This window comes from Drosophila willistoni, unplaced genomic scaffold (genome assembly GCF_018902025.1).
Source record: "Drosophila willistoni isolate 14030-0811.24 unplaced genomic scaffold, UCI_dwil_1.1 Seg169, whole genome shotgun sequence".
Taxonomy (NCBI): domain Eukaryota; kingdom Metazoa; phylum Arthropoda; class Insecta; order Diptera; family Drosophilidae; genus Drosophila; species Drosophila willistoni.
Window position 1 is genome coordinate 2,120,325 of NW_025814128.1, and position 72,089 is coordinate 2,192,413.

Sequence of the window (72,089 nt, forward strand, 5' to 3'; positions counted from 1 at the left end):
TTAATAAAGATTTTTTAAGCAAAAAAAAGAAGAAAGTGAACCACCCTCTCAACTATAAAGGCCACACTTAGACATTTCTTGGGTCCCGCGACACCCTATAAAGTTGGGGCATATCAGTTAGACACATCAAAAAAAAAAACAAAAAAAAATTAAATTATTAAATTGTATAAAGAAATCCGATCCATTCACACCTCTGCATATTGCCATTGCCATTGCCATATTTAAAAAATTTTAAATACATATATATATACTCCAACATTTTACATATTGATACACATACATATATATACATATTTTTCCATACATGTAATTTCCATATTGATACACATACATATACATACACTGGCGGTCATGAAAACCGCACCACTTGAAAATTTCATGTTTTTTTGGAATCGTTCAGATAATAATAAAAAAATAAGGTTTCTTTATTAACAATAAGATAATTTACAAGGAAAAAGACGTCGTAGAGCAAAATATTTATTTCTATACTATTGATATCCTTGATTTTTGCCCCAAACAAACAAACAGCTAAATTGATTAAAATTCAATGGTTAGCGGAAAAAATTTCTTGTGGGCTCATCTCCGATGTAAGTTTTATAACTCATTTCATTTTTTTAAAAGTAATGTTCAATGAAAATAAAAAAAATACTAATAGGTTGTCACGCCCCCTTTAGCCTGTATAACTGCCATTATTCGCGACGGCATTGAATCAACAAGGACTCGCAGAGTATCCTCGGTAATAACGTTGTCCCAAACATTTTCCAAGGACAAAATCAGCTGCAACTTATTTTGTGGTTTCTGGTCTGTCACTTTTCGTTTCATTTCGTGCCATAAGTGCCCAATAGGGTTTAAGTCGGACGAATTTCCCGATCAAGTCAAGCAAGAAATTCCTATGTCCTTAACACTTTTGTTAACTAACAAAAGACAAAAATTTTTTAAATATTTTTTTTAGTAATTTCGTGTTTGGAAAAGGTGACAGCATCAAATAAAAACAATACTTGCACATTTGGCTCGATGGCATTTTGCAGAGTCGACTTTGAAAATTGCATACTAATTCTACGAGTTTTTGGTACCGGCAATAGAAGGGCATTTGTAGTAGAATTAGTATGCAATTTTCAAAGTCGACTCTGCAAAATGCCATCGAGCCAAATGTGCAAGTATTGTTTTTATTTGATGCTGTCACCTTTTCCAAGCACGAAATTACTAAAAAAAATATTTTACAAATTTTTGCTGTTGCTGTTGCTGTTTTTTTGCTTGGGGCAAAAATCAAGGATATCAATAGTATAGAAATAAATATTTTACTCTACGACGTCTTTTTCCTTGTAAATTATCTTATTGTTAATAAAGAAACCTTATTTTCTTATTTTTATCTGAACGATTCCAAAAAAACATGAAATTTTCAAGTGGTGCGGTTTTCATGACCGCCAGTGTATATATACATATTTTTCCATACATAAAATTTTACATATTGATATCCATACATACACACATATATTACACAAAAATTCTTAATTTTTTCGCACACAAATATATTTTTCCATTCCCGCGAACAAAATCCCGCTACCCCTTGCAGCCTATATACACACATACTTGCATACATAAGTCCCGCTTAACTGCAGTATTCCAGCACAGCTGCAAGCTCATGTGCCAAAGACCGGCACAAAGCAAACGACCAAAAGTAGCTGTGCTGTATACCCTAGGTTGGCAGGCACTTTGTGGGGTATATATGTTGAAGGGTCACGTTGAGGGAAAGATCGAATAATATTTAATTATTAAAAATTTGTGTTCCGCGCTTTTGTTTGTTCTGATTCCAAATCGTTTCCAAGTCGTATCTTCGGTTTTTTTAATACTGAATTCCCAAATTGTTCCAATCATTTTCAAGTCGTATCTTTGGAGTTAGATTTCAATTCCAAAGTGTTTCCACGCATTTCAAGTCGTATCTTTGGGTATATTTCAATTCCAAAGTGTTTCCACGCGTTCCAAGTCGTATCTTTGGAGTTAGATTTCAATTCCAAAGTGTTTCCACGCAATCCAAATCGTATCTTTGGAGTTATATTTCAATTCCAAAGTGTTTCCACGCATTTCAAGTCGTATCTTTGGGTATATTTCAATTCCAAAGTGTTTCCACTCGTTTCCAAGTCGTATCTTTGGTTATATATTTGATTTCCAAGGTGTTCCAAGTGTCCCAAGTCGTATCATTGGGTTTGATATTTCGATTCCAAGGCGTTCCAAGCCGTTCTTAGGGTTTTTGGCAGTGTTCCAAGTCATCCCAAACGTACCAGCTCGTTTTCTGTTTTTTTTAATCTCTTTCAAGGCGTTTCAAATCCGTTTTTTGAGTGGTTGGGTAGTCTTTCAGTTTCTCCCAAGCGTTCCATTCTGTTTTTTCGCTAATTTTCAAGCCGTGCCAAACCAGCTCACTACCTTATAACAGCCATTCTCTGGGGTTATGAGCACGAGCCCGTCAAAAGACGAGAAAGAAGCTGAGAACACTGCGGCCACGAGCAAATCCTCAATTGCTGCTCCAAGTCAGCGTCAGAGGAGTACCAGCCCTACTAGTCCTCCTTCCCGAGCATTTCAGACCCTCTCTAGTTCATTAGCTCTCACGTCCGCACCATTAAGCACGACCTTTCAGCAAGCCACGTCAGAGCCACGACGTGCAAGCCAAAAAAAGGTAAAATCATTGGTACCACTTCCACAGATTTTGGTAACCGCCCCAAGAGTAACTCGGTCCGAAACCAAAAGGGTTTTAGTTGCTTCCACCATGGCTTTGAAGAAGTTTGTCTCCATTAGCGATAAACTAATTCAGTTTGAAGTCGACACCCACGTCACTTCACTGTCCGAGAGCAGCGTATTTACGCTTCAAGTCCGTCGTGATCGAGTTCAAGCGTTGTGGGAGAAGGTCGAGCAGGAGTATGAGAAATGCGAGGCACTCCCAGATAGTAAAGACGATAACAGTGAAGATTTAGCCATCCAAGCTAAATATGACAAATGCTATCAAGTTTACGAGCGATGCACGGCTCGATTAAACGAGCTTATCCACGAAGCGTCTGCTCCTACTCCTCCGAACCGTCAAGGGCCTACCTCTGCACCAGCATAACGAGGTTGTCGATTGCCACCCATTGACACAGAAGTCTTTACGGGAGATTACTTAAAATGGCCTAAGATCCGTGACTTGTTCACAGCCATCTACATAAGCGATTCCCGAATTTCCCCCGTTGAAAAGCTGTACCATCTCCTAGCGAAAACGAGGGGTGAAGCCAACCTCATTGTAGCGAAATTCCCGCTTACAAATGATGGTTTTGAAACGGCATGGAATGCACTCAAACAGCGTTTCGAAAATAAGAGACTTATCGTGAACAGCCAATTCCGAGCACTTCTTGACCTGCCTCAAATTTTCCATGAATCCGGAAAAGCATTACAGGATCATCAGAATGCTCTGCAGGCATCCATTCGTGCTTTTGAGCACTGTGGCCTGCCAGTACCCACTTGGGGAGGCATGTTCGTTTTTTTATGTTGCATCAAATTGCCGAAGAACACCTTTTCACTGTGGGAACAATCTCTGGGAGATAAGACTGCCATTCCAGAGTGGCAAATAATGGACGATTTCCTCACTGAGCGGTTTCGTACGCTCGAAGCAGTTGAAAATACAACTGCAATGGCTATTTCGGTTCCCACGTCGAAACCTCCGCGAAATCCGTTTCAAGCCACCCGAAAGGCTAATACATTTGAAGCCAAGGTGACCACCAAACCAAAATCCTGCGATCTCTGTATGAAGGAGAATCACCCGGTGTGTCGATGTCCCCGCTTCCTTCAGATGCCGGTGCCAGAGAGGGTGGCATACATAAAGAAAAAGTCCCTTTGTCTGAACTGTTTCGCAAGAGCACATCAAGTAAAAGATTGTCCGAGTCAGCACAATTGCTTCACGTGCAAGGGACGTCACAATACGCTCTTGCACAAGGATGCCCGACCGGAGAATAGTCCAACGCCGGTCCCAGCTCAGCCCAGTTCTCACAATATTGTCCGGACTTACTTTACCTCTGAGGCAAGGTCCTCGCGAGATAAGTTGCTAGGTACAGCCATCGTGGACTTTTGGCACAAGGGCACTGCTTATGCTTCACGGGCGCTATTAGACCCGGCTTCGGAAGCCAATTTCATATCCGAAAGAATGTTCCGGCTCATGAAGTTACCATTCCAAACTGTCAGGGCCGAAGTGACAGGCATTAACGGAAAGGTGAATCGGTCATCGCATGGACCTCAAGTCCAGATAGAGATAGAAGCTTTTGTCTTGTCCCAAGTGGCTGATGATTTGCCGTCATGTACGATAGCCCAAGCCACACTGGAAGGAATGCCCAATATTCCTTTAGCAGACCCCTCCTTCAGATTAAAGGCAAAGATCGATCTACTTCTTGGCATTGATGTCATACCAGCGGTGACCCTTTCCGGCATCCAGACCGAAGTGTGCGGATCTTTAATGGCTCAAGAGACGAGATTCGGTTGGGTCATTTCAGGCCCGTTGCAAGGGGTCCCCGTTAGTTCGTGTGTCGCATTCACCACGAGGGTCGCTGTTAGCAGAGAGGAGGCACTTGAAACTCTTCTCACAAAGTTTTGGGAGGTGGAGGATCTACCGGGCAAACCGGTAGAAGATTCTGATTCTGTTTGTGAGGTTAATTTCCAGAAGACCACAAGAAGAGATGTTTCGAGGAGATATACGGTCTCACTTCCGTTTCGAGATCCAACCAACATCAACCTTGGTCATTCCAGACCAGGGGCATTGGCTCAGTTCCTAAAAAACGAAGGCCGGCTCCTAAAAAATATTCCGGCAAAAACTGATTATGACGCCGTCATCCAAGAATATTTGGACTTGGGCCATATGCGTCAGGTGCCATTTGACGGCAGTAATAACAATTTTTATTTGCCACACCATGCAGTTTTCAAGCCCGACAGAACCACAACAAAAGTACGGGTAGTCTTTACCGCCTCTAGCAAGTCCACAAACGCAGTAAGTCTCAACGACATACTTTACCCTGGTCCGGTACTTCAGTCCGACCTCACTACTCAGATTCTCAAGTGGCGTTTTTTCCGGATAGTTTTCAATGCCAACATCACAAAAATATACCGCCAAATTATGGTCGATCCAATCCATACACCATTTCAGAGGATCCTGTTCCGAAATAAAGAGGGGCAACTTGGTGATTACGAGCTGAATACCGTCACGTTTGGCATTAACTGTGCTCCGTTCTTAGCCATCCGAGTACTTCAGCAACTCGCAAGTGATGTACAATCCAAATTTCCTTTGGCTAGCGATATTATCAAGTCCTATATGTATGTCGATGATGTCCTGGCAGGGGCTCACAATGAAGCAACGGCAATCGCAATGGTCAATGAACTTCAAGACGCTCTTGGTTCAGCTGGATTTCCTTTGCGCAAGTAGACATCGAATGTGAAGAGCATGCTCAGTTGCATTCCAAAATGTCATCTGCTAAATGCTGATTTCCTTGATATCGAAGAGGCTAGCACAGCAAAAACACTGGGAATCCGATGGAAAGCGACTACGGATGAGTTTTATTTTGTCATCTCACCCCAAGATATCAAGTCAGCTTATACTAAGCGAGAAGTCCACGGGCAGATTGCCAAGTTATTCTATCCCGCTGGCTGGCTGGCTCCCTTTGTAATTCAAGCCAAGGTGTTTATGCAAGAGCTTTGGCTACAAGAGCTAGGGTGGGATGATCAATTGCCCAGTGAACTCCATCACAGGTGGCAGGATTTTACAAAGAGCTACTCCTTCCTTGCCCTGATCCGAATTCCACGGTGGGTTCTCCATGATCCAAATTCCGACATTCAATTCCATTGTTTTTGCGATGCGTCACAGCGGGCTTATGGTGCCGCAATTTACGTGCGCGTTAGCAATGACCAAGGCATATCGTGCTTCCTTCTTGCAGCGAAATCTAGAGTAGCCCTGCTTAAAACGGTTTCATTGCCCCGCCTTGAATTATGCGGAGCCACGCTTTTAGCTGAAGTGGCAGCGGCAGTTCTTCCACAACTTCCAGTTGATAATGCGGAGGCATGGACACATGGACAACGTGGACAACGTTTGTCCAAATCGGGTAGCAAAAATTGTGACGGCAACAAATAGCTCCCCATGGAATCACGTCCGTTCAGAAGACAATCCAGCAGATCTCCCTAGCCGCGGCCTGAGTGCGCAAGAACTTGTACACAAGGATTTGTGGTGGCACGGCCCACCATGGCTACGGGAACCACAAGAGTCCTGGCGGCGAGCGACACCACTCCCACTAGACACTACCTTGGAGAAGCGGGTAGTGAAGCTCCACGTCGCTAAGCCAGCCAACGAGATACTGTCTCGTTTTTCCAATCTGGCACGTGCCTTACGAGTGGTAGCATATGTGGTCCGTTTCGGCAGAAGGTGTCGTAAACTTCCAAACGACTACTCCGGGGAGGTGACCTCTAGCGAGATCAATCAAGTACTCCAGGCGTTGATCCGAGTCACTCAGCGTGATTACTTCCCGACGGAACATCGGTGTCTACAGCAGAAGAAATCTCTGCCCACGTCTAGCACCATTCTCAACTTCAATCCTTTCATTGACGCATCAGGTGTGATCCGAGCTTGTGGGCGCGTGCAACAAGCAGCGGCTCTTAGTTACGATGAGCGTAACCCCATTCTGTTGCCAGTAGTAAGTCCATTGTCACGACTGTTGGTGCTTTTCACGCATCAGATCTCTCTCCATGGGGGCAGTCAACTGGTAGTCCGTCTCATCTGACAGAGATACTAGATTCCAAGACTGCGGAATCTAGTCAAATCGGTGGTCAATTCGTGCAAGGTCTGTGTGATTTACAAAAGACGGCTGCAATCACAGCTAATGGGCACCCTTCCGTCCCAGCGAACTACTTTCGCACGTCCTTTCACGACCACCGGGATAGATTTCGCAGGTCCTTTCGACCTCAAGAGTTTTACCGGCCGCGCTTGTCGCATATCAAAGGGATATGTGTGTGTCTTTGTTTGCTTTTCCACCAAAGCCATTCACCTTGAGGCAACTTCGGATTTCTGGCAGCATTCGCTCGCTTTGTATCGAGGCGAGGGTGTCCCCCGCAAGTGCAATCCGACAACGGGAAAAACTTCGTAGGTGCATCCAGAGTGCTTGAAAAAGATTTCCTAAAGTCTACCCAACAGTAAATCTTATCCCACTACAGCCACCAGAATCTGTCCTGGCATTTCATCCCACCACACATGGGAGGGTTGTGGGAGGCTGGAGTTAAGAGTTTTAAGACTCTGTTCTACAAGGCCACCTCCAACCAAAGGTATACCTTTGAAGAGTTCTCTACGCTGCTGGCTAAGGTAGAGGCTTGTTTGAACTCGAGGCCGATTTCTCCTATGTCGGAAGACCCCACCGATTCTCTTGCTTTGACCCCAGGCCATTTCCTAGTGGGCGGTCCATTGCTATCCGTGACGGAACCTGAAATTAAGGATCAGGTTCCGTCTATCATCAACCGGTGGCAGCGTCTGAAGGCTGTGAGTCAGCATTTCTGCACCCGATGGAAAGACGAGTATCTGAAGGAGCTACATAAGCGCAATAAGTGGCGATTCCCTTCTAAAAATCTTGAAGTGGGCGATCTGGTGGTACTCAAAGACGACAATCTTCCATTTAATGAATGGCGTCTCGGGCGAATCCACCAAGCATACCCTGGCAGTGACGGCAATGTCCGCGTCGTCGAACTGCGTACCGCTCGCGGTATTGTGAAGCGTCCAGTCGCAAAGCTGATCTTTCTTCCTCCAGAAGAAAGAATTCAAACTCATTATGTAAAGCTACAGTAGCGTCTAGCACTTGGTCCTTCCTCCCAATTAAGAAGGGCCGAGATGCCAGTAGTAATATGTGTATTGTATAGTCCTACATTAATCCGCTTTCTTCATTATTTGTCCCGGCAGCTTCCTGAACCAATCGATATCCCGTTTCTATGGCTCCGAGACCACGTTCAGTACAGGCATCGAAGGAGGAGCGCAGATGTTCGCGAGGAACTGAGTCCTTCCGTTGCCGAGTCTGTCGCGGAATCCATCCTCTGAAGCGATGCCGTCGCTTCCTGCGGCTGAACGTGGAGAAGAGGATGAGGGCAGTGCTTGCAAACAAGTACTGCGCCAACTGCTTGGCCTACCACCACTCCGGAGGAAGCTGCTTGAGCGGTGATAGGTGCCGAATATGCAAGGAGGACCACCACACGCTACTCCATTTCCACGAGGAGCCACGTCGACGCACTCCATGCTCCGTCGTACGCCGAGCCACCCCCGAGTCCTCCAGACGAAGGGTCAAACCAACGCCAGCCTCCGATCCTAAGCTGACATTGGCCACACTGCTGCAGCACCGCAATCCACATCTCATGCCCACGGCGATGGTACGTCTCGAGACGGGAGGGAAAACCTTCGACGTGAAGGCCCTCGTGGACCCTTGTTCGGCGGTATCGTCGATGGCGACGTCCCTGGCCACCGCCTTTAAATTGACAGCCGTCAATATTGGGGCGGAGAAAGCGGTGGCAGCAGTGATCCGGTCCCCGATCAGTGAAGGATGGCGATTGGAGGCGATCCTGAAGGTGGTCGATGGCTTGTGCTGCCGCACTCCAAGCTCTCCGGTGGACCCGCAAATCGCCAAAAAGTTCGAGGGCATCGTCTTGGCGGATGATACTTTCTACCGACCGTCGTCGGTGTCGTTGGTCCTGGGCGTGGACGTGATGACGGAGGTCATATTGGAAGGGAGTCTACCCGGGGTTGGCGGGCGGCCGATTGCGATGCGCACAGTCTTTGGCTGGACCCTGTCCGGAGCGTGCCATTAGACTGCCTGGGTCTTGCACTCCTGCAAGGGGGGGAGCATGTTTATGCCCAAACGGGCAACACAAGGGTTAAGGGAGGCGGGAGCTTTCACCTCGCGCCGCTCTCCCGATGATGCCCATCGCTCTCCACACAAAAGAACTCCCCACACTTCTCTCCAGGCGGGGCTTGGTGCCCTGCTCTTAATTAAGCTAGGTTTAGTGTAAGAACATACATGTGAATAAAAAGAACATACAGTGAGATTGCTGCATTACACAAATTGATTGAAGGAAGAAATTCGAAGAACAAATTTACTTAGCTGCCTATTTAGGAAGTTCAACCCCCCTACGGAAATAACAATTATATTTGTAATTTTTGGTGTTGAAATTGCCTTAATTTTACCTATAATTATTATTCTAAAATTTTTTAATTTATTGATTTGAAAAATTACTTCAATTATTATACCCTTGCAAAAAGGGTTAATTTTGGTCAGAAGTGTGCAACGCATAGAAGGAAGCATTCCCGATCATATAAAGTATATATATTCTTGATCAGCACGACGAGAACTAATTTTTGATACAAATGTTGAACCCCAAAATATTCTGATCAACCCTGATCAAAACTTTTAACTACAATTTGACCATAATTTAAAGGATAAAAAATGGTTCCACATGTTCAATATAAGATATAAATCATATTGAACTTAAAAAATTTTAAATTTTATAATATAAAAAAGATTTATTTAATCTATATAACTTTCTTATGGAAATTAAATAGCCAAATAAACCTCCAAAAATACAAACAAATAATGTTAATAATTTTATATAAATTGGTAAACAAATATAAGGGTAAGAAAAAATTAATCAATTTAATATTCTTCCCCCTACAATTCTTATAATAAATAAACCTCGTAATAAATTTCAACCTTCATCATTTAATATATTTAGTCTTCCACAATTTAAATCACCTATTATAGAATAATAAACTAGTCGAAAAGAATAACTTACTGTTAATCCTGTAGAAAAAAATATAAAAAAAATTAAAATATATTGTATATATATTATATATAAATATATAAAAATTAAAATATATTCGCAGATATATTGAGAGACACCAATTGTTCTTTCTGGTTTGAGCTCAGTTTATTGAATAATTCTTAATTCTATAACAATTGTCGACTATAGCTAAGACCGCGTAGCTAGTCATGCAGGCAGAGGAGCGGTATGCTTATGTATAAACATACTTATGTATAAATGTATAAGTGTTTACATAAAAGTATGTATGTTTATGTATCGTCGCAGCGGTAGAGTGAGGATGTATCATATTGCATATTGGGCCAACGCGGCCGCGCGTGTTATATTTGCCGACACAGCAATTGTCCAGCACCATGCACTCATGGGTGGTCATGTTACTTAAGAGGCAAATGCACTTAAATGTTGCACACATAAATATTGTATCCCCCCTCTTTAGAAAAATAACGTAATTATATGGAGTTATTTTCAAAAAAATTTTTTTTTTTTTTATTATATAGAAATTTATTTACTTATTATTGTTTCTTTTTTTTTTTAATTTTTTCTTTTGAATGTTCGTGTGTTTGTTTAATGATACATGTGGTAAAATTATATTTGTATATGTATAGTGTCATTAAATGTTGGTAATTTATTTGTTTAAATTTATTTCTCTTGTTTTATTGTTATTATTATTTTTTTTTATATATATATTAATTGGTTAAGATTTTTAACCTATCTTTATGCACTAATTGTTTCTTATTCTTTGTATCTTTAATTAAAATGTTATTCCTATCTTTTATTTCTTCTATGATGTATGGGCCTAAATACTTAGATTCTAGCTTATGACCCGTATCATTACGTAATAAAACCTTATCTCCTATTTCTAATTCAATATTTTTTACCTTTCTATCATATATTTCCTTATTCTTCGCTTTGTGCTGTTCTAACATAATTCTTGCTCTTTTATAAGCCTGTTCTAATCTAAATTTTGATTCCTTAGCATAATCTTCTATGTTATATAGTGGATTTATCTTATCAACACTATTAAATTGTTGTGGTAAATTTGAAGTTTTACCGAATACTAACTCATATGGACAATAATCATGTGCCATAGAGGGTGTTGTATTAAAACAATATTCGAAGTATCTTATCCATACATCCCAGTCAGTTTTGTCAACTGAAATGTATGATCGTAAAAATTCATTAAGTGTTCGGTGGCTTCGCTCCACAGTGCCTACAGTCTGGTGATGATGTGCAGTTGAAGTTATCTTTTTTACTTGCAAGTTTTTGCATAAATCTTCAATTATTGAGTTTCTATATTCTGTTCCCATGTCCGTAATGAACGTCTTCATTGGACCGTACCGCAGAATGAAATCTTCAAATATAGCTTTCGCTACTGTTTTTGCACTTTTGTCTTTAATTGGTATTATTACAAGGTATTTTGTTAGGTCGCAGATTAAAGTTACTGCGTATTCATTTCCGTGTTCTGATGTTGGGAGTGGACCGATCGTATCCACAATAACCCTATCGAAAGCCTGTTGTGGCGTTTCAGTTATGATTAACGGGGTTTTTGTATGCTTTGTTATCTTTGCTTTTTGACACTTATTACATTTTTTTATATATTGAGATATATCTCGTGTCATATTTTTCCAATAATAATGCCTTTTTATTTTGGCCATAGTTCTCAATATTCCAGTATGACCTCCTTGTATTGGGTCATCGTGGAACGTAAACAGTATTGCTTCTTTTTCTTTATCATTATTTGATAATAGGGTCACCGGCTTGAGTAGCGCTACTCTTAATGATTGTAAAATTTTATTGCCCATATTTTTAAAAGATTCTATTGAGATAGTTTCAAAGATCTTTTCGCTCGGTGCCACTTTGACTTGACTTATGTTGAGTAAACCGGCTTCTTTTTCGAGCCTTTGAAAAAATTGACCTAAGTCGAGAATTCCATTGGTATACATATCGCAAATGTCAATTCTTGCTATAACTTTCTTGCCATGTTTGAATGTGGTTAAAGAATCAGTTATTCGCAAGGTCACTACTTTTCGTACTTCGTCATTTACAATGACGTCATATACGTTGGGCTTAGAAGCATTAAGAGATTGTTTTTGCAAATCTTCTTTTTCTTTTTCGTTCCCTGCGCAGGAATTTAACTGTTTATTTTGGTTTCTGGTAGTGACTTTCAGAATTTTATTATCGATTTGTATGTTTTGTAAGTCTGTGATTGTTATTCTTGATAGGGCATCTGCTACATAATTATCTTTACCCTTTAGATACTCTACTGTGAAATCATATTCCTCTAATTCAAGTCTCATTCGCGTTAGTTTCGAACTTGGATTTATCATTGAAAATAGATAAGTAAGTGCTCTGTGATCAGTTTTGACAGTGAAATGTCTACCATAAATGTATGGTCTGAAATGTGTTATTGCCCAATGAATAGCTGCTAATTCTTGTTCTGTTGTACTCTTGTTGCTCTCACCTTTTGTAAAGGCTCTTGATGCGTATGCAACTGGTAGCTGGAGTCCTTCTTTGTTCTGTGTTAGGGCTGCTCCACATGCGTGCTTACTCGCATCAGTGATTATGCAAAATTCTTTGCTGAAATCTGGGTATTGCAATAGAGTTGGGTTCATTAATGCCGATTTTAGATGTTCAAAAGCATTTTGACAGTCAGCTGTCCATTCAAATTTTACATCCTTTTTACATAATCTTGTTATGTGACGAGAATAGTCGGCAAAATTCTTTATGAATCTTCTGTAATAATTGCAAAATGCAATAAATCTTCTAGCGCTGTCCGCATCGTGGGGGACTGGATAATTTTGGATGACGTCGTATTTTGTGTCATCAGGCAAGATTCCTTTGTCTGTGCATTTATGCCCCAAAAAGGTGACTTCATGCATAAAAAATGAACATTTTTCGGGATGTAATTTTAGGTTGTGTTGCCTACATTTCTCAAACACATCTGTTAAGTTATTGAGCATATGTTTTTCAGAACAACCAATGACTATTAAATCGTCCATATAAAGGAATGCTTGAGAAGGTTCAAGTCCAGTGAATGCTATAATCATCATTCTCTGGAACGAATTTGGCGCTATCTTTAGACCAAATGGTAATCGCGTGAAGCGATATGAACCATTGTTTGTTGAAAAGGATGTAACATTTCGTGACTCTTTTTCGAGTTCTATCTGATGAAAACCTGACATTAAATCCAGGCACGAAAAGTACATAGCCCTTCCCAGTTGATCTAGAATATCATCGATCCTTGGGAGTGGGAATTTATCGGACAACAATTTTATTAATCTGACGATAGTCAATTACTAATCGCCATTTTTTCTTTTCGGAATTAGGCAGTGATTTCTTTGGTACAAGTAACAGTGGGCTGTTATAAGCTGATACCGATGGTTCAACTATTTTGTCATCTATTAACTTTTGGACTTGTTTTTGTATCTCGTCTTTTTGACTATGAGGATTTCTGTAGTTCTTTATATATATTGGTTCATCATCTTTCAGTCTCAGTTTTTGTTTATAAAAATTATTGGTAGTTATAGATTCGGTTTCCAAACCGAACACATCACTATACTGTGTGCATAATTTGGTTAGTTGGCTATTGAACTGTGGTGGGAAATTCTTCGAGAGTGTCGCTAATACCGTTTTCTCTCTATCTTCTGAACTTGTTTTAACTACTTCGTAGTTCGAAAGTGATTCGTAATGCAAGTTATTAATATTGACTATTTGATTTGTGTTTGTTGTATTTAGCAATTTTATGAATGCGTTTTGAGAAGATGCTATGGTATTTGCTATGTAAATACCCTGCTGAATTTCTTGGTTAGGAATTAATATACTGTCTTCCGCTGAGGTTATTTCAATTTTTCGGACAACTTGTGATCTTGCTGGCAGAACCATGGAGTTGTTGCCAGAACTGTATGCTATTGGTACATATATGGGATATTGTAAATTATTGGGTCTAATTATAAGCCAATCCTCAGTCGGTTTAAAATCTAATTGACAGTTATATTTTCTTATGAAATCGATACCTAGTATTCCATCACAAGGAATAGCGAATTGTAAATTTACGATATGAAAATTGTGTGCAATTATGTATTTAGAGGAAGTAAGTCCTTCTATTCTATTCCTTGTATTTCTATGGAAGTAAGTCCTTTTGATTTTGTTATTTCTTGACTTATTCCCTGTATATTTATTATTTGATTGGTTTGAATATATTGGAAGTTGTCGGAATTTTCTTTTAACATGGATATGTCAGCACCTGTGTCTATTAAAAATACTAACTCTTTTCCTGTGGCTACGTTAGTGAAACTTGCAAATGTGCTTTGACTGAGACTGATGGTGTAAACCTTGTAATTTTTTATTGTTGAGTATCTAAAGGTTGTTGGGAGTTTCCCGAATTATTCTGGGCTACCCTAACATTGCTATTATTAGAGTTATAACCTCTGTTTTGTTGGTTATTTCCTCTATTCCCTCTGTTATTATTTCTGCCGTAACCTCTGTTGTTTCCTCTGTAACTATTGTTTCTGTTTTGTTGGAAATTTTGGCCGTTATTGTTTTTGTTATAGTTGTTGTAATAACCACGACCATTGCCTCTACCACGATAATTATATTTGTTATTGTAATTACCACGGTTTCTTTGAGCAAATAGAACCGTATTTGGATTACCTGATATCTCAGAACTTTTTTGTAGGTACTTTGCTATAGCTTCGTCCATGGTTTTGAAGTTACCAGAGTCAAGTATATTTTTAATTCTGTTGTGTTCGCAATTTCCAATCATTGCTTCTATAGCATCGTCTGTGCTATTCTTAAGAGCAAGTGCTGCAGGCATACCTTCTTCGATATATGCAGATTGAAGTGTTTTGCGTAAGTTATCTATCTGCGAAGTAAATTCGTCAGCGGTTTTACCTTTCTGAGTTGTATTCTTCAATCTGGCTTTTATAACTTTAGATGTTTCACCAATTACAAAGCCTTGCAATTTTTGTATTATTGCTTCTATTGAAGTTTCTTCTTCGACTTCATATAGTGTTGGGCCAATAATTTTTGATTTTATTACCTCAACTGCTATATTTTCGTAGTCGCCTTTCATCATATCTACCAACCTCAGAGCTGTTACGAATCTTTTGAGTTGCATTTTCGTGCCGTTAAATTCAGGTATGGCTATGTTTATATCTTTCATATATGCCCTTCGGGCATTTAATTCTGCCATCCTGTCAGTTGTGTTTATTACACTTGTATTGATGTCCAAATCTGATTCGTTGTCTTGTTCAGACAACGCTTCTATATCAGGTAATGTTAATAGCGCAGGAATTGTTAGATCGTTTAGATCTTTCTCTTCTATTTCTTCCTCGCTTGTTTCAGATTCTTCACCTTCTTGCTCTGTTTCCTTTTTACAGGTGTCTATGCTCAGGGGTGAATTAAGGATGGTAGGTACAAATATATCAAGATTGTATTTTGTCTTTATAGAGATTAGGTTTGTACGTAACTTGATCAGTAGATTGGAAATCTTTGACCAATTTGCTTTACCTGTGCTCTCTCTATTAACATGCACTAAATTTCTTGCTTCGTTGAATGAATCAACTAGAATTTTTGCGTGCTTGTTTATTGTTTCCTTTCGAATGTTTCTATTTTGTGTAACACATTTATGTAGGATTTTACTTTATCCCGGTTTATTTATTACAATATTATTAAAGGATGTGATTTCCTTATTAAGTCTTATATTATTAACAATGTTTCTTTGTGTTAAGAATACATATGTATATTTTATATTATTTAAATGGCCTTAGTGATAATTCGGGTGCGCGATGTGATCGAGGCGAGAGTACGATTGCGAGTGCTTTATGAATCAACGCTTCTCTTTATTTGCCAATGAGTGAGTCGACCAGATAGGTACGGCCGCTGCGTGTCGTTCTGTCTCGCTCACTAGCTACTGCTCGATTGCCATGATTATGCCCGCCTGACACTTCATTTCCTACAATCGGCTGTCCTGACAAGTCATTCGACCCGAATGATCCTAGCCTAGAGGTCTTACAAGGTCCTTCACCATCGCCAACTTTCTCAACGTCGTATCGACCGTGCCTATTCACCTTCGTGACTTTATACGGTCCTAAGTATTTACCTCTCAACTTTAGACCTGTCCCATACTGCGTACGTTTAATCGCCACTAACTCGTTTAAATTGTACTTTCTTTCCCATTTCCTGTTTTTGTCAAACGTCCTTTTCATTTCCTGCTGTATATCATTAATATTCTTTCGAGCCTCCTCTCTAATCTCATCACGACCACAGTCTAATTCTTCTATTAACGAATCGGTTATCAGCTTTCTTATTTCGGGATCATCAGGGCTACGCATCTCTATTCCTGTCAAAATCTTAAAAGGTGTAACTCTTGTACTTCTTGGAGCAGTATTATTAACAAGTTGTTGCACACGACCAACATACTTGTACCAGTTTTCTTCATTCTCTTGGCTTAACTTTGAAATCATTGGAACTATTATCTTATGCATCCTTTCTACTTGGCCGTTGCCGCGGGGTACACCTGTTGCTATCAGTAAATGCTGTATATCCTGTCTGATACAATACTCCTTAAGCGCATTGGATGTGAAAGCTGCTCCCCTGTCAGAAATTATTCTCACCGGGTTACCAAAAATTATCGCCTGCTTTTTAAGACAACTAAGTACTTCATCGACTCCTGTTCCACGAGTCGGATACAACCATACAAACTTAGAGAACCCATCAACAATAACAAGTATATGATTGTAACGCTTTGTTGTGACCTCCATCGGGCCAACGTGATCAATGTGATATGTCGTCAATGGCTGATCTCCTTTGCTTATTGGCATCAAATATCCTTCCTTTTTACCGGTTTTGGCATTAACAATAAGACATTCCACGCAACACTCAACAACACGGGCTACCTTTTCTTTTAATTTTGGAATATAATACGATTTTTCAACGATATCCTGAGTCTATCTAGCTCCAAAATGTCCTTGTTTGTGTGCAATCTGTATTATTTCTTTTTCCATCTGCGAGGGAACGACAATAAGTTCTTGATTGGGGTCTTTTAACAATATTTCATTTTCAATGTAAAAATCTTCATATCCCTTCTCCTGAACTAAACTCGTGATCAATTTAGTCCAATCATCTGACAACTGTGCTTCCCTCAATTTATGGGTTATGGTGTCGGTTAGCAGAAAACAAGATAAACGGCTCAAAGCATCCACATGCCGCATCTTTGAACCTGAACGATGTTCGATCTGATAGTCGAAATCTTGTAGGTACATTGCCCAACGTGCTACACGTAACGGAACTTCTTTCTTTTTCATTGTCATCGTGAACGCATTACAATCTGTAACAATCTTAAATCTCAATCCTAGCACATATACACGCCACTTTATTAATGCTCCAATCACTGCTAAAACCTCAAGTTCATACGAATCATACTTCTCTTCACAAGGTTCAGTTTTCCGACTCATATATTGTACCGGATGAAATAAACCATCTTCTGAATCTTTCTGTAAAAGCGCAGCTCCGAAACCGTGTTTCAAGGCATCAGTGTGAATCTCAGTCTCTAGCTTAGGATTGTATAACTTTAAAACGGGACCTTTGATCAATGCTACCTTCAATTGCTGAAACGCTACCATTTGCAATTCTTTAAACTCAAACTTGTTGTCTTTTCGCAAAATGTCCGTCAAGGGCTTAGCTGTTACTGCGTATCCTTCGATAAATCTACGGAAATACGATGTTAACCCCAAAAATCTTTGAATTGACTTCTTGTCATGTGGGATCGGGAATCTTGAAACAGCATCAGTCTTCTCCTTACTTGGCTTAATACTTCCATTTTCAACTATATAGCCCAAAAAATTTACTTTACTCTGCAGTATCTGACATTTTTCCCAGTTTATTCTCAACCCATTTTCCGCAGCTATCTTTAACACTCTTTTAAGTTTAATTATACCATCATTCACGTTAACACTTGGTATAATTATATCGTCCATATACACCACTGCATCTCCATTCTTCACTGATTCTCTCATTACTGCCATTATAAATCTTGTAAAAACTGCTGGAGAGTTCGAACAAGTAAACGTTTTCTTGTTACAGTCTCTCATCATGTGTGAAGGATCACCACACTTAAAACATTTGCGATCACCTTTTGTTATCGAACTCTTCTCTCTATTATCTCTACCTTGCTTGTGAAAAGATGACTCCAATGTTGTTTTCTTTGAGGACTTCCTAGGATCATAGGATTTTAAGTACGTCTCTATTTGAACTTTCAACCCATCTACTGTTCTGGCTTGATACAGTAATGCCTTATTTGCTCTCAGGTCTGGTATACCTTCTACGAAATACTCGATTAAACTTTCGTCATCCAAATCGATCGGCTTTGCGATTTCCATTAACGAATACAAAAACTCATACAAATTCTCACCTCTCTTCAACTGTCGATTGCTTAGTCTTCTATGAACTTCGGCTGATGAAACCTTTACTCTGAATTCGTTTTTCAAAGCTACTTTCAGGGACTCCCCACTACAAATATCTCTCTTACTCCGTATAAACGACAATGCAGCTCCCTTTAACAATTGTTTTGCATACACAAAAAGCTGTAACTGACTCCACTGTACGGTTAAAGCGCATTCTTCTAGGTCCCTAGTCCATTGTACAACATCAATCGAACCTAAACCGCAAAACTCGGAAACGCTTCCCTCCACATCTTTTAGTGTGAACCATGACCTTTGCCCATCTGTATTCGGGACTTCTCGAATTGTTCTAGCCGAGGCGAAATCTGCCTCCTGCCCGTCATTCTCAGTTTCTATTAGATCGTAATGAGCGAGTAGACGCGATTGCAGCTCAGCTTTAAGGCCTGTAGTCTCTTGCCCTAACTCTCTCAATTTAATGCGCAACTCTTCAATACGCAAAGTTAGAATATCACCTCGATCCATTTCACACAATTACAGGTATAATGCTTAACAAGTTTGCTATATTAATGTATAGTTAGTATCAATCAATGAAATTTGTTACGACTTAGCAAAATTTGTGGTAAGTTATGGTTAAACTCAGACGATTCTTAGAAATGTGCTCTCTGCAGCTCGCATCAATTTCGTCAATATTTCGCTGTAGCAACTCACTCAGAAGTTCAGTTCGCTCTCTGTTGCCACTCGCTCTGCTGTCGCTACTCACTCTGCTGTTTTCCACTCGTTCTCTTGGTCTCTTTTGGTTTTCCACACCAATTATCTCAACATCGTGTCTGCTGCCTCCTCGTTTGGACTTGTCGTCGTCGTCTGCTTCTTGTAACGGTTTGTGTTGTCCGCTCTCTTTTGTTTTTCCGCTTCCACAGTGAACACCAGTTATCATCAACTTTGTGCTCTCTGTCTGCTCTCTCATTCTGTCTGCTTCCACAGTGAACACTAATTTTCATCAACTTCGTGCCCTCTGTCTGCTCTCTCTGTCTGTCTGCTTCCACAGTGAACACTAATTATCATCAACTTCGTGTCCGCTGTCTGCTTCCTCTGTCTGTCTGCTTCCACAGTGAACACTAATTATCATCAAATTCGTGTCCGCTGTCTGCTTCCACAGTAAACACTGGTTATCATCAACTTCGTGTCTGCTGTCTGCTTCCACAGTAAACACTGGTTATCATTAACTTCGTGTCTGCTGTCTGCTTCCACAGTGAACACAAGTTATCATCAACTTTGTGCTCTCTGTCTGCTCTCTCCGTCTGTCTGCTTCCACAGTGAACACTAATTTTCATCAACTTCGTGCCCTCTGTCTGCTCTCTCTGTCTGTCTGCTTCCACAGTGAACACTAATTATCATCAACTTCGTGTCCGCTGTCTGCTTCCTCTGTCTGTCTGCTTCCACAGTGAACACTAATTTTCATCAACTTCGTGCCCTCTGTCTGCTCTCTCCGTCTGTCTGCTTCCACAGTGAACACTAATTTTGATCAACTTCGTGCCCTCTGTCTGCTCTCTCTGTCTGTCTGCTTCCACAGTGAACACTAATTATCATCAACTTCGTGTCCGCTGTCTGCTTCCACAGTAAACACTGGTTATCATCAACTTCTTGTCCGCTGTCTGCTTCCACAGTAAACACTAGTTATCATCAACTTCGTGTCTGCTCTTTTCTCTCTTTTCCTCTCGAGTCACCACCGTTCTCGAGCCGCTCTCAACTTCAGTCGCCGACTTTTTGCCTAAACGGCAAAATTCTTAGTGACGCTCTTCTTGCGTCGTCCGACCGCTCACCGTCTCACCGTCCACTCGTCGCCTCTCGTACAGTCACACCAACTTCCATTATTTTTTTAACTTGTAGTGGTTGCTTCTTGTGAAATTCGTTCGCCAACAACCTTGAGTTTGTATATGTATTACACGTTAATGCATGCAATTTTAGCAATTTTCTGTTCACTTGCGAACTTCATACACACATACAAATTTCACTAATTGTCTTGGGCCAGAAATCTCGGTTGAGCCCCCAGTTTGTAGGATTTTACTTTATCCCGGTTTATTTATTACAATATTATTAAAGGATGTGATTTCCTTATTAAGTCTTATATTATTAACAATGTTTCTTTGTGTTAAGAATACATATGTATATTTTATATTATTTAAATGGCCTTAGTGATAATTCGGGTGCGCGATGTGATCGAGGCGAGAGTACGATTGCGAGTGCTTTATGAATCAACGCTTCTCTTTATTTGCCAATGAGTGAGTCGACCAGATAGGTACGGCCGCTGCGTGTCGTTCTGTCTCGCTCACTAGCAACTGCCCGATTGCCATGATTATGCCCGCCTAACACTTCATTTCTTACATTTATATGATTTTTTGAAATTTTCTTTAATATTTTGGATATGGAGAAGTAATTCTTCCCATTTCATGCTTGAAAGTTTATTTTTGTGTTTTTTTTTTTTTTTAATTCCGTGAGAGATCGATTATCTCTATGGGTTCTTCAAACAGTTTATGTAACCAGGTGGGTAAAATTCTATTTTTTCGCTTTAGGCGATTATATGCTTCTACTATGGATCTTTCTATCAAGTGGGCTATCCTTGATTTGAATTTTCTGTTATTCACAATCCAGTATTTAATTTCTTTATATTTTGGATTGGTTTCACCTCTGTTAAAGAGGAAATCTAAGAATGGAACATATTTGTTCAAATATTTAAGTTCTACTAGATCCATTTGTATATTATATCTAGGCCATCTGCTCTACTCTTATATTTTTCTTGATTTTTGCTTTATTTTCGCAACAACTTATTATTGTTGAGCTTCATCCATCAGGGTAATTCCGTGAGAGATCGATTATCTCTATGGGTTCTTCAAACAGTTTATGTAACCAGGTGGGTAAAATTCTATTTTTTCGCTTTAGGCGATTATATGCTTCTACTATGGATCTTTCTATCAAGTGGGCTATCCTTGATTTGAATTTTCTGTTATTCACAATCCAGTATTTAATTTCTTTATATTTTGGATTGGTTTCACCTCTGTTAAAGAGGAAATCTAAGAATGGAACATATTTGTTCAAATATTTAAGTTCTACTAGATCCATTTGTATATTATATCTAGGCCATCTGCTCTACTCTTATATTTTTCTTGATTTTTGCTTTATTTTCGCAACAACTTATTATTGTTGAGCTTCATCCATCAGGTAGAAGCGAAATGTGCCTGTTGAGTTGGAAAAACAGCATATATTTGGTACAGTGACAATAAAACTCATCTGTACCATTGCACTTCCTTTTACTGGGAATTCTTCTCCCGTTAAATCGAAGTATGCTAATCTTATCTGTACTAGATTTATCGAACTTTGTGCCGATTTAATATTATCCCTATTAAAAACCTCAACTAAATCCGCTGCAATGTTGGGATTCCTATTTACTATCTTCCTAAAATTTTGTAATAATAAACGTACTCATTTTAATCAACCAATATATATTTTATTCAGCTTCAAAATTTGTTTTTTTTTTTGGAAATTGATATATGTATATATTTTTTTCTTTTGATAATAATTTTTTTTGAAATGCATTTTTATTACAATTGTTGCATATGTTACTTAGATCTTATCAAGATCATTAGCATGGCTTAAGGCTCTTTTTGTTACACATTTATTGTGTAGTTTGTATGCTTTATATAACACATATGTGCTCATTATTATTACAATTACTAATAAAAGTGCATTTGTTGGTTTTAAATCTACATTCGATGACTCTATTTTATTAATTACATTTGCAGTGGAGTCCACTGTTTTAGTATCTATTAACCCCATATTGGGTGTATCAAATGTATCATCAAACTTGCTTATTTTGTTATCAAACATTCCATTTAAAGAAAAGGTTTGGAATAAATATTTATTTCATTTGGCTTTTAATTTTTTTTTTTTTGAATGTAGTTTAGTAGAGTAGTAATTTAATAAAATTTTTTTTTTTTTTTAGCTGAAGGCTCTTCTTTTTTTTTTTTTTTACATATATCCCTGCCTATTTTTTTCGTATGGTTTTCAGGCCACACTCTAATTGGACAGCTTTAATGCCGCACAATTGTACATAGTTTGTTTTACAATTTATAAAAAAAAATATGCATCGCAGTGCATTAAAAAAAATTGTGCGACGCAGCGCATAGTTTTATTAAGTTTTGTTGGGCGCTCTTTGTAGCGCTATCGGTTCACTTTTAGGGCGCGTTCAATCTCAGCTGCTGATGTCCGGGACCTATGGGCTCAGGCGGTACCGGTGCCGGTCTTCGCACCAGATTTTGGGGTCGCGTAGCAGTGGCTACAGGTATATTCGCAATACGGCGAATATAGTGGTCCCTCGCAGTCGTTTGGGCAGACTATTTTCACTTTTGGTACTTCCTTCTCCGGTTGTGGCGTTATTTTTGATTTCGTCTTTGCCACGTTGTGTATTGTAGAGTATGGGATTTCAGTTGTGACTTTATTTTTCTTTTCGCCCAATTGGCTTTTTATGAATTCTACCTCGGCGTGTAATCTCACCGAGGTATTCCAGCTTATTATATTTGGGCTGTTTAATAGCCTCAAAATTTCAGCCTTTCTGGCTTTTAACTTCTTTACCACACCGGATTTTTTTCTTATAACTCTACTTACTTTTGTTTATATGTATTTTGCTTTTCTTCATTCATCCTCATGATGCTGCCCAACGTTGGTGTAGTGGGCGGATTGCCTACCACACGTAAATGATATTCTGCTCAGCACCTCCACACGTTGTTGCCTTTTATGTTCTAGGTCCGCTTTGCCTTCCGGTCACTTTTTATAAGTTAGTGACCACTGTCACGGTCGCCATGTAGTAGTTTCGCAGATATATTGAGAGACACCAATTGTTCTTTCTGGTTTGAGCTCAGTTTATTGAATAATTCTTAATTCTATAACAATTGTCGACTATAGCTAAGACCGCGTAGCTAGTCATGCAGGCAGAGGAGCGGTATGCTTATGTATAAACATACTTATGTATAAATGTATAAGTGTTTACATAAAAGTATGTATGTTTATATACCGTCGCAGCGGTAGAGTGAGGATGTATCATATTGCATATTGGGCCAACGTGGCCGCGCGGGTTATATTTGCCGACACAGCAATTGTCCAGCACCATGCACTCATGGGTGGTCATGTTACTTAAGAGGCAAATGCACTTGAATGTTGCACACATAAATATTGTAACTAATTGCTACAATATGTTTGTATTGTTGTTAATATGTTATTCCAAAACATGCTACAATATTAATATTACTAATTAAAACTATTTCCAAAATGATATCCTTTTAGTAAAACCCCGCTAAAAAAGGTATACCACACAAAGCTAAATTAGATGCATTAAAACATATTGAAGTTAAAGGTATATGAATTCTTAAGCCTCTATTAAACAAATATGTTGATTATTATTTATATTATGAATAATAGCTCCTGCACATATAAACCAGAGGGCCGGGGCTAACTTCGACCGCGTCAAAGTTTGTATACCCTTAACACTTTTTTGGTAAATTTTTTCTTAACTATAGCCATCAAAGTGGAAAAACGTTTTATCTAAAAAGGCTAATGTTTGCGAAAGAACGGCTTACAATCTTACCATAGCACTATGGTCAGAAAGTCGGATTTTTTGGCATAAAGTCCAATTTTAAAGTTAGCCTTGAAATTTGGTACATATGTTTGCTAAATTTTTATAGAATTTCGGATTTTGTTTTTTTTTTTAATTGGCCCATGTCTTCGCCCACCTGCCCTAGCACATTAAAAAATTTTATTAAAAATTTTTTTTTAATACATTTTTTTTATTCTTATTCGTTGTCTAAAGTAATGTTCAATTGCTCTTCACAGTCAGATTCGTGATCTATCGGTGATTCCGGATCGGAATGCATGTGATTTTCTGACACTTTTGTAATTTTTGTTCCGAGCTTCTGAAGCATTTTCGCCTAAACATCCAACCGGAACTAAGGATGAGTTCATAATTTGCCAGCCGTGAACTAATATTTTGTGGACAGTCGGAGACATTGGGTACCAAGGATATATACTTAAGTACATTGAAAATGTGCTCTTACAAAATTCCTTTAATTTGTCAACATCTACAGAATAGTGAGACGAAATGGTAATCAAAATCACGAAGAAATTGTGTAGAAAGGCTTGATCAAAGATTGTTACTGATGAAAACAAACGGGTATTAGAGAAGGCTCTTCTGGCTGTGTTTCCGTCATTACTATTGCCACTACCGTTTTGCTTGGGCATGTTTATATGGAGACCCATTTGTTTCCACATCATGTCTTGAATATTCTTTTTTCGGGACATTACTTCCATTTTGTCAGCCTGCTTAATATGCCACTTTCGAATTCAGAGCCTATATGACACATTTAGGACGAATAAAAAAAAACGAATCCAGGCATGCAATGGATTCGCGCCGTATTGAAGACTTTCAGTTCTTGGTGCAAAGTTTCCTGAATAAAAATCTGTGGTTTCCAGAAGCTCGGTTGGTTTTACACCACATATTGGGCAGCAGATAAGGTGTTAAGCACCTTGCCATCAATAAGTGTCATTTGCGTAGCATATTTAATGATAACTTCTTTGTCCCCCTTTTTATATAAATAATCCTTTAAGGTGGCGATTTGAACATCCAAACTTTTTTTTTCGTAATAATAGTAATATTTTAGTCTGGCTTTCCTTTGCATACTCAATGTTTAAAGGCCGGCAGAACCTAACAGACTGTGGAGCTCTGTTTTTCCAGATGATACGTTGATTTTTATCTTTTAATTCCAATGGTATTATTGTGGTGACAAAAAGTGAAAGATCAAGGGAAGCATGTTCATCCGAATGAAACTGTTGCTTATAAATGCTTTGACCCGTTGATCTATCAAAGCCGTAGCTTGTTATTAATGTGCAATGTGAAATATCATCAATTTCAGCTAAAACCTCTTTTTGCAATTCCATAATTCTTTCGGCTGTATGGTCTAGGATATTTTGCATTGAAACCTGTGCACAACTTTCCGAAATGTGTATTTGGGGTGGTCTGCAAACCGTTTTCATTTCCAGGAGGGCTGAGTACGGTGGAAAAATATCGCATCCACGAGATTTGTTAAGCTGTTGGATGTTAATGTACTGCTGTTTTGTCAATCCATTTTCCAATAAAAAAGCCAGTGCTTCTTCCGAAGTAAGAGGTGTGACTTCATTTGGAAACAAGGTTTTTTTTAGTTCAGAGCTGTCTTCATGCCTGACGACTTTTAAAACTGTCGGTAATTCATCCTGTTTGGCTTTCTTTGCAGAAACTGAAGCCGCGTGAAGCAAATGAGGCGTGGAAAAATTATTATCCGATGCTAGGTCACATGCTAACTTTTTTTTTAGGCGCTCTCCAGCATCTGAATAGTTAACTTCGGTCTACCCATTGCAGATGAAGATGCCAGATCCGTCACATTTTCATCTAACGTCAAAGTAATTGACTGCGAGAGCCACCTTGCGTGTCGAGCCTTAAATCTTTTCAACATTCGATTGCACTGCGGCAAATATTTTTTGACGTGATTCAGAAAAATCCTGATTTTTTCAGTAAATATATCCACTGAGATCAGATTTGTTTACTTTTTCCAATACCCATATGATAAGTGCACCATCATCGCGCTTGTTGTTGTCCCAAACTTCCAGCAACGTTAAGCGCCGAAACTCATATTTGGCTGCAACATGTCAATTTATTCAAAAAGGAACAAAAAGGGGCAGAGGAAACTTATTAATTCCGAACATATACACATTAATCATGAACACGTCGTTTTTAGTTGCGCGCTCAAGCGCGCTCAGAACAAGTAATACACCACGAAACATGGCTCTATTTGTTAAATTGCACGTGTAAAAAGACACCAACAACAATTGCACATACACAGCTAAACATTCACAATCTTGGCAAACTAACACTGAACATTAATTTCAAATACCTGTGCTTTTACTTTCCATGATTACAATATTCTTTTTCTTTAAACAATCACGCTCAAAACAATGACAAAGCTTAATAAATTTTAAGGTTGCATACCGATAATTTAAGCTTGCATTGAAACAGCTGACTTTAGTTGCGCGCCAAATTTAAATGACTAATTTGAAAAATTTTTTCTTATCTAATGTGTCTATAATCAAAAAATAAGTTAAATTTCAGTTATGAATACATAAAAAAAATGTCTTTATGCCAAAATATCAGACTTTTTGACCATAGGAAATAACGAAGATATTGATCACAGTCACTGTTTTCCACCGATCGTTCCTATGGGAGCCGACCCAGCCGAATCCGAAACATACAACTCCTGCAGTATATACAAGCCTACAATAAAAATTTCAGCTCTGTAGCTCTTACCGTCTAGAAGGAGTTTGCGTTGATCCAGACGGACGGACAGACGGACGGACGGACATGGCTGTATGAGCTCGTCTCGTCATGCTGATCAAGAATATATATACTTTATATGGTCGGGGATGCTTCCTTCTATGCGTTGCACACTTTTGACCAAAATTAATATACACTTTTTGCAAGGGTATAATAATAATGCTTTAAATAAAGTATGAGTTAATAAATGAAATGTTGCTAGTTCATAAAACCCTATTGATAAAATTCTTATTACTAACCCTAATTGACTTAAAGTTGATAATAACAATAATAAGTGTCCTAATCATGAATTTTTTAATAAAATATTAAGTCGAATTACCAGTTACAGCAGTCACCAAAGTAGATGAATGAACTAATGCTGAAACAGGAGTGGGAGCACCTATCGCAGCAGGTAATCAAGAAGAAAAAGAAATTTGAGCACTTTTTGTTATAGCAGCTAATATTACTAAACTAACAATAATTATTATTTCAAATTCATTTTCCATAACTTCTAAATAAAAAACATAATTTCATCTACCATAATTTAATATTCAAGCTAATAATAAGGATACATCTCCAATTCGATTAGATAAGGTAGTTAATATTCCAGCAATATACGATTTTACATTTTGAAAATAATTTACTAAACAATAAGAAACTAATCCAAGACCATCTCATCCTAATAAAATTCTAATTAAATTAGGACTAATAATTAATACTATCTATATATATAAATATCAAAGAAGCTAACATCGGCTATGCCGAAGTTTATATACCCTTGCAGTCCTTGGTAATAATAATTTTACATGTTTGTTTTCTGCAACTCAATTCATCAATATACAAACAAAACAATTTTACTCTCTATTTTACAATTTGGTCTTCTTCTTCCCTCATTCCCAAAGCAAAGCAACGCACGCATACACATACAGTTTATGTAGCGTTGCGTCTGTGTGTGTATGCATGTTCTCTGTTGATGTCGAAAGACGTAGTAGACAGCAAGCAGCGCTGCCGGCAGAGCTGGGAGCAAAGCCGATTATTATATTGTAACTTGTGTTATATTTATCCGATCACATTCAAATTTTGGGATCTGGGGTTTTATATCCAATATTATCACATACGTAAATTTCATATGAAAATGTTTCTTCTAGTTCTTCTAGACCTATATGATATAGTGGTCCGATCCTGATGGTTTTCATACTTCCCGGGTAATAAAAAACCCCGAATTTCAGCCCGATAGCTCTTAAGACGGCTGAGTAAAACGCAAACGCACAGACGGACGGACGGACGGACAGACGGACATGGCTATATCAACTCAGCTTCTCATGCTGATAAAGAATATATATACTTTATGGACTCGGAAACGTCTCCTTCTGACCAATTTTATAATACCCTCTGCAAGGGTATAAAAATGAATTGCTGTTCGTTAGTCTCGCTAAAACTCGAGAACGGCTGACCGGATTTATCTTAGCTTGGTCTTGAATTATTCGTGGAGGTCTAGGGAAGGTTTAAAAAGTGAAAAAATTCGAATAATTGCCGGAAACCCCCTTAAAACAGCCAATTTCTTTTCCCTATACAAACGTTTTCTAACAGTTAATTTAAATAAAGTCAACTGTTGTTTTAATGTCATTGTAGTGCTCTATAATATACCATGTGAAAACTAACGGAAAAATTTGAATATTGTGTTTTGTGTAGCAACATATTAGAAATTATTAAATTATTAATTATTAAATTAGAAATTGGAATATCGTGTGCAGTGTTTAGTAACCCATATTAACAACCAAACCATTTAGCAATTTAATCATTATGCCGTAGGAGCCGTAATGCAATTAGGCTACGGAACATCGCGAGTCAATTATCGGATGAACAAGGAGAAATTATATAAATTATATTAGTAGGTGAAAAGTTTGTTATGATTTCATTTGCTTTTGATAGTTAAGCTATTTATTTTCTATACCCTTTACAGCTGAAACTGATATAGTCTATATATATATCGGCGAAGAGAAGAATTCAGGGTTTCCTGAATCGTTGATTCCGTTGTTGGATTCCATTTTTCCACTAATTTTGTGCAGCGAGTCTCGACGTGCTTTACGGTTGACTTCCAAAAAGGAAAAGAGACTGAATTCTCTCATCCGCACACCGAGCCACACACATATCTAGTGTTAAACAGTTCTACATCAGTCAAGATATTCATTACTTAACACTGATCAATTCGCCTTAACAGGAGGCACACAATTCAAATTATTAGAAATGCCTAATTCAATCTCCGACACGGTCATCCTGACAAACTACACGTCCTCGTGTAGCAGGAGTATAAGCCACCTTTACAATCTCCGACACGGTCATCCTGACAAATTACACGTCCTCGTGTAGCAGGAATATAAACCACTTTTACAAAACATCATTTTCACATCTTTGTTTTAACTAACTGAACCAAAAACATTCTGTTTTATGCAGTTTGACAAATCCAGTTTAATGTTAATTCAAAATCTCTTATTTGCTATAACATATTTCGTAACTAAAAATTCTTATTTCATATTTTTCTACTTGCCTATTTCAACATTTCGTTGTTCATATTTCTTTTACAATTCATTAAACATTACAATGTTTTCAATATTTTCTTATTTTATAACCTCCACATTTTCATTCTTATCAAACAACATTTTCGCTTTTAGTTTTACAAACATTCTCCTTTCTTTATGTTCTCATTTACGTTTGAAGAATCCGCGACAAGGTACTACTACGTAGCATCGACAACAACACTCTTTCTAAAAACATCATTCCCCTAGTGCCTCATTCACTAGTCCATACGGTCTGTTTCACCCGTCTCTTTATCACAGTCCTTTCCAACTGTTTCCATACGGTCTGTTTCACCCGTCTCTTCAGCACACTCCTTTCCAACTGTTTCCATACGGTCTGTTTCATCCGTTTCACCACAGTCTCTTCGAACTGTGCCATTACGGTCTGTTTCACCCGTTTCATCACAGTCTCTTCCAACTGTGCCATTAAGGTCTGTTTCACCCGTTTCATCAGATGAATCAAACTGATCTCCGTCGATATCCAGCTCTCTTGGTACCTGCACCTCTGGCATTCTCCGTAAACTATCATGTGGGTACTTATACTGTATTTTACTTGACATGGACTTCAACGTATATCTATCGCCTTCTAATAGTTCTATGACCATAAAAGGTCCACGAAACTTAGGGTCCAACTTAGTCTGTTGTCTCTCACTATTTTTGATCAGAACATAATCTCCCTTACTGAATCTGACTACTTTTGCCTTGTCTTTATCAAATCTAAGTTTGTCATAGCTTGCTGCATTGTCCATATTTCTTGTAGCCTGAGATCTTTGTTCATTTAAGTCTATCGCTGTCTCATCATCATCAATGGGAACTAATCCTAATGGTCGAGCACTCTTACCGATTAATAATTCTAACGGACTCGACTTTGTAACTCGATTAACTGTACAGTTTAATGCTAATTAAACGTCCCCTATAGCATCTTGCCATGAACGCTCACTGGATTCAACGATAGTTAATAGATTTTTTAAAGTGCTGGACTAGCATGAGGTGAACTGCTCGGCCTTATTACATTATAATCTATTCACTTTTGAACTTTTGACCGGAGTAATTCTCTTTTACTGGGACTGAATCTGTAAGGGCGTCTTTGCACAGTCTTGGTGGGTTCTACTAATCGAATTGACATTACACCAGTAGTTACGCGAGTTAAAGGAGTTCCGCGAATGAATGATTTGAATGCTTTTTTAACAATCTTAACAATTGATTTTTATTTTCTGCCTGTGCTTCAGTTGCTAAGTTATTAAAATCATTTTCGTAACTTTTTACAGAACAAACGTTAACTGTTTTGTCTTTAATTATTTCCACACCTTCTGTTGATACTATAGCAGAGTATCCTTGTGCTAAAATTTCGCGGCCAATTACAATATTATTTTTCATATTATTATCTTGGACTACATGAAATACTACTTCGATACAATTTCCATTTATCATTACATTACATATGATTTGAATTGACGAAACTACACTAACATTGCCAATTCCACTTAATGATATTACGTTATTTGTTCTTTTCCCAGACAGTTTGTGTGCTATGCTCTCTTTGACTAACGAGCATTCTGCGCCTGAATCAAATGTAATCGGAAAATTCTCACCTCGGTGCAACATAATTGCTTTTGGTTCATCATCGACACATAGGTTAACTCGAATCTCGATGATCTTCTCCAGATGTAGAAGGTTTTTGCACTCTGCATTCCGACTTCCTTTGTCCAAGCTTCCCACAGGAGTAACATTTGATTGGCAATGTTTTAGCACGCTTTGCAATTGAATAATCGTCTTAAGAGCTGGACCGCTTATTGTCAAACGAAAAGACTTGTAACTCGGACTGTAAGTCTCGTCTGCTGCAAATAGTCCCTGTGTACGCAATTCGTTGTAGTCTGCGGTCATAGTTTGCTAAATGACCAAGAACAACCGATGCAGCAATTTGCTCATGGTCCATGCCACGCCATTTTGTTAAAAGTGACGTCATTAGCCGACTCGCACACACTGCAAGACACACGCCAGAATTAGGGCGACTGTTCAGCAAATTCAAAATAGTTGCGGCCGGTGTCTCTGAGTTTTCGTATCTTTGCTCGAAAAGCTGTCTAAATTATTCCCATGTGATGCCTGGGTAGCAAATCTGCGATAACCACTGCGAAGAGCTTCCTTCCAATGACTTCGTCAAGGCCAAAATTAATGCACTAGCTTGCAATGGTTTTTCTTTTAGAACGAAGTTCACCGTAGCACACCATTGCGTGGCGTTGGCTCCAGCAGCGTCGGAGTTAAATTTTGGTAGAACAATTTCACCATCCCATCCAAAAGTTTACGGGGGGAAGTCCCTTTTACATTATGGAATCATCGTAGTGCATCTATCAAACATTTGCGCACATTTGGTCAAATTGTATACTCGCTTGACCAACGTGCAAAGAGTAAGTTCAGTCCAAGATCTAAACGTTGTATATTTTTAGGTTACTGTAATGATGCGAAAGCCTACAGACTAAATGATCCCGAAGCCAAAATGGTACTAAGAAGTCGTGACGTCATATTCACAAATATTTTTGGCAACGATCATGAATTTGAAGAATTCTCAGAGCTGAGTGCAGTCAATTCGGAATATCAAGAGGAACATAGTCAGGAAGATGATTTTCAAGAAGAGCGTATCGTTCCCGAGGAAAATACCCAAGAAGAGAATGCTGATATTGAAGAAAATATCCAAGAAGAACCAGTACTACAAAGACGTGGACCTGGAAGACACAGAAAAGTGCATACAGGAAAACCTGGTAGTCCCAAGCTCATCTATAACGAAGTCCAAATCCAGCCAACCATCGGAAATGAGCCTGAACCGGAATCTAATGAGGAAGACGAGTTTTATGAGGCATCGTCACTAATAAGCATCGGAGATGAATCGTCAACACGCGTAGCTCTAAGTGGGCCAAATGCAATTGAGTGGAAAAACGCCTTGATAAGTGAGTATAAAGTGCTACAAAAATATAAGTCTTGGGAAACTGTAAAGCGAGAGAGGAATCAGAAAGTCATAGAAACCAAGTGGGTTCTCCGCACAAAGTATAAACAAAACGGCGAAGTTGATTGCCGCAAGGCTTGGCTAGTAGCAAAAGGTTTCACTCAAAGAGAGGGAATTGATTATAATGAAACTTATTCCCCTGTAGCTCGTATAGGATCAATACGAACACTGATAGCAATCGCAGTGGAACTCGACCTCGATCTCCATCAATTTGATTTTAACAGCGCATATCTAAATGGGGACATAGAGGAAGAATTGTATATAAAGGTTCCACTAGAATTCACCGAAATACTTACGGAAAAAGAAAAGCAGAGATACACCGACGATAAAGTATGTAAATTAAAGAAAGCTTTGTATGGTTTAAACCAGAGTGGACGCCAGTGGTATAAGAAACTGGATCACAAATTGAAGGAAATGAACTTGAAGCCACTTGCAGCTGATCCTTGCGTGTATATGAAAGAACAAGGTAATGGGATTATTATCGTTTCACTGTATGTCGATGATCTCATAGTCGCAACGAATAATAACAAGCTACTAACACAGCTAAAAGCCGAATTAACACGTAATTTTGAAATGAAGGATTTAGGAAAACTGTCTTATTGCCTGGGTATCGAATTTTTTCAAAATAAGAACAAAGGTGAATGCTCTTTGGGTCAATCAAGGTATGTAAAGGATATAGGATAGGATATTTTATAACCTCCACATTTTCATTCTTATCAAACAACATTTTCGCTTTTAGTTTTACAAACATTCTCCTTTCTTTATGTTCTCATTTACGTTTGAAGAATCCGCGACAAGGTACTACTACGTAGCATCGACAACAACACTCTTTCTAAAAACATCATTCCCCTAGTGCCTCATTCACTAGTCCATACGGTCTGTTTCACCCGTCTCTTTATCACAGTCCTTTCCAACTGTTTCCATACGGTCTGTTTCACCCGTCTCTTCAGCACACTCCTTTCCAACTGTTTCCATACGGTCTGTTTCATCCGTTTCACCACAGTCTCTTCGAACTGTGCCATTACGGTCTGTTTCACCCGTTTCATCACAGTCTCTTCCAACTGTGCCATTAAGGTCTGTTTCACCCGTTTCATCAGATGAATCAAACTGATCTCCGTCGATATCCAGCTCTCTTGGTACCTGCACCTCTGGCATTCTCCGTAAACTATCATGTGGGTACTTATACTGTCTTTTACTTGACATGGACTTCAACGTATATCTATCGCCTTCTAATAGTTCTATGACCATAAAAGGTCCACGAAACTTAGGGTCCAACTTAGTCTGTTGTCTCTCACTATTTTTGATCAGAACATAATCTCCCTTACTGAATCTGACTACTTTTGCCTTGTCTTTATCAAATCTAAGTTTGTCATAGCTTGCTGCATTGTCCATATTTCTTGTAGCCTGAGATCTTTGTTCATTTAAGTCTATCGCTGTCTCATCATCATCAATGGGAACTAATCCTAATGGTCGAGCACTCTTACCGATTAATAATTCTAACGGACTCGACTTTGTAACTCGATTAACTGTACAGTTTAATGCTAATTAAACGTCCCATATAGCATCTTGCCATGAACGCTCACTGGATTCAACGATAGTTAATAGATTTTTTAAAGTGCTGGACTAGCATGAGGTGAACTGCTCGGCCTTATTACATTATAATCTATTCACTTTTGAACTTTTGACCGGAGTAATTCTCTTTCACTGGGACTGAATCTGTAAGGGCGTCTTTGCACAGTCTTGGTGGGTTCTACTAATCGAATTGACATTACACCAGTAGTTACGCGAGTTAAAGGAGTTCCGCGAATGAATGATTTGAATGCTTTTTTAACAATCTTAACAATTGATTTTTATTTTCTGCCTGTGCTTCAGTTGCTAAGTTATTAAAATCATTTTCGTAACTTTTTACAGAACAAACGTTAACTGTTTTGTCTTTAATTATTTCCACACCTTCTGTTGATACTATAGCAGAGTATCCTTGTGCTAAAATTTCGCGGCCAATTACAATATTATTTTTCATATTATTATCTTGGACTACATGAAATACTACTTCGATACAATTTCCATTTATCATTACATTACATATGATTTGAATTGACGAAACTACACTAACATTGCCAATTCCACTTAATGATATTACGTTATTTGTTCTTTTCCCAGACAGTTTGTGTGCTATGCTCTCTTTGACTAACGAGCATTCTGCGCCTGAATCAAATGTAATCGGAAAATTCTCACCTCGGTGCAACATAATTGCTTTTGGTTCATCATCGACACATAGGTTAACTCGAATCTCGATGATCTTCTCCAGATGTAGAAGGTTTTTGCACTCTGCATTCCGACTTCCTTTGTCCAAGCTTCCCACAGGAGTAACATTTGATTGGCAATGTTTTAGCACGCTTTGCAATTGAATAATCGTCTTAAGAGCTGGACCGCTTATTGTCAAACGAAAAGACTTGTAACTCGGACTGTAAGTCTCGTCTGCTGCAAATAGTCCCTGTGTACGCAATTCGTTGTAGTCTGCGGTCATAGTTTGCTAAATGACCAAGAACAACCGATGCAGCAATTTGCTCATGGTCCATGCCACGCCATTTTGTTAAAAGTGACGTCATTAGCCGACTCGCACACACTGCAAGACACACGCCAGAATTAGGGCGACTGTTCAGCAAATTCAAAATAGTTGCGGCCGGTGTCTCTGAGTTTTCGTATCTTTGCTCGAAAAGCTGTCTAAATTATTCCCATGTGATGCCTGGGTAGCAAATCTGCGATAACCACTGCGAAGAGCTTCCTTCCAATGACTTCGTCAAGGCCAAAATTAATGCACTAGCTTGCAATGGTTTTTCTTTTAGAACGAAGTTCACCGTAGCACACCATTGCGTGGCGTTGGCTCCAGCAGCGTCGGAGTTAAATTTTGGTAGAACAATTTCACCATCCCATCCAAAAGTTTACGGGGGGAAGTCCCTTTTACATTATGGAATCATCGTAGTGCATCTATCAAACATTTGCGCACATTTGGTCAAATTGTATACTCGCTTGACCAACGTGCAAAGAGTAAGTTCAGTCCAAGATCTAAACGTTGTATATTTTTAGGTTACTGTAATGATGCGAAAGCCTACAGACTAAATGATCCCGAAGCCAAAATGGTACTAAGAAGTCGTGACGTCATATTCACAAATATTTTTGGCAACGATCATGAATTTGAAGAATTCTCAGAGCTGAGTGCAGTCAATTCGGAATATCAAGAGGAACATAGTCAGGAAGATGATTTTCAAGAAGAGCGTATCGTTCCCGAGGAAAATACCCAAGAAGAGAATGCTGATATTGAAGAAAATATCCAAGAAGAACCAGTACTACAAAGACGTGGACCTGGAAGACACAGAAAAGTGCATACAGGAAAACCTGGTAGTCCCAAGCTCATCTATAACGAAGTCCAAATCCAGCCAACCATCGGAAATGAGCCTGAACCGGAATCTAATGAGGAAGACGAGTTTTATGAGGCATCGTCACTAATAAGCATCGGAGATGAATCGTCAACACGCGTAGCTCTAAGTGGGCCAAATGCAATTGAGTGGAAAAACGCCTTGATAAGTGAGTATAAAGTGCTACAAAAATATAAGTCTTGGGAAACTGTAAAGCGAGAGAGGAATCAGAAAGTCATAGAAACCAAGTGGGTTCTCCGCACAAAGTATAAACAAAACGGCGAAGTTGATTGCCGCAAGGCTTGGCTAGTAGCAAAAGGTTTCACTCAAAGAGAGGGAATTGATTATAATGAAACTTATTCCCCTGTAGCTCGTATAGGATCAATACGAACACTGATAGCAATCGCAGTGGAACTCGACCTCGATCTCCATCAATTTGATTTTAACAGCGCATATCTAAATGGGGACATAGAGGAAGAATTGTATATAAAGGTTCCACTAGAATTCACCGAAATACTTACGGAAAAAGAAAAGCAGAGATACACCGACGATAAAGTATGTAAATTAAAGAAAGCTTTGTATGGTTTAAACCAGAGTGGACGCCAGTGGTATAAGAAACTGGATCACAAATTGAAGGAAATGAACTTGAAGCCACTTGCAGCTGATCCTTGCGTGTATATGAAAGAACAAGGTAATGGGATTATTATCGTTTCACTGTATGTCGATGATCTCATAGTCGCAACGAATAATAACAAGCTACTAACACAGCTAAAAGCCGAATTAACACGTAATTTTGAAATGAAGGATTTAGGAAAACTGTCTTATTGCCTGGGTATCGAATTTTTTCAAAATAAGAACAAAGGTGAATGCTCTTTGGGTCAATCAAGGTATGTAAAGGATATACTAAAGAAATTTTGGAGGACTGTAAACCAGTGAGCACACCTATGAACACCAGCGAGAAAATTTCAAATCATCAAAGCTTAATAGGTGCTCTAATGTGGCTTGCAGTATCGACGCGTCCTGACATTGCACATACCGTAAGTCTTCTTAGCCAGTATAATAATTGTTACGGAAACAACACTGGGTTGCAGCCAAAAGGGTACTTCGTTATTTGAAGGGTACTCAAGAGCATGGATTAATATATAGAAAAACCGGAAAAGATTTGGTTGGCTATGCTGACGCCGACTTGTCTGCTAATATTAATGATCGTAGATCTTTTACAGGTTTCGCATTTAAGATGGCAAACGCACCAATAAGTTGGGAATCCCGTAAGCAGCGAACTGTCGCTCTTTCTAGTACAGAGGCGGAATACATTGCCCTATCTGAGACGTCTAAAGAGGCTGTACATCTAATGTAAGATCTTTCGTGCAAGGGATTTTTGGCTCGCTCCGTTCCACCATAATCTACTACGACAATCAAGGATCTGGCCAACTCACACGAAATCCTCTATTCCACAAGAGGACAAAGCATGTCGACATCCGTCATCATTTTATAAGGGAACTGGTGGACAAAGGGGACCTTCGCATTGATTACATCTCAACAAGTGAAATGCCCGCAGACGTTTTAACCAAAGGACTAGGAACAGCAAAGCATGAGTCCTGTGTGACACTGTTGGGAGTACAAAAAATAGAGAAATAAGGCGCCATCTGAGGGGAAGTATTGCGAATACATCTGGCAGCCTACTTGGTCACCCGCCCATCTGGCAACCCTATACGCACAAAACGCACTCTCGTATATACTCACTACTAATATACAGGATGCGTACGGTATTTGAGGACATGTACATATGTTATTATATCTTTCAGAAATCACTTTTTTTACGGTAAATTTTTCTTAAATAAGACATGGAGGACTACAACTTAACTTAAAAAATGAAGAGACATGCAGTTATTGTCGCATTATATGGAAATCACGCCGATTTAGAAATATCGTTCGTTCGTTTATAAGGTGCGCTGAGTGTTGGAAGCATCAGGGGGCAACACAGAGCCTGTTTCAAAACGCAAAAAGCACGAGGAACGTTCTCACACCATTCGATCGGCAGAATTTGTGCAAAAAGTGCAAGCGATTATTGATGAGGACCCTTCAAAGTCAGTAAGGGCCCTGGCAAAGGATCTTAATGTTTCTGACGGTCTTATCCGTCGAGTTGTTTATGAAGATCTCCGGTATAAGTCCTATGTTTTGCGAAGAGGACAGTTTATGTCGGATAAAACACGAGAACAGCGAGTTATACGTTCAAACCGTCTTCTTAACGAAATTAAACACCCTGAAGCGGCGGAGATGTTATGGTTTTTTTCTGACGAAAAAAATTTTGACCAAGACCAGAAGATTAACCGGAGAAATGACAGGTGGCTATGTTCCAATCCTACAGATGTACCAGTGGTTATGCACACCAAGTTTCCAGCCACTGTTATGGTTTTAGGTGTTGTGAGCAACAAAGGACATGTGATGCCACCACATTTTTTCTCTCAAGGACTTCGAGTGAATTCTGCTGCTTATATCGAGGTCCTGGAGACAGTTGTGAAACCCTGGATTTAAAGTGTCTGTGGAGATAGTCCATACATCTTTCAGCAAGACTCTGCTCTATCACACAAGGCAATGGCAACACAAGATTGGATGGCTGAGAATTTCCATGACCACATAACCCCGAACTTATCGCCGCCTAGCTCCCCAGACCTTAATCCCCTGGATTATTACATATGGGGCGTAGTTGAGCGTGAAACCAATAAACATCCTCATAACACTATTTCTTCTCTCAAGACTGCAATTAATACCGTTATGATCAATATGAATAAGGATCATTTAATTCGGGCTTGCAATCGTTTTAGGTCCCGGTTCGAGAAGTTTATAGCAGCCAATGGAAATTTTATTGAATATATTTATAGATATATAACCAATAAATATTGTGTAAAAATTTCGTGAAGATTCATTAAATTTTGTTCGAAATATAAGCTTTTTATTTTTACTATCACTTTGTCCTCAAATACCGTACGCACCCTGTATATATATCCATCAATAACTCTGTAAACCCATGAAGTTGATTAAATCTCAACAATATTCCTTTCTATAAAAAATTACTAAGGAAGCGATTATTAAAACAAATGATATAAATAATAAACTTATTCAATCAAATAATAAAGTCATTACAATTCTTATAGAATTTAATGAAACTACTTCTAAAAAAAAAAAATTATTTAATAAAAAATTTAATCTAAAAAAAACAAGATAATCTAATAGAAATTAAACTTACAAATCTAATTCTACAAATTGACATATTTTACGATCTAAAATGAATAACTCATATCACTAACACCACAAATTAGTTTTTTTTTTAATTATTTATATATAATCACAACATACTTATATATCTTTTTAAAATTAATAAATTTAAAGGTAATCAATGTAATAATAATAATAAATATTCACGAATTTTACATTACTAAATGAATAAACACCTAAAAAAATTGTCCATGTTGACTAAAAGAATATAAATATAATGAATAAGCACCTCTAAAAAAAGATAAAGATAATATAATGATAGAAATTTATGATCAAGAAACAATTATATTTAATAAAGAAATTTCTCCTAATAAATTTAATGTAACTAGAGCTGCTAAATATAGCAGCTTATAAGCTGAACTTAGTAAAAATCATCATAATGCTATAGCAGGTATAGCATTTAATAAACCCTTATTAATTAATAATCTTTGTCTTCCTAAACGTTCATAAGAAATATTAGCTAAACAAAATAATCCAGATGAACATAACTTTGAAATATCTTAGAATGTTTATTGATTAGGTGATATTGAAATTACATATATATATATCGCAAGTTTATAACGCGTGTGCTTGCTGCGAACGACCGGCAGAACTGTTCATGGCGTCAAGCCAGCAGAGTTGCCAGATGGCTTACGTATGATAGGGCTGCATACACAACACCCCTTAACACCCAGATGACTCATAGAATTGAGTGGGTCGTCTCATGCGAGCAGAACGTCGTGGCATCGATGAGGCATGCAATGACTGTGGATCATCTTGAATAGGACTCTCTGGCCTAGAGTGGTTACTGGAAGCAGGATCTTCCGTGTTGTCATTAGTTTCTGATGGTGCGTGATGTGATATGTTTACATCTGTTTGTTCAACTCGGCTTCGAATTTGGTTATAATGACGCTTTATGATGCGATTGTCTGTCAAACGAACTTTGTAAGACACTGGTCCTGTTTGCTCGGATATGTAGGCTTCTATCCATTTTGGACCCGGTGCATAGTTTCGTACCCAAACGGATTTGCCTGTATCAAAACATTTCGATTGATTAATAAATGGCTCTGCTCCATTAGAAATTTCTTGTGGCTGTAGTTTATCAAAGTAGGACTTTAACTCCCGATTTAACAATAGCTGTGCTGGCGATCGATTTGTCGTTGCATGTGGAGTTATGTGTTGATTAAACAAAAATCGAGCAAGGCTTAGATCCATATTATTGTTCGGAGATAGTTTTTTAAGGTAGTTTTTGGTGGTCTGCACCATGCGCTCTGCTTGGCCGTTTGTTGCTGGGTGAAACGGTGCTGATGTAATGTGTCGAATCAGATTATTGTGGAGGAATGCCTTGAACTCTTCGGAGGTAAATGCTGTGCCATTGTCTGACACTAACTGATCTGGTAACCCATGCGTAGCAAACAGTTGCCTGAGAACTTTGATTGTAGCCGCTGTAGAAGTGTAGCTAACAACCGCAACCTCTAGCCATTTTGAGTAAGAATCCACGACCAGAAGAAAGGTTTTTCCTTGAAAAGGTCCTGCAAAGTCGATGTGTAGACGGGACCACGGCCGCTTGGCTGACTCCCAATGATGCACCGGTGCCTCTGAATGATCGTTACGATTCTGCTGGCATGGAATACATTTCTTAACAATAAGCTCAATCTCAGCGTCAATGTTTGGCCACCAAACATAGCTACGCGCTAACGCCTTCATTTTTACAATGCCTGGATGAGCAGCATGTAGAGCAGCTAAAATTGTTGCTCTGGATTTCGGTGGAACTACGGCGCGATTTCCCCAAATCAAAACTCCTTTATTTGTAGAGAGCTGTTCCCGACGGCAATAGTATGGATATGCTATATCTGATTGCTCCAATTTCATGTCAGGCCATCCCCTTAACACCCAGTTTGATACTTTCGCCAATAAGGGGTCCTTCGATGTTTGAGCGGCAATCGCCTCAGCACTTATGATTGGCGTTGCTGCTAATTCGATCATAAGCACATCGTCGGTGCTAACAGCGTCCGATGCTGCTGACAGTGGACAACGACTTAGAAAATCCGCATTGCCCATTTTTAATCCAGAGCGGTGTACTAGCTCGAAAGTATATGCTGACAGGAACAAAGATCGACGTAGCATCTGATTTGAAATAATGTTTGGGATTGCTTTCGATGTGGTAAAAATACCCAACAGAGGTCGATGATCGGTGATTAGTGTGAAAGTACGACCGTAGACGTAGTTGTGGAACTTCTTTACTCCTGCTACCAAGGCAATAGCTTCTCGATCAATCTGAGCATAATTTCGCTCAGCTTTGGATAAGGTACGGGAGTAAAAAGCGATGGGTTTCTCCGCTCCATTCGGCATTTTGTGACTTAAAACTGCACCGAGTCCATATGGTGACGCATCACAAGCTAGCACTAGTGGCAATGAACCATCATAATGCACTAGTACGTCGTCTGACCCAATAAGTTCCTTAAGTGTAGAAAAAGCCTTCTCACACTGTTTGTCCCACCTCCAAGTTGCATTTTTATCCAAAAGACGATGTAAGGGTTCTGCCACTGTTGCTTTATGTGGCAAAAATGAGTGATAAAAATTTAGTGCGTCTTTGATTGCCGAGACTTTATCGGCACATGGTCTTATACCAGTTGAGTCAATTTTGAAACCTAAAAACTCAACGAATGGTACTCCGAATTGGCATTTGTCCTTTTGTAGTCGCAGTCCGGCTTTGTCAAAACGTATAAACAGTTCCTGTAATCTCTGCTTGGCCGTTTGTTGCTGGGTGAAACGGTGCTGATGTAATGTGTCGAATTAGATTATTGTGGAGGAATGCCTTGAACTCTTCGGAGGTAAATGCTGTGCCATTGTCTGACACTAACTGATCTGGTAACCCATGCGTAGCAAACAGTTGCCTGAGAACTTTGATTGTAGCCGCTGTAGAAGTGTAGCTAACAACCGCAACCTCTAGCCATTTTGAGTAAGAATCCACGACCAGAAGAAAGGTTTTTCCTTGAAAAGGTCCTGCAAAGTCGATGTGTAGACGGGACCACGGCCGCTTGGCTGACTCCCAATGATGCACCGGTGCCTCTGAATGATCGTTACGATTCTGCTGGCATGGAATACATTTCTTAACAATAAGCTCAATCTCAGCGTCAATGTTTGGCCACCAAACATAGCTACGCGCTAACGCCTTCATTTTTACAATGCCTGGATGAGCAGCATGTAGAGCAGCTAAAATTGTTGCTCTGGATTTCGGTGGAACTACGGCGCGATTTCCCCAAATCAAAACTCCTTTATTTGTAGAGAGCTGTTCCCGACGGCAATAGTATGGATATGCTATATCTGATTGCTCCAATTTCATGTCAGGCCATCCCCTTAACACCCAGTTTGATACTTTCGCCAATAAGGGGTCCTTCGATGTTTGAGCGGCAATCGCCTCAGCACTTATGATTGGCGTTGCTGCTAATTCGATCATAAGCACATCGTCGGTGCTAACAGCGTCCGATGCTGCTGACAGTGGACAACGACTTAGAAAATCCGCATTGCCCATTTTTAATCCGGAGCGGTGTACTAGCTCGAAAGTATATGTTGACAGGAACAAAGATCGACGTAGCATCTGATTTGAAATAATGTTTGGGATTGCTTTCGATGTGGTAAAAATACCCAACAGAGGTCGATGATCGGTGATTAGTGTGAAAGTACGACCGTAGACGTAGTTGTGGAACTTCTTTACTCCTGCTACCAAGGCAATAGCTTCTCGATCAATCTGAGCATAATTTCGCTCAGCTTTGGATAAGGTACGGGAGTAAAAAGCGATGGGTTTCTCCGCTCCATTCGGCATTTTGTGACTTAAAACTGCACCGAGTCCATATGGTGACGCATCACAAGCTAGCACTAGTGGCAATGAACCATCATAATGCACTAGTACGTCGTCTGACCCAATAAGTTCCTTAAGTGTAGAAAAAGCCTTCTCACACTGTTTGTCCCACCTCCAAGTTGCATTTTTATCCAAAAGACGATGTAAGGGTTCTGCCACTGTTGCTTTATGTGGCAAAAATGAGTGATAAAAATTTAGTGCGTCTTTGATTGCCGAGACTTTATCGGCACATGGTCTTATACCAGTTGAGTCAATTTTGAAACCTAAAAACTCAACGAATGGTACTCCGAATTGGCATTTGTCCTTTTGTAGTCGCAGTCCGGCTTTGTCAAAACGTATAAACAGTTCCTGTAATCTAGTTGCCAATTCCGTTTCCGTTTTTCCAATTATTACAATGTCATCAAAATATGGTAAGACTCCGGAAATATTCTGTACCACATTCTCAATACAGCTTTGAAAAATGCCTGGTGCTGATGAAATGCCGAATTGCAATCGAGTAACTTTGAATGCACCCTTATGTGTACTGATTGTTTGCAGCAAAGACGAGTTCTCGTCGACTACTAACTGCTGATAAGCTTGAGCCAGATCAATTTTGGCAAAAATCGATCCACCTTCAATAGATGCCAGCAAAGTGTTGATCGCCGGTATTTGATGGCAGTGCGGCTTAACCGCTTTGTTTAAAGTTGATTTATAGTCGCCGCAAATACGAATTGAACCGTCCTTCTTGATAACTGGTACAATAGGAGTGGCCCAATCTGAATACTCCACAGGTTTAAGAATCCCTTGCTTGCATTGGCGATCCAGCTCCTCTTCGACTAGTCCCTTTAGAGCATATGGAATTCGGCATGGAGGTAGTCGCACTGGTGGCACTGTAGCATCAATGTTTAATATGACTGGCGGACCAGTGTAACAACCAAGTTCTGTTGAGAATAAGTGTTCGAACTTATTCAGAATGCCTGCGATCTGTACGTCACTGCCCACTGAATGTATGCCCTTGATACTGATGCCTAGTGGGTCGAACCAGTTAATACCCAGAAGGTCGCTACAACCGCTTTTAGTGACGATGACTAGTAGATTATCAATATTACGACCGTTGTAATGAATTGATACATCAAAAACTCCTAGTATCTGGATTGGGTTGTGTTGGTAGTCACTAAACCACGGATCGTAGTTGTAAACCTTAGGCTTGTTTGTTGGCCAGATACGATCATAAGTCCGCAACGTCATCATAGTTACGTCAGATCCAGAATCCACTTCAAAATTACACGATTTTCCATTAAACTGTACCGTGATACGTTTCTTCAGGCTCACCAGATTAGATATGAGGTTTACCGATTTCCCACGTGAATTTTTGCCCTTTACTGGATGAACATCGTTCGACGAGTCATTACTCCGGCAGACACGCTTAAGATGGCCCTTCCGGCCACAGCCGTGACATATTGCTTCACGATAAGGGCATTGCTGCCGGCCGTGTGGACCGGCACAACCCGCACATTGTTGTCCTTTTCCTTTATATGGTTGTTGAGCCCCTCGTGAAGCAATATGTCACGGCTGTGGCCGGAAGGGCCATCTTAAGCGTGTCTGCCGGAGTAATGACGTAATTTGATGCTGTGGATAGTCTCGTTAGGCTGTCTGATAGCCTTTGCACTCGCTGCTGCAGCTTCACTAGTAGTTGCTCTCTCCAAAACTTTCTGCACTGTCAATTCAGTGTCTGCAAGAAAACTTCCCTGTAAGCTTTCATCCCTCATGCCGCATACAAAACGATCACGCAGCATTCTGTCCAACGCTGCTCCAAAATTGCAACCCACTGCCAATGCCCGCAGGGCTGCGAGATAGTTTCCGACGGTCTCATCCGGATGTTGATCACGTTTGTGAAAATGATAAAATGCCGCGATTTCCGATGGACGTGGACAAAGATGATCAGTTAGAATCTTCTCAATTTGGTCTAACGGTAATGTACTGACCTGGTTTGGAAACGCCAATGATGTCAAAAGATCGTAGACTGGTGCTCCGACCAATGTGAGGAAAGATGCTTTTTTGCGACCCTCGTCTTTGACATCATTGGCAAGCAGGAACAATTTAAATCGCTCCAAATATGAGCCCCATTTATTTGGCTGTCCCATATCAAACGGTTCCAAACTTCCAACTGTCGTCATAATTGGGTTCCGTTGAGTATATTTAGCACTCGTAGAATCAATTACTTCCTTCTTTTCCTCAAAAACGCCGGCCAATCTAATCTCTCCAAATTCACCAGCAAGCGACTCTGCCATGCAAATGTGTGTGTAAACGTTTGCAAAATTTCACCACAGCATGTATATGTAAACGTATATGTATGCTTTTGTGCGTGACAATTTTTTGATATTTTGCGTCAATAATTCCAAGTTTATTTCGGATGATAATTAGCATCCCATCCTCGTCGCCAGTTTGAAATATCTTAGAATGTTTATTGATTAGGTGATATTGAAATTACATATATATATATCGCAAGTTTATAACGCGTGTGCTTGCTGCGAACGACCGGCTGAACTGTTCATGGCGTCAAGCCAGCAGAGTTGCCAGATGGCTTACGTACGATAGGGCTGCATACACAACAATAACACATGACCAATTATTATAGTATAAGAACCTCTTAATCCCCAATATCTCATTAGCAATAAGATAGCCAATACGATTCCTATATGAGCTACTAAAGAATAAGCAATTAATGCCTTTAAATCTGTTAGACGTAAACAAACAAATCTAATTAAAAATCCCCCAACTAATCTAATTCTAATTCAAATAAATCCATACTTTAAATTTATTAATTGTAATTTTAATATAATTCCAGCTTAAATTATTGTTCCCGGAAACAGGAGCTTCGACATGAGCCTTAGGTAATCATAAATGAACTAAAAACATAGGTATTTTAACAAGAAAAGCACACAATATACAAAAAAAAAGTAAATCATAATTAAATATAAAATACCTTTTATATAAAAATTTATTGTACCTATTTTATTTATTAAGTAAAAAATACACATTAAGAAACTAATAAAGTATAAAACAATAAATAAATCCCAGCTAAACCAAATTCATATTCTTAATATAATTAAAACATAAGAAAGTATATCTCTAATTAAAAAATAAGATTAAGAATATTTCTGATCAAAAATTTATAAAACTTTTTATTAATATAAAAACAAATATAATTAAAAAAATAAAATTTGTATCATTCAATATATTTTATTGATTAAATATAAAGAAGTTACAAAATACTAATTTTACCATTATATAATTTTAAAAGATTGAAAATAATCATTACCATGAGTACGAATTATTGAACTACAATTGATAAACCTAATGCACCTTCACATACACTAAAAGTTAAAAATATTATTCTAAAATAATTTTCATAATTTAATAAATTTAAATAAATAAATAAACTTAACAATATTGAATGTAAATGTTTCCGATTATAAACAAACAAAATAATCCTAAAATTAATAAAATTATTGGTAAACTTCAATATAAAACTATAATCATTAGTTTTAATAGTTTAATAAAAATATTGGTCTTGTAAATCAAAAATAAGATTATTTATTTTTGTTGAAATAATTCTCTCACAACTCAACGCATGCATGATCACACACATACGAATATATATATGTAACTTTGTATACTCTCTCTCGAGATGCGTTAAAGAGAACAATGACTCGATGAGAGACAAATAGAAGTTGGTCGCGAATAAACTGCACAACCAACCACACGCATTCTGTTTTATTATAACAATAGGTTATGGACCCAGGCAACGTGCCCATGTGGTTGTTGTGGTAATTTCTAGAAGAAATTAGATTTCGCGCTGTGTTTTAGACGGTTTTTTCACAAAGTATATATAAACGAGTATAATGTCGGCGTTATATCAGATTGATAAACTCGAGGACAGTAATTATGACTCGTGGTGCATCCAGATGAAAAGTGTGCTGAGGCATGCGGATTTGTTTAATGTAGCGTGTACATTGGGTGTACATCCATTACATAGAGCAAGACGACTATAGTTGGGTGAGCTGTTTAATTATTGTCTTGAGTTTGAGTTACTTTGCTTGCACGACGAAACCAGACCGGTGGCAGAAATATTGACGAAATTGATGCCAGCTGCAGAGAGCACATTTCTAAGAATCGTCCGAATTAATCCATAATCTACCACAATTTGACCTACATTAACATAGTGTGTAAATTTTGCTAAGTTTGATTTAAATTTGATTAATTGATACTAACCATACATTAACACACCAATCTTGTTAAGCATTATACGTACATGTAATTGTGTGAAATGAATCGAGGTGAGATTCTGACATTGCGCATTAAGGAGTTGCGCAGTAAATTAAGTGAGTTAGGGCTAGAAACTACAGGCCTCTACTCGCTCATTACGACCAAATAGAAACCGAGACTGATAAGCAAGAGGCCGATTTCGCCTCGGCTAGAACAATTCGAGAAGTCCCGAACACAGATTGGCAAAGGTCGTGGTTCACGCTAAAAGATGTGGAGGGAAGCGTTTCCGAATTTTACGGCTTAGGTTCGATTAATGTTGTACAATGGACTAGGGAACTAGAAGAATGCGCTTTAACCGTAGAGTGGAGTCAGTTACAGCTTTTTGTGTATGCAAAACAACTGTTAAAAGGAGCTGCATTGTCGTTTATACGTAGTGAGAGAGATATTTGTTGTTGGGAGTCCATGAAGGTTGCTTTGAAAATCGAATTCAGAGTAAAGATTTCATCAGCAGAAGCTCACAGAAGACTAGGCAATCGACAATTGAAGAGAGGTGAGAATTTGTACGAATTCTTGTATTCGTTAATGGAAATCACAAAGCCGATCGATTTGGATGATGAAAGTTTAATCGGTGTTGCGGTGCAGACTTAATTGCTGCCCTGCGCCAGTAGAAATGCTTACCCAACGCGTCCCTGGTTTTTATTCTGTCTCATTCGAAGAAGAACAGTTAGAATTTACTTTGTCTTTGCTTGCACTGGTGACAGAGCGGCAACCCGCTATGATGGCGCGCTAGTCACAAGCAGGAAAGACGTGAAAAGGAGAGAAAAACACAAATGTAAGATGAAATAAAAACATGTGAGAAATTTGAATTATCATTGAAATAAAGATTTCAGCCAACCGATCTAACCGATCGATTTGCCCCACAAATTGTGCAACTGAATATAGCGCAATACAACACAAAACCGGCGTTTAATTGTTTGGTTAGAGGGCTCGGGATATATGTTCAATCTCGCGAACTTTTTTGGAGCTGGTCCACGTCACAACCTGAACATTTTCTACAATCGGTATTTCATAGAAGGAATACCAGACATGAGAGCAAATAAGGCATTATTGTATCGGGCCAGAAGAGTGGATGCGTTGAAATTCAAATAGAGACCTATTTGAAATCCTATGATCCTAGAAAGTCGGCAATGAAATCAAAATTTGAATCATCTTTTCACAAGCAAGGCAGAGATAATAGAGAGAAAAGTTCGATAACAAAAAGAGAACGCAAATGTTTTAAGTGTGGTGATCCTTCGCACATGATGAGAGACTGTAACAGGAAAACGTTTACTTGTTTTAAGTGTGACGAAACAGGTCATCGTTCATTTGAAAGTTGAAAGAACTAATGTTAGCAAATTGTTGATAGTACAGTACAAGAATGGTTGGAGGAGAAGATAATAAGGCCAAGTTTTTCGGAATATGATTCGCCTGTTGTACTTGTAACAAAGAAGAATGGGAAAAAGCGTCTGTGCTGCGATTACAGAAAGCTAAATGAGAAAGTGGTCCGAGATAATTTTCCTATGCCACAGAGTGATACCGTATTAGAAAAACTTCAAGATGCTTTAGTTTATATTACTCTAGATCTAAAAAACGGTTTTTTCATGTTCCCGTTGAGGAAAAATCTCAGAAGTGCACAGCATTCGTAACTCAGAATGGTCAGTATGAATTCCTATACGTACCATTTGGAATTTCCAACTCTCCAGCAATTTTCACAAGATTTATAATGGCAGTAATGGGAGAATCAGTGAAGAACTGAGATACAGTGATATATATGGACGATATAATTATACCAAGTGTTAACGTGAATGATGGTCTAATTAAACTTAAAAGAGTGTTAAAGATAGCTGCGGAAAATGGGTTGAGAATAAACTGGGAAAAATGTCAGATACTGCAGAGTAAAGTAAATTTTTTGGGCTATATAGTTGAAAATGGAAGTATTAAGCCAAGTAAGGAGAAGACTGATGCTGTTTCAAGACTCCCGATCCCACATGACAAGAAGTCAATTCAAAGATTTTTGGGGTTAACATCGTATTTCCGTAGATTTATCGAAGGATACGCAGTAACAGCTAAGCCCTTGACGGACATTTTGCGAAAAGACAACAAGTTTGAGTTTAAAGAATTGCAAATGGTAGTTTTTGAGCAATTGAAGCTAGCATTGATCAAAGGTCCCGTTTTAAAGTTATACAATCCTAAGCTAGAGACGGAGATTCACACTGATGCCTCGAAACATGGTTTCGGAGCTGCGCTTTTACAGAAAGATTCAGAAGATGGTTTATTTCATCCGGTACAATATATGAGTCGGAAAACTAAACCTTGTGAAGAGAAGTATGATTCGTATGAACTTGAGGTTTTAGCAGTGATTGGAGCATTAATAAAGTGGCGTGTATATGTGCTACGATTGAGATTTAAGATTGTTACAGATTGTAATGCGTTCACGATGACAATGAAAAAGAAAGAAGTTCCGTTACGTGTAGCACGTTGGGCAATGTACCTACAAGATTTCGACTATCAGATCGAACATCGTTCAGGTTCAAAGATGCGGCATGTGGATGCTTTGAGCCGTTTATCTTGTTTTCTGCTAACCGACACCATAACCCATAAATTGAGGGAAGCACAGTTGTCAGATGATTGGACTAAATTGATTAGGAGCTTAGTTTAGGAGAAGGGATATGAAGATTTTTTTATTGAAAATGAAATATTGTTAAAGGACCCTAATCAAGAACTTATTGTCGTTCCCTCGCAGGTGGAAAAAGAAATAATACAGATGGCACACAAACAAGGACATTTTGGAGCTAAAAAGACTCAGGATATCGTAGAAAAATCGTATTATATTCCAAAATTAAAAGAAAAGGTAGCCTTTGTGGTTGAGTGTTGCGTGGAATGTCTTATTGTTAATGCTAAGTCCGGTAAAACATATCACATTGATCACGTTGGCCCGATAGAGGTCACAACAAAGCGTTACAATCATACACTTGTTATTGTTGATGGGTTCTCTAAGTTTGTATGGTTGTATCCGACTCGTGAAACTGGAGTCGATAAAGTACTTAGTTGTCTTGAGAAGCAAGCCATAATTTTTGGTAACCCGGTGAGAATAATTTCTGACAGGGGAGCAGCATTCCCATCCAAAGCATTTGAGGAATATTGTAACAGACAGGATATACAGCATTTACAAATAGCAACAGGTGTACCACGTGGCAACGGCCAAGTAGAGAATGAGGGAAACTGGTACAAGTATGTAGGTCGTGTGCAACAACTTGTTAATAATACTGCCCCAAGAAGTACAAAAGTCACACCTTTTAAGATTTTGACAGGAATAGAGATGCGTAGTCCTGATGATCCTGAAATAAGAAAGTTGATAACTGATTCGTTAATAGAAGAATTAGACTGTGGTCGCGAAGGGATTAGAGCGGAGGCTCAAAAGAATATCGATGATATACAGCAGGAAATGAAAAGGCCGTTTGACAAAAACAGGAAATGGTAAACGAGTTAGTGGCGATTAAACTTACGCAGTATGGGACAGGACTAAAGTTTAGAGGTAAATACTTAGGACCACATAAAGTCACAAAGGTTAATAGGCACGGTCGATGCGACGTTGAGAAAGTTGGCGGTGGTGAAGGATTCATATAATAATAAATATATGTATTCTTAACACAAACAAACATTGTTAATAAATAAAACTAAATAAGGAAATCACATCTTTAAATAATATCGAAATAAATAATGAGGGCTATTACACATGTATGCCAATTGCAATGGTTTTACCCTCAACGTAATACTTCCGCCTTCTGATCCAATCCTCCAAGGTCGACACCTTGCACCGTGGGTAAATTCCCAGCCGTTACATCCCACAGGTTTGAATGCATCAATACGCTGCGCATTTGTATATTCCAAGAATCATAATTCTTTTCATCCAACTTCTCGATGTGGTACAGATTACTCATGATGTCTTCAACTTGCTTTTTTTTTCTCTTCTCCCAAATAAAGTTCGCAACTTATTCGTATTTTTAATGCCAACTGATATAAATCGTTAAATATATCACTTCATTACTTTACTATTTAAGTCCATGCTTTGGGCCCATAACATATTGATAGGGAAGGGGAACGCATAACCCGAATAACGCAGGCAGAACAAAAAGAATAGTAACACTTCCGTACAACTCAGAAGTTTATTAGAGATAACATAATGCGCGTGCCAGTAATTCAGTTGGGCAAGCGCAGAATTCAAATACATACGCAGATAGAATACATGTGTGCATTGCTTTGGAAAGTTCTTGTACAGTACTATTTTAACAAAATGTCTTGAAACCTGTCGGAAGTATAATTTAATGCAGGGCCCGGCACAAAGAGAGCGCTAAAAAAATGTAGTTGCATGTATGCACATGCTTGTGTGCGTATGTTGCTTTACACTGCGCAAAATGAAAATTCATCAAATTCTGCCTCAAATCAAGAAAACGAGGGCAGCCGATAATCTGATGCAAGAAAAAGATAAAGAAAACAAAGCAGCGAAAAATTTTTTCAGGTGTGTCCTCTCACCAAAGCGACATAGATCTGCTTGCGTCGAAATGCTGAGGGGAACTAAAACACACCCTCTTGCTCATGATAATTGTGTGTGAGGACTTCAGCAGCCGTTCGGCTTACACGCATAAGACGTGCCGAGCGTGTTCGTCCCCCGGGGTATATGAGTGCCGGGCCCTGATTTAATGTTGCATCTAGACAAGTGCTCTTTCTTTAGATACGAAGTTACGTTTTTAGGAATAAAATAAAGGAATACAAATAAAGGAATCTTACCAGATGAAAGCAAGCTTAAAACGTTTGAGGAATACCCGACTCCCAAGAATGGCGACGAAGCCAAACGATTTGTAGTTTTCTGTAATTACTACCGCAGATTTATTCCAAACTTTGCATATCATGCACAATTTATCAATAAACTATCAAGGAAAAATGTAGATTTTAATTGGGATACAAGCTGTCAATAAACCTTCGAATACTTATAAAACAAATTATTAAGTCCAAAACTACTCCAATAGCCGGACTTCAATAAACAATTTTGTATTACAACTGATGCAAGAAAGATCGCATGCGGAGCCGTCCTCAGCCAAGAATATGATACACTCCGATTACCCGTATCATACGCATCTAAAACGTTTACAAAAGGCAAAAGCAATAAATCAACAATAGAGCAGAAGTTAACAGCAATACATTGATCGATTCAATATTTCAAACCATACAAATACGGAAAAAAATACTAATTAGGACTGGTCAGTCCAGACTGGTCAGCTAATGGTCATTAGCCATTAACATATCTTTTTTCTCTAAAAAACCCATCGCCAAAGCTTACTAGAATAAGGTTAGATATAGAAGAAATCAATTTTACTACTCGCCGACTTAGGTATACCTTACACCAGAAAAACAAATATTTCATTACAAATGCATTCAGGTATCTTAGTATTTCGCTCACTCAAGCATACGAGCACCCTATGGAAAAACGTTTATATGCATAACTTGGCTATTTTTAGTCAGATTTTGATCAATTTTGCTAGATATGAATATCAAATTTAAGTGTGCCAAATTCGATTGCACAAGATAGTAAATTACGGGAGATAAAAGAGTTTTATCAAATCACGGGGTCGAAAAGGGTCTTGTCAAAATCTTTTCGTAATCAGAATGTGCGCATTTACTAAGCAAATATACATACCAAATTTAGTGACTCTAGTTAGTATGGTGTTTGAGAAAATCGATTTTTTATTTTGCGGGGGCGGTAGGGACGAGGCAAAAAATTTAAAACAAACTCGATAACTGTACATACTACACGAGACTATATACCAAAATTTGGTGGCTCTAGCTCCTATAGTCTCCGAGATCTACGTGTTAATACGGACGGACTTCGCTAGATCGTCTCAGCTGTTGATGCTGACATTGTGGCGCCTTTAATATACCATTTCCCTCTATGGGTGTATGGTAGAAAAACATAGAACTTAATAAAAAATTTAAATAGTATGCGAAACTTAGATTCAAAAAATTCAACAATTCTAAAAGACATGGGAACAGAATATATGAATTCATGTACTAATAAAACTCTGCAAAATTTTAAAATTATTTCCACGGCTCACCATCATCAAACTCTTGGAACAGTAGAAAGGAGTCATAGAACTTTCTATGAGTACATCAGGTCATACAGTGAGTCAAAAAAGTATTGGCACACTTGAAAAATCCAACTTCTAAGAGCTGTAACTTTTTTGTTAACACAGCTATATGTAAATGAAAAATTACATTTATTAAACTCATATATTGTATTTTATCTTGAACAAAAAAAAATTATATTTCAGCTTTGGTTCATTTGCAAAATACAAAAATGTAAATATAGGCACAAATTTTCATCAAAAAAGTTTTGGCACACGCTTTACTCTAGAACGCTCTTTTGTTTCCACAATGGAAATCTACCGTTATTTTTCATTTTTTCTTTTACTTTTGCGTTCGTTTTGGGTGTTGCACGTGTTTGCAATTACTTTTAATCAGAAAATTAAGAAGACAAGGGCAAAATGGCTAGAGGTGCTGAAATTTCTTTGGAGATCCGAAAACTGATCATTAAACTCTATTTGGAAAATAAATCTTATCGGGAAATTGGCACTCTTGTGGACAGATCATGGTCTAGTGTAAGAAATATTATTATGCATTACACACAAACTGGAAAAACAGCTCCAGAACCCAGAAAAGGACGGCCAAAAAAATTTTCAGATCGCCAGGAACGGATTGTGGTGTCCACGGTTGCCCAAAATCCTCATACTTCGGCTGTGAAATTATGTGAGAGCCTAAAAGAATCTTTTGACAGTAATTTCACCCCCCAAACTGTTTGAAATACCTTACCGTTCCTCGGCGTAAGCCTTTCATTTCTAAGGTAAACAAGCAAAAGAGGCTAGAATTTGCGAAACAACATGTAAATAAGCCAGACTTATTTTGGAACACAATCATATTTAGTGACGAGTCTAAATTTAATTTATTTGGGTCTGATGGAGCGCAAAAAATCTGGCAGAAACCCAATAAAGAGCTTCAAGAAAATAACTTGCTCAAAACTGTTAAACACGGTGGAGGCAATGTGATGGTTTGGGGGTGTTTTGCTGGTTCTGGAGTTGGAAACCTAGTGTTTATTGATGAAACAAGGGACAAGCACCTTTATAGAGACAGCTTTGGTTCATTTGCAAAATACAAAAATGTACATTATCAAACAGTCAAAAGTTTTTGAAGTAAATTGCTCTGTAAGTATAAGGCTTTAATAATGCGTTCATTTTTAATTTGATTCAATTTTTTTTTTCAACTGCCATAAGCAAGAAAGTCGCTAAAATTTTGAAAACAATATCGAAAGTTCCAGTAGCTTACAGGGCTTCTGAATTCCAGGGGCCCCAGCGTCCATCAGTTTATGACGTTTAAAAAATGATTCGTACTGAGAACCTCGTTTAAAGCGCCCCTAGTGGCTAACTGGTATATTGCTACATTCAACTTCGGTTTTTCAAGAAAATTTTTCTATACTTCATTCGTTTTAAGGCGCCCCAGTCTTTACCATTCTTACAGAGCCTGTAAACGACAGGGGCCCCAGCGTCCATCGATTTATTATGGTAAAAAATGATTCTTACTGGGAACCTCATACGAAGAACCCTGATCAAAGAAGATTCTTTGACTAAGAAGGGATGTACATTATCTGAATTCCTTTCGGGTTGTGTACATTACAGTGCGATCGCAAAAGAATTTGGAAAATAGCAACTGTGGTCCGGAAATGTTAAGTTTATTAGTTATTGATGTAAATGTTGACAAGTATTTTGATAAAAATCAGCCATTAATAAAAAAAATGTTTTATTTTCCTTTTTTGTAATTATGTTAGAAAATCGAATTAAAACATTTAAAAATGTTACATATTTGTTTAAACCAATAAAAAAATTAGTTTGTTATTATCAAAATATGGTTTTCATTTCTTTTTTAAATGAAAAACATGCTTGGAAATATTTTGTGACTTTGACCTTGAATATTACAGCACCACAAACACCCAGCCACCCTTGTCAAGCATTCGTTTTGAAGCTTGAATTTTTTACCAAATGCTTATTAAACCTTTAATATCACTTTGACGGCTTAGAAATCATAATTTTTGCAATGTAAAATGTTCGTCGCACAATTGAAAAAGCATTTCATAAATAATTCCTCAAGCTTCAAGATGCATGTTTGCCAAGAGTACTGGGTGTCCGTGGTGCTGTAATATTCAAGGTTAAAGTCAGAAATTCTATTAGCGATCGAGAAACTTTTATGCACTACTTGATGAACAATCGATGACTATTTATTTATACTATTTATTTTATGCAATGCAGAATTACACATTATTCGTGAAAAGCGTCTTTCTTATAATATCGGTAACCTTTTTGAAATCTTTTCAAAGTACAAGTTTTTTTTACTTAAACTTTGGATCTAAATTCTATGCCGTCATAAATTCGGTTGTTATTATTGACCAGATAAGAAAGACGGAAAGGGAATGGAGGACTAAACGTTATAAATATTTAAAATTATAAATAAATATTTCAAATAATAAAACACGAACAAATACTAAGACTATTTTATAAAATGACACAGAAAACTGCTCTCATCTGTACAAACATTAACTTGACAACCACAAACATTGTAAAACTTCGAGTCGGACGAAACAGAGGACGTGTAAAAAGTAAAATGTATGGCAATAATTTAACAATTATTGGTATTAATTATTATTTTTTGGTATTAACTGTTTGTGAATTAAAATATTTTTTACATTGTCAAATATAGTGTACCACGTGAAGACGGTCTCCGACGGAGTCCGAAATAATATATGGGGAAAAAACAAAAATTAAAAGCTGACTCGTTTTTATTTCAGACCTAGAGCCGGAAAAATCAAAGGTTTGAGAAAATTCAAAATTGGATAGTTTAATTTGATTTCGTTAGTGAAAACATTGCGGAAAGCAATCGACAATAATTTTTTCTAATTAATGAGGGCGAGAGTCGATGTGAAATTAATTAACCGAGTATACATAAAATGAAGTAAGTTGTCTAGCCGTCTTGGGTATTCGATGAACCAAGTTAAAAAAAATATTTCAAATTTCGAAAACCAAACGTATAATAAATTTGTTTTTACATGCCTCATAGCACATGCCATTTTGCTCAATCTATAAATATACGAGGACTGTATCGCTGCCACTGCCCTACGGCCCACTCCGCCCTTATAGACCGCCCAGTAAAACACATTCATACTTATATTTTCCATGTTTTATGTCCGCTTTTAATCAAGATTGGTAGGCTGGTAGAAATTAGTAAAACTAATTAGTGTGCTAAACAAGTTTACAAACATAATTTGGTGACTTAACCTTCGTTAGTTGTCAAGAAAATCTGTTTTATTTAATTTTCAGGGGCGGAAATGGGCGTGGCAAAAATTTTTAACAAACGATGGCTGCGCGCCTACTAAGCCAGTATACATACCAAACTTGATTTCAATAGCTGATACAGTTTTTAAGAAAATCAGTTCTATGTAAATTCGGGGGGGTAAGGGGGCGGTTGGTGGATCTTTTTGCTCTAATAGTCTCCGAAATTATTTGAAATAAACTTGATCACTTTATATACTACACGAGTCCACATAACAAATATGGTGGCTCTAGCTTTCATAGTCTCTAAGATCTCCATTTCACCCTATGGGTGTATGGTATAAAACCGATTTGATCCTCGTCTGGACTCCGGACTAAAACCGGGCACTTTCATTTAATAATTGTTTGCTTTCTGTTATACAAGTTATTTACTAAGACAAGTTCTCGTTTTCCAAGCCAGCCGTTTGAGTACTTTACGACCGTAAGAGTTCCAACTGAGTTTTTTATTGAATCTTATGTCAAAATATATTGCGAATCTAGAAATTTAATTGTAAGACAAAAAAATTGAGAATCCCATATTTTTGTCCTTCAGAAGCTCATATGAAAACTTAGATACAATTTATTAACATGTATTCCGATTGTCACTGTTTCTTTGTAAGACAGAAAATACGATAAAAAACTTTACAACATTCAAAATTCGTGTACTTCATACTTATTTAATTTGGAAAATCTTAACCTTCAATTGGATCTTTAAGCAAGTTCCAAGATGCAAAAATTTTGGTGTGTGGGTGAAATTAAATTTATGTGAAAGAGCTTTCAATATACATAGTGTTATACAGAAGCTTACAACTTTAAAAGCTCTCATCATTTGCGCAGATTATGCGCGCACAATATATGTACTACAAACAGTTTCTGTGATAAATTGTCATTAAAAGCTTCTAAATGTAGAATCATTGCAAACTCACAAGAATATTCAGTATTGTCTAAACGTAACCGATGCAGAATTAAAACAAGTTTCTTTTTTGCTTACAAAGAAGTAAATGGAAAGGAAAATGTGCAATATATACATAAGTATAAATGTGTGAAATATTTAAATAGAAATCGCGTGTTAATCTTAAAGTGTTTTAAAACAGACGTTGCCGGTACAAGGTACATAGGTTTTTTTTTAATATTTTGTGTTACATTTTAACATAAATAGAATTTACAAAATTCAATTAACACTTACAAAAAAAAAAATAATAATACAACTAAAAGAATTATAAATCGGTTTGGCGGTAAGGCTCTATCTTTGTCTTTTTACAGTAATCACAAATAACTTAAAGTTGTATAAACACATGTAAACAGTACAAAGAAATGTGGAACAAACATCTTCAAGCGACTTATTTCCTTAGAAGGAAATAGTTCAACATTTAAATTTTACATTTTAAATTTATAAATTGAAGTTAAAATAGCCAATATTAATAGTTATAACAATACATTATTTTTATTTTGCATGGCATCCATTTGATTTATTTAAACTTATAATTTACAAATTCGAAATTTTCCAAATTTGCCTGGCGAGGATTCCATAGACATTGTTGTTGCGCGGTTTAAACACTGGGAACTGGGATTCTTAAATACCATTAAATACCTTAAATACCATTATAAATAGATTAAGGCTACAGACATTTTCTATATATTTCTATCTATTTCGAATATTCTTCTGATGGTCATTTGGCGTAAAACGAAATAAGGTGACAGTTAAGGAAAAAGTTTTTCATATACATTTAACAAAATCAAGTCAATGAAGGTTATGCACTAAGAAAAGATTATCAGATTAGATTTTTTTGTAAATTTAAAGTTGTAAAGTGCTAGCCAAACAAACATAACTAACAAAGAGCTGCCTATGTGTTAGGCAAAAACCTTACAGGAGCCTTCCCTCTAAATAAAAGTTACTACTGGGTCTTAGTCAGCTTAAGGTCAATAAATCTAAAAGAGTATATAGATTTTTAAAAGTTGTAAATCTTGTGCTCTTCATTGCTGTGACTGTATGGCAACCATTAAAATGAATACTTTCTGTTTCTTTTGCTTCTGAATAAACCGAAAGCGGAAGACCCGACAGAAATGTTTTTTTGCTACTTTGCTTTTACCTATACATACAAATGTAAAATGTACATTAAATGTAAATATATTATAAATTATTCAGTTTAGTTTTACCTAAAAAAGATTTCTTACGAAGCGCATTCGAATCTCTTAGCCAACGATTTGGCCATCAACACCTTCAGGCGCGGGCTAAAGCTTCTGCATCCTTGGAACAGACGTCCAACACCGATTGCTTGATAACATTGACTCAATTTATAAAGCTCAAATTCGTTGTAAAAGCCGTCTGAAGCTGAGACAACACAAATAAAATATTATCATAAAAAAAACAAACATATACATATAATAGTTAAGGAATATACTGTAAAAAAGAAAAATTGGCAACCGATTTGCTTGCCAACAACAACAACTAATACTATTCCTGCCACATCAGCATCTGCTGGTGTGTCAAAAAACTAGCTTCGTCCCTTAACCTGGGTTACCAGAAAGTTAGAGAACTGAAATCTAAACTTCCTAATCTCTATGTAGATAGTCTTTCTTTTGAGCATAACATTCTAGCTTTTACAGAGACGTGGCTAAAACCTGATAATGCTGATGCATCGGTTTTTTCCACAAACTTTTCTATATTCAGACGTGACTGGATTTCTGGCATAGGCGGTGGCGTTCCGATAGCGGTTTTTTTTTTTTAACGTTCAATATATATTTGTTGAATCTACTCTTAAATTAGATCCTAACAACAAGTTTGAGATATTTTTCTTAGTCTAGTACTTAAGATAAATCCTGGGGATATTACAGGCGGCCCTAATCACTTGTTATTGGGTTGGTCTGTCATTTCTTTTAAGACGAGTTCTATTATTAGTTCGCGTAAGGGAATTGGCAAGAACATTTGGGTGTGCATCCAGTTTCGCAGAATACTTTAGTTGTTGACTACCTATTTTAGATTTTACGCTAGGTATATTTAGATCAGTTTGAATGATGTCGTTCCGTATATACCACGGGGCCCCCGTGATTGATCTTAAAATCTTCGACTGCGCTCTTTGTACAATATCGACATTGCTGGTACTTGCATTTCCCCATAGTACGGCTACGTAAGTACAGATGGGTTTCAGTACGGAGTTGTATAGGAGGACTTTATACTCCAGACGTAGAGGGGACCGAGCATTGATGATCCAATGTAGGCTGCTCGCTTTCAGTTTAAGCTGTGACTTATTTGCTTCGATGTGCTTGCGCCAAGTTAGTCTTCTATCTAGGTGGATGCCAAGGTATGTGACATCCACGGCTTAAGGAACTGGTACGTTGTTTAGCATTAGAGCTGGACAGTTTCTTCTGTTAAGCGTAAATGTAACATGTTTGCATTTCTGCTCGTTGACCCGGATACGCCAGGTTGCTAGCCATTCCTCTACCACCTTAAGGTGTTCCTCTAATTTTGCAGAGGCTTGTATTGGGCATTTGGATGTGCTGAGGATTGCCGTGTCATCGGCAAAAGTGGACGTTGTAAGTCCTAAACTCGTTGGTAAGTCTGCAGTGTAGAGCAGGTAGAGCAATGGGCCGAGTACACTGCATTGCGGTAAACAAGCTTTGATTTCAAAATCAGCCGAGACGGTGCCATTACATCTTACAGCGAATTTCCTATTGTAAAGGTAAGATTCGTTCGTATTTCGGATGCTATGCGATTGACTTGTTCAATTGTACCATGTTTTTCGCGCAAGCCGAACTGGTGTGAAGGGATTGTGTTCTCCGATGCCAGAAATGAGTTTAGTCGGATCTGCAGGACCTTTTCAAAAAGCTTCGAAAGACACTTTAGGAATCATGATGATAGTGGACCTTTTCCATGTTCTTGGGAAGTAGCCAATTTTATTATAGCGTTGAACAGCTTGCAGATGTATTTTATGGCGATGATAGGGAGTTCTAGGATCATTTTCTGTGTGATTATGTCATGGCCAGGGGCTTTTTTCGGCTTTATGTGGTTTTTAATAACTGTAGTGATCTCGTTCGATTGGAGTTCCGAATACTCACTAGTTAATGTGCTCGAAGGGGGAAGTACAAATGAGTTTGATGTTGGATTTGGCTGGAAAACCATTTTAAGATGTGTAGCAAATGCGGATGCCATTCTTCGTCACTGCGGGTCTATCCCTCGGTTGGACCCCTTATCGGTAAAACTGTCTCTGTAGGAGCGCTTAAAGTTGGGTGGGCTTTCCACAGAGGATGTTTAGTGCTGGTTGGACTGAGCTTTTCTATGTATTTCCTTTGAGTCCAGCTTTCCTCTTGTCTTAACGCCTTGGAGAGGTTGTGATTGGCATGCCTTAGCCGAAGTTTTGCTGCTGATGAGCGAGTAATCTGTCATTCTATTCTTAGACGTCGTTTTTCCGTTACTAATTGTTCGTTCCGCCGGTTCGTAGGCCTGTCAACAGGTTTAGTGTAAGTAGCGGCATGTGGAGTAGATATTCTTGCTGCAGCTCCCATCATCGACTCAAGTGCAGAGACGCACATGTCAATGTCCTCTGCAGCATCCAATTTCGGCGAACAGTCAATGTGGGCACTCATGTACATTTTAAATTTAAGCCAATTTGTTTTGTTGTTTGTAAGTTTATATGGGCGATCAAGTACTTGAGGTCTTGTTAATAGTGTGAATAGCACTGGAGAGTGATAGGAAGTTAAATCTAGCAGTGTATCCGCAGTGATCCGATTACGCGGAATTCTATTGGTTACAGCGAAATCAATCAAGTCAGGAACTTTCTGTGGATCTGTGGGCCAATAGGTAGGCCTACTCGGTGAGACGCAAGTCATCTTATTGAGTGGGTTGACTATTGTGTTGTACAACTGCTTGCCTTTAGGATTTATCAGGCGAGATCCCAAGTGCATATGTTTAGCGTTATAGTCTCCTGCTGCAATGAAGCGATCTCCGAGAGTGTTAAAGAAATTGGTAAATTCCTTTTTAGAGATTGGAAAGCGTGGTGGGCAGTACAGGGCAACCAATATAGTGTTGCCGCAGCTGGTTTGGACGGTTATAGCAGTTGCTTGTAGGTGCTGTGTTTCAAATCTGTTGAGTAACGAGTGTTTTATACGGTTTTTGATTAGGATACCAGTCCCGCCATGAGCTTTTCCGTCTGGATGGTTTGTTGCGCAGAAGGTATATTTTGGTATTTAAAAATTATTTTTTGATGTTAAATGTGTTTCCGATATCAGCAAAACGTCGATTTCACTTGAGTCTAGGAATATTTGCTGCTCATTTTTGTACTTGGAGATGCCGTTAGCGTTCCAAACACATAGACGTATGGAATCCATTATTTATTATCGATTAGCTTCTAGGTGAGTAGGTTTTGATTCCGCATCAGTTTTGATTAAGTGAGATCAATAGGGCCTATAAGCCACTTGGAGTTTGCTGGCCAACTTCCGTTGCGCTAGGTGGCGGATTCTGTAGATGGTGGAGTGACGGGGTCTCTTTCGCAGGCGCCGTCTGTCCAGTTCGGAGCGCACTAGCGAAGGATACACTAGGACTGGTTGTAGCAGGCGTGTTAGATGATCTAACAGCCTTGGCGAAGAATACCTCTGGTGTAGTTTTGGAGGCGTTGAAGGTGATTTTATGAAGACAGGACATCCTCTGTAGTTGGTCGTGTAGTTCCCTCCACAGTTGCTGCATAGCCTTAGTGCGACGTTGTTTCTGTCCTTGGTGCAAATGCCATGTTTATGATGTTCGCCGCAGCCAACACACACTGACCTAAGATTGCGATTGTTAGAGGTGTGGTTGAATTCGTGGCAGTTTTTACACTGCGGTGGTTGGTATCTCTTATGGGGCTTCTCTACGGTGATTCTTCTGTGCAATAGAAGCTGAAGGTTGTAGATTGGGTGCACTTCATTTGGCTTCGACCGCTTTGCATCTGGTTGGAGCTCGATTTTAAAGAGCGGCTGTGCGACTTTGTTCCTGTTAATGATGCTGACAACGGACTTGACCGCAAACCCTTTTTCAGCCAATGCGTCTGCTATTTCTTGAATAGGGACCGATAGCTCTATCCCCTTTAACACACCCTGGAGCCCTTTATTGCTTTTTAGTTGGTAGGTATAGAAGTTGATGTTAGCATTACGGAGGTACTTTTCGATATTGCGGAAATTGTCCTCTTTTTGGGTTTGCAATTTAATTTCTTTTATGTTACTCCTATTGAGAGGGGTTACAACAAAGTTATTTGCCCCTACTGTTTCTACTATCTTCGAGATCAGGGCGCTGCATTGGGCTCTACGGATGTATAGAGGGGGTGGTCTAGCCGATTTAGTTTTATCCACAGCGCCGGCTTGATCGCCTTGCTGATCGGCAAGAATTTTAAAACTATTCCCGCTCATTTGGTTTGGTTATTTTTGGCGTATTGCCACTTTTTTCCTTTGGCGGTTTTAGCTTCCGCTCAGTTATTTTAATATATCTATCCATTCCAGTTTGGACAGAATTCGTTGGGTTTATTGTTGTGGCTGACTCTGGGCGACTTGTCGTTGACGGCTTGAGGCAGGTCAATACTTCGGCAGACGTTGCAGTAGTTGCTGTCAACGAGCTGACGGTGCTGGTCGGTGCAATCGGTGACCCAGTTATCGATTTTGATGGAGAAGCACACTGCTTTCTACACGGTAAATTCCTGTTGATTGCTGAGTGGCTGGCACTTTCGGTGTTTTTGCTTACGGTAGCATTCAGTGGGGTCGGCGACACCACCGTACGCGTTGTTGTGTCGACGCTCACGTTGTTGTTATACAATTAGTTCTTGTAGCTGTTGCTGGTGGGGATCAAGAGAGCTTGGGCCCGAATTGGTGGACATGGCTTTTGTAAAAATTACGCACTTTGTTGTTGCAATTTAGTATTTACGTGACGCCAGTTTGAGCGTCTTGCTGATCGGCAAGAACTTTAAACCGATTCCCGGGTAAGGGTGTGGCGCTTTCATTTGTTTTATTAATTAATAATATTTAAGGTAAAAAAACCTTTTATACCCTTGCAAAAAGGGTATATTAATTTTTGTCAGAAGTGTGGAACGCATAGAAGAAAGCATTTCCAACCATATAAAGTATTTATATTCTTGATCAGCACGACACGACGAGTTCATATAGCCATGCCCGTCCGTCTGTCCGTGCGTCTGAATCAACGCAAACTCCTTCTAGACCGTAAGAGCTACAGAGTTCAAATTTTGAATTTAGGCTTGTGTATACTGGACAAGTTGAATGTCTTAGATTCAGCCGTATCAGACCACTATATAATATAGCTCCCATAAAAACGACAAAGTCACGAACAGTGACTTTTTTTAATGACTTCGTTATTTTCTTAGCTATTGTTGTGAATTTTAATATTAGTGAGTTTATTACACATATCATATAGCTCCCACAGGAACGTTCGGTCGAAAACAGCGACTTTTATCAATAACTTCGTTACGTTTGAAGCAATTGTCATACAAATTTATATTTCTCTGTCTCCCATAGGAACGATCGGTGGTAAAAATAGACTTTTATCGACAACTTTCCAAGCTATTGTCATTGAATAGGGTTTCCAGAGAGAAGAAAAATACCCCGATCTTCATTCGTTGAATGCAAAATATGAACTGATTTTATTTACAAAAGTGTTGTATGTTGTTGAAAATACCATATGTTTCTGTTTGCAGCCCTGTATTTATCCCTGGTTATATCGATTGTACTAAGCTTGTAGGTTATCGATATAAGATGCTTTGTAACTCTGTATATTTTGGCTTCTTCCTTTTTCTGGCCTTGAAAGTGTATGGATACTTAATAAAGATAAACTTATAATTTAACGCAATCCACTCGATCCTCAACAGGTTATGGGCCCAGATACACGCGAGTGTGGGCAGGAGGATTTGTGTTAAAAGTTTAAGTAGATATTTCGCGGCTGGCGAAAAGTAATTGTGCGGAAAGACACACGGCATAAGGCGCGTGGTAAAATATGAGTTCTTTTTACCAAATAGAAAAGTTGGAGGAGGGGAATTATGATTCCTGGTCCGTTCAAATGCGCAGCGTGTTGATCCATGCGGAATTATGGAACTCCATAGGCATGACGAGGCCTACGGAAGCGAATGCAGTTGCTGCGTGGGATGCACAGAATCAGAAAGCGTTGGCGACGATAACGCTGAGTGTAAGACCGTCTCAGTTGGTTTACCTCAAGAATTGTGCTACAGCAAAGGAAGCATGGGATAAGCTCAAGGAAACGTACGAGCCAAGCGGACCCGTCCGGAGGGTATCGCTATATAAAAAGTTGCTTGGGTTGCAGCTGAACGAGGACAAGATGAGCGACTATCTCAATATGTTCTTCTCTACAAAGGACAAACTTGCTGAAGTGAATATTAAGCTAGAAGATGAACTAGCGGTGATCATATTACTTTCAAGTTTGCCAAAGGAATACGAAAACTTCGTTATTGCGATGTAGACTCGTGATAGTCTTCCTTCTTTGGACAGTCTAAGGATTAAGTTGCTGGAAGAAGGAGATCGCAGGAGTAACGTGAGAATGTCAACCTCAGAAGAGCAACGGGCTTACCAGGCAAATGTGCGAAAAAATCCAATTCGTAAGAAGAGGTCTCTGGTGGATATAGAGTGCTACAGTTGTGGGCAACGAGGTCACTATAAGAGGGACTGCCCAAAGTTTCAAGAAAAGCCAAAGGAAAATCGGCAATCACAACATCGATCGTACACTATTCTAGCTGCGGCACAGGCAGAATATCTAGATGCTTCGAGCTGGTGTGTGGATTCGGGAGCAACGGCTCATTTATGTGGCAGGCGCAGTATGTTTGTCAATTATGTTGCACATGAGGAAGATGTTGTATTGGCCAACAACCACGTCATAAAAGCAGTTGGCAGAGGTGACGTGCTTGTACAAACAGGATTTTGTGAGTTGAAATCGGAGAATGTTTTGCACTTACCAGGGTTGGAGACGAATTTTATGTCGGTTGATCGAGCAGTCGATAGGCGATGCACTGTGACTTTCGACAAAAATTCAGCGACGGTTCGCCAAAACGACGAGATGGTGCTAATAGCAGATAGGCAAGGAAAGCTCTTTGTGTTTAAGGAGACAGGCAATCGATGCTTTGGAGCGAAACAAATAAGTGCAGAAGATTGGCACTACAGGTATGGTCATTTGAATTATTCAAGTCTGATTAATATTGTTAAGCGCAGGTGACTGGCATGGAAAATGTGGATTTTTCCGAGAAGATGCCATGTGTGACTTGTATGAGAAGCAAGATTCATACTCAACCTTTCCCGTCAGCGTCTGAACATAGAGCTCAGCATCTTTTGGAATTGGTACATACCGATGTATGTTTAAGCAACGTTCTCTAGGCGGTTCTTCATATTTTTTGACATTCATAGACGACATGTCGAGACGAATATTTGCTCATTGTCTAAAATCGAAGGATGAAGTATTTGAGAAATTCGTGGAATTTAAAGAGATGGCTGAAAGACAGACTGGTCAAAAATTGAAAGCAATAAGTAGTGACAACGGCCGGGAATTCATCAACAGGCGTTTTGATGGGTACTTAAAGGATCATGGAATTGTGCGTCAGTTGACGGTTCCATATAGCCCTCAACAGAATGGAGTGGCTGAACGAGAAAATCGGACTCTAGTCGAGATGGATAGATGTTTGCTTGTACACGCGGATATGCAGGAGTTTCTCTGGGCAGAGGCAATAATGACAGCGTGTTACATTCGAAACAGATCACCATCAGCAGCTTTAGTTGGTATGACACCTTATGAGGCATGGACTGGAAGGAAACCCAATATGCAGGGTATGCGCATTTTTGGATCGATAGCAGTTGCATTAGATAAGACACGGCGAAGCAAGTTTCAGGCCAAGGGCAGAGAATATCGACTCGTAGGATATTCACTGGTATCAAAAGCATACAGGTTGTATGACAAAGAAAAACGAGAGGTCGTTGAGAAACGGGATGTAATGTTCAAGGATCCGAATGATGTGGTTTCGATTGTTGAATCCCCAGGTCCAGCTCAAACAGTCACAGGTTTGGAAATGCGGTGGGACGAATCAAGTAAAAATGATCTGGAAAATGAGGAATTTGTTAGCGCTGAAGATTTCGATGATGAGAGATCAGGGCAGAGCGATGATGAATCTGGCCAATCGGAAGAACAAGAACCAGAACAAGAGATACGGCAGGAAGGACAGATCGGTCCTGGAAGGCCACGTTTGATTCGCACCGGTAAGCCAGGACGTCCCAAGAAAATATACAATCGTGTAAACAAGTTACATGTAAAGGAACTGGATTTGCCACAGACATTTGATGATGCGATGCAAGGTAAGCTATCTTCTTCTATGAGGCTCTGTTGGCAAATAAGACATGGACACTGGTAGATTTACCCAAGGGACAAAAAGCGATTGGTTCAAAGTGGGTATATACTATGAAACGGAGTGGCGATGGAAGCGTGGAGCGGTATAAGTCTCGGTTGGTGGCTAAAGGGTGGTCACAGATATACGGCGTCGATTATACCGAAACCTTCTCACCAGTGTGTCGTTACGAAACGATACGGCTAGTTTTGGCTATAGCAGCGGAGCTGAAACTATATATGCACGGATGTGTGCACAGCCTATCTTAACAGTGACCTAAACGAAGTCGTCTATATGAGGCAGCCTCAGGGATATGTGGATAAGGCAAATTCACAACAGGTGTTGAGGCTGAATAAAGCTATATATGGATTGAAACAAGCAGGAAGGGAGTGGAATGCCAAGTTGAATGCAGCACAATGTGATCTTGGATTTACTTCTTCCAAGAACGAGCCGTGCCTTTATCAACAGGATATAAAAGGTAGACTTTGTTTGGTACTAATATATGTAGATGATTTACTTATAGCTTGCCAAAAGATGGATGACATGATCGCAATCAAGGTAAAGATTGCGATGAAATTCGATTGCGTCGATAAGGGTCCGTTACGAGAGTTTTTGGGCATGCAAGTAGACCGCAATGATGATACAGGCAGTATCGTGATGAATCAGGCTCAGTACATAAAAGGCATGCTTCAAAGACATAGTATGGAAGTGTGTCGATCAGTTGCTACAGTGACGAGAAATGTGTCATACAGGATGTGACAATGTATCAGTCAGCAATCGGAGAGTTGATGTGGCTTGCATTAACATCAAGACCTGATATCTACCATTCAGTTATCAAATTAGCGCAAAGGAATAAAGAACCTCACAGTGAACATGTTGCAGCAGTTAAGCATGTTATGAGGTATTTGGCGGCAACGAAGGATCTTAAGTTGCACTACCGATCGTGTGGAGATGCCCTTACGGGATACGCTGACGCAGATTGGGGCGGTGATGTGAGCAACCGCAAATCGTACACAGGGTACGTGTTTTTCTTGGCAGGTGGCCCTATTTCCTGTAAGTCAGAAAAACAAAGCAGTGTGGCGTTGAGCAGCACAGAGGCCGAATACATGGCTATGTCTTCAGCGGCGAAAGAGGCTTTGCATTTGAGGCGATTGTTGATCGAAATTGGATGTGGAGACGCTGGGACATCTACGAAATTGTTTGGAGACAATTTGAGTGCTCAATCTCTGGCCAAGAATCCTGTGTTTCATGCTCGATCGAAACACATTGACATCAGACATCATTTCGTTCGAGAAGTTGTTACAAGAGGCGAGATTGATCTGGACTATATATCAACTAAGGACATGGTAGCTGATATATTAACGAAAAATTTGTCTAAGCAAAAGCATAATCATTGTGTCAAGTTATTGAATTTAAACTAAGAAAGAAATTGTAATTGGCACACAGAATCATATTGAGGGTGTTGAAAATACCATATGTTTCTGTTTGCAGCCCTGTATTTATCTCTGGTTATATCGATTGTACTAAGCTTGTAGGTTATCGATATAAGATGCTTTGTAACTCTGTACATTTTGGCTTCTTCCTTTTTCCGGCCTTGAAAGTGTATGGACGCTTAATAAAGATAAACTTATAATTTAACGCAATCCACTCGATCCTCAACATATGTACATATAAATGAACTCTTAGACTCTAGGAGGCGACATTTGTTCTTAAAAATACTTATTTTAATGAACCACGTTTTCGCGGGACGACAATTGTTTACATTTCATGCTCAGCGCTGGTTACATGATACCGCGCCGTTGTTATAATCTTAAGTGTTTTCCACAGAGTGTGGGTGCATGTTTTGTTGGTATTAAGCAATAATTGTCATATGAATCTTTATGACTTATTTTTGTGTTTTTGTTTCGTTTTGTATATTTTTTGGTGCATCTGATTTGGTGAGGCCATTTCAGATGAACACCATGTTTAATCTTAAACAGTCATAAAAGAAAATATTTGTCAGTTAAACATATCGCTTATCGCCTATCTCGAATTCAATCGAAATCGGACTTTTACCTAGAGCCCTAGAGCATTTGGAGTATACTTGCCACAAGGCCCTGGGTCATGCTCAATACGGCTGCTGTTAACAAGCGTTAACTGTTAACAAGTGTTAGCGAGCACCAAAGCAATTACTCCTTACGATGCCCCGGTCTGGGCTAGTGCGCGTCGCACCAATCGTCGATCGGGCTGACGAGCAAACGGGGTAAACAGAGCGCTTCACGAAGCCTTCCCGTGGCACTATGGCAGCAACGGTGAACGAATTCACGAAAAGCCGCTGGACTTACTGCCTTGTCGCAGTCCTCAACCAGTCACGCGAAAGTGTCGTTCCATCTCACGCAAATCCTTAGCTGCTATGGATGCTTCAGAGCATATCTCAGGCCCTTCCACCGCTCTCGCTATGATGCACTGAGAATCCAGCTGGCAAACAATAGATATTCTGCTATATTTAATTATATATCTTGTTTTTCCAAAAGGAAAAAAAGGTATTGTTTGTTTGAGTTAAAAAGGGGGACTTTATTCGTTAAATGAATACTTAAAACTGAAGTACAAAAATGTCTTATAGTAATATTTATAGGCTAAATTTTGTGAGCCCTTCAGTGGCGTGATCGATATTGATGCGATTTGATTGGCCCAAATTTAAATGTTGAATTAGCGTTCTGACGCTTTTGATTTTTAGGGGGGCAATTACTATTAAAAATGTTCAACTGTTTATGAATAAAACGGATCTTATTGGCCTATGTTTTAATTATGAGTTAGCGTTCACACGCTTTGATTTTAAGTGGGACAATTGTTATTGCAAGTGTCCAAGGGATTAAAAAAAAACCGATGTTTACTTTAAAGTTATAAATTTTAGGGGCGAAAAATTTATAAGTTATTGGGTATTGACGTTGGATATGTGTCTCCCCCATCCTAAAAAAAAAACCCTGTCCTCAGGCGGATACATTGGGATATAGCGAGTGGTTTCTCTCAGCTGTAAAGATTGGAGTATCAATTTTGTTTATAATTTGGGACTCAATTTTTCCAAGAATCGGGCTCTCGATTATTTCTGTGGAAGCACGATTGTTATTTGATAGAAAATGCTTAATTATTAATTCTTGTGGCACAGTAAGTATAAATGTGGTTAATGTAGTAGTTTGAAATACACTATAATATTTGGTGTGTTCGTTAATGATCTCTTTTGTTTGGATAAAGGAAATAGGTTCTAGCCTGGTGATATTGTTTGTTACATAAATGTTTGGGCTATAGTCAAGCAATGAATTTGTTATTGATATATCGTTTAATTTTAAGGCACAATCGTAAATTTTTATTATGTTATTGCCTTCTATTATTAAGTCGTTGTTTACGCAATTTTGATTAAGTTTATTTTTTGGTAAATTCCATGTTACAATTATGTTTGTTTCAATATAATTAGTTTGAAAATTGTTATATGTTTTAGTGTATTTACAAGTGGTTGGGATTTGATTTAAAATGCCTATTATACATTCATTAGTTTCTATTTGTTTTGTATTTTTATTGAACAAAGTGTTGTTCTCAAAATAGTATTTATGGTATGAATTTTCTGTCAAAATATTTTTATTTTCAGCTGGATAAGTATCTCAAAGACGGGGGTTTTTATTATTTCTTGAGGAATGTTTAAAATGATAAATATCTCGTTTGAATTTGGTTTAAGCCAGGTCAATGTTTTTGTGTTCAATAGTTTTTCCGAATTAACATGAGTTAAGCGATTATGTTTTAAAAGTTTTGGGTTGAAAATTCCTAGTCTAGTGAGCTGCATGCCCACTTCTATGTCTTCAATGTATTCTGTGAAATGCTCAAAATTAAAGATTAGAACTTATAATTTTAAATAGATATTTGTATATTGAACCAATTCCGTTAATCAGTCCACGTTTGTTACGTTTTACAATTTGTATTCCATTAATTTCCATACTTAGTTTTTCTGTTAACTATTAAATATGGATTACGTCTTTAAATTCCTGTGCTTGTTGCATTAAATTTTTATATGCGATGTCTATTATTGTAAAATTCACTTTTAAATAATGATTTCGATAATGATCCATGGTTCCTGTCTTAAATTTTAAGGGTTTATGTCAATGGATTGTCTGCATGTTGATTTTAATGTTAAGAATAGCATAAAAAAGTCATCTTGAGTTGTTGACCTGTAATTAATCAATTGTCGTATTTGCTTTTATTAACTTTCTTTTTCTTCTTGAATTTTGATTTGTAGTGTGTGACCTTTTGTCCCCTATTTCTTTCTTCAAAATGTTTCTCATTAAACTGATTTATTTCTCGTGTCTTTTTGAATGGATTTGTCGTTTATGACTTTACTAATGGTGCTTGTTTAAATCTATCGATTTTTAAGTCGTGTCTATCTTTATTTAAATTGTTTATTTGATGTATTTTATTGTATTAATAAAAATGTCCGCTGGTGTTCGGTTAGTTGTTTTATGTCTCGTCTTATGGTTGTATATGTAGAGAATTTTTTCAAATTTTATTAATTTATCTTCGTTTCATTTTCACTATTTATAATTCTGAGTTTTTCATTTACTGTTTTATGGAAAGATTCCATAACGTCTGAAATGCCGTTTTTACTTGTTGTAATTTCTAACTTTACATTTTCTTCTTGTAGACGATTTTTTAGTGCTATACACAGAAATGCTGAATCTTTGTCTGATTTTATTTCTATTGGTTTGCCCATTTCAGTGAATACTTTCATAATTGCTCTCTTGGCTTCTAACTAATCTCTAGACTTTACTTCTACAAGTGTTGCAAATTTGGAGTAAATGTCAATGCATGAAAGGAATTGTAAATTATCGATCATGTAAAAATCCATGACGCATTTTTCTCTGATATTCTGGTGTTATTTCAAAAGCTAGTTTTGTATTTCTATTTACTGTCTTTGCGATATTGCATACTGAGCATTGAATAATAATGTTTTGAATTGGGTTTTGAAAATCGGGGAAATAATATTTTTCGTTAAACAAATTAATCGTTTTTTCGATTTCTGGATGTAATAATTCTTTATGTTGTGTTAGGATTATTTATTTGAATTGTGCAAACGTTTGAAGGTCCTCTAACTTAATGCTAGATGTCGAGGTTTTTGCATTTGATTGCATTACTTCAATAAAAGCTTGTTGGAATATGGGAAAATCTTGTTCATTATGAAAATATAGTACAGTGTTCTTACTGCAAAGATATCTTATGATTATATCCCTTGCGTAAGCATTGGTCATTTCTTTGTCTGATATTTTAATGTTTGATTTATAAAAATAAGTTG

The 72,089-nt window shown here is 38.4% G+C and overlaps 4 protein-coding genes, 1 long non-coding RNA gene and 1 pseudogene across 5 annotated transcripts; 1 reads left to right on the top strand and 5 right to left on the bottom strand.

Annotated features, from left to right (window-relative positions):
* The first annotated feature begins 3,655 nt into the window (after nucleotides 1–3,655).
* Nucleotides 3,656–5,431, top strand: LOC124460987. Its single transcript, XM_047012578.1, has 2 exons — nucleotides 3,656–3,832; nucleotides 3,911–5,431. The coding sequence occupies exons 1-2, from the start codon at nucleotides 3,656–3,658 to the stop codon at nucleotides 5,429–5,431; spliced, it is 1,698 nt and encodes a 565-aa protein (XP_046868534.1).
* A 4,196-nt stretch (nucleotides 5,432–9,627) lies between these two features.
* Nucleotides 9,628–28,971, bottom strand: LOC111519621 (annotated as a pseudogene).
* A 106-nt stretch (nucleotides 28,972–29,077) lies between these two features.
* On the bottom strand, nucleotides 29,078–32,947 carry LOC124460980. Its single transcript, XR_006954888.1, has 2 exons — nucleotides 32,900–32,947; nucleotides 29,078–29,258 (listed from the first exon to the last, which is right to left on the bottom strand). It is a non-coding gene; the product is annotated as an uncharacterized LOC124460980 (long non-coding RNA).
* Nucleotides 32,948–39,557: 6,610 nt separating this feature from the next.
* On the bottom strand, nucleotides 39,558–41,448 carry LOC124460988 (uncharacterized protein K02A2.6-like). The gene has a single exon (XM_047012579.1). It carries the CDS (start codon nucleotides 41,223–41,225, stop codon nucleotides 39,558–39,560), a length of 1,668 nt encoding a protein of 555 aa, XP_046868535.1. The 5' UTR covers nucleotides 41,226–41,448.
* Nucleotides 41,449–41,589: 141 nt separating this feature from the next.
* LOC124460989 (uncharacterized protein K02A2.6-like) lies at nucleotides 41,590–42,435 on the bottom strand. The gene has a single exon (XM_047012580.1). The coding sequence runs from the start codon at nucleotides 42,406–42,408 to the stop codon at nucleotides 41,590–41,592; it is 819 nt and encodes a 272-aa protein (XP_046868536.1). The 5' UTR covers nucleotides 42,409–42,435.
* Nucleotides 42,436–42,998: 563 nt separating this feature from the next.
* Nucleotides 42,999–44,891, bottom strand: LOC124460990 (uncharacterized protein K02A2.6-like). Its single transcript, XM_047012581.1, has 4 exons — nucleotides 44,521–44,891; nucleotides 44,098–44,286; nucleotides 43,129–44,041; nucleotides 42,999–43,058 (listed from the first exon to the last, which is right to left on the bottom strand). Exons 1-4 carry the CDS (start codon nucleotides 44,889–44,891, stop codon nucleotides 42,999–43,001), a joined length of 1,533 nt encoding a protein of 510 aa, XP_046868537.1.
* Nucleotides 44,892–72,089: the final 27,198 nt, after the last annotated feature.

Bases quoted from the DNA above. Each gene is read 5' to 3' on its own strand.
- LOC124460987 (XM_047012578.1), top strand. From the start codon at position 3,656: ATGGCTATTTCGGTTCCCACGTCGAAACCTCCGCGAAATCCGTTTCAA. The intron at 3,833-3,910 runs GTGGCATACATA...TGTCCGAGTCAG, and splicing joins AGATGCCGGTGCCAGAGAGG to CACAATTGCTTCACGTGCAA.
- LOC124460988 (XM_047012579.1), bottom strand. From the start codon at position 41,225: ATGCCGAATGGAGCGGAGAAACCCATCGCTTTTTACTCCCGTACCTTA.
- LOC124460989 (XM_047012580.1), bottom strand. From the start codon at position 42,408: ATGGGCAATGCGGATTTTCTAAGTCGTTGTCCACTGTCAGCAGCATCG.
- LOC124460990 (XM_047012581.1), bottom strand. From the start codon at position 44,891: ATGACGACAGTTGGAAGTTTGGAACCGTTTGATATGGGACAGCCAAAT. The intron at 44,287-44,520 runs GTTGGACAGAAT...TTCCGGCCACAG, and splicing joins GGTTGCAATTTTGGAGCAGC to CCGTGACATATTGCTTCACG. The intron at 43,059-43,128 runs GTAATAATTGGA...GTTTTGACAAAG, and splicing joins TACCATATTTTGATGACATT to CCGGACTGCGACTACAAAAG.